The following is a 66,917-nucleotide window of genomic DNA, read 5'->3' on the forward strand; positions in this document are numbered from 1 at the left end:
GTATTAACTTACCTGGGACATTCACTTATTTTTGCACCGTCTCTTTTCACTGGTGTGTTAGGGTATCCGCTTGTTGTGGCCTCCTCAATTTTGATTGGTACACTAGAAATGCTATAAAAATAACTCATTACTTGATTTACTAACACCATAAATTGCGTTGGTATAAATTCATTCAGGAGTTTTCGCACTATGTACAATCTATCGGCAGTGTGGGGGGAGGGGAGAAGTGGAAATAGTACAATCTAAGGTACGGCCAGGGGTAGGGGGTTAAACATTCAAATATCTTGCCTACGACATTGACTTATGTATTTCTAAATATAATTAACTACGGAAAGGTAAACTGAGGAAATTATTAATCGAAAACAAATTGTGGAAAAAAATTAAACTTACCTTTCGCCATTTAAATTTGCATATATCCCTTTTCTGACCAAGTAAGATCACACTTTGCCTTAAGTCGAAGCTGTCTCTCCAGGACTTATAGGCAGCTTTCATTGCTCCTTGCGCATCACGATAAACTTTGTATACGCTATTATGTCGCAACGCGTCACAGAGCATATTTATTGGAACCTCGTTTAAGTAACCGAAAGCGGCAATTTTTACTATTTGGTCGTTATCCTCAATTTTATTTTGTAAAACAATGCACGAATATCTTTCGGCCAAGAATTGGCTCCATATTCATCTCCACCGATGAAACGCCTTAACACCACCCAAGCGTTAGCTTCGCCTCCACGCATAGTAATCGAGCCTCTGAACTGAACAAATATTGGAAACCGAAATGAGTCGATTCGAACTTCGAAGTGAGACCGCTTTCCAAAATGGCAAGGATGTTACCAAAGACTATATATACGCTACGATTACAAAGACTACTAGACAGGCGTGTTCTATGGCTCAACTTGCATACCGATAGCAGGGAACACTTAACAGATAGTGCCGCCATCTCTCCGCTGGTCCAAATCGTCTCCCAGCTTCGGCAGTGGTACTAGTGGAGCCTCTAGCCGCTGGTCAAAATATTACTCTAACTTCTACAGTGGTTCGAAAGTGTTAACAGGTTTTTTCTACGGAGACGCCTGCCTAGTAAGCATAGCGTATATATAGTCTTTGGATGTTACCACTTTTCCAAAGCTACAAAAAACATCGGGTAGAAAGAATGCAATGAAGCTACTTTCGCACCCGACCGAAAATTTAGTGGGTAAAGTTGGGCGTCGGAGGGAAAGCTAAACAAAGAAATATATCCCGTTAATCTTTCTCGTTAATCTTTCTCAGTCGGAATTCGGTTTTATTTACTAATTGAATACACTCTTACTGCTATATTATACCCTGTTCGCACGGAGAAGCTAGGGTTTTACAGTCCGAACGCTCGGTGAAAAGACGGACCAAAAAAACGGAGGTGGACCTCGAAGATGTTCGCCTCCGGTTTTGTTATCACCTAAAGGGGTGAGATACCAATACTTTTCTTCGGTGAGAACAATTGACGGATTACGGGAAGTCCAGTTCCGAGAACATATGCACGTCCGAACGCTTTATGGTACCTTCTTTTCTTAAAATATTAGGAAATACTGAAAAACCCAAAGGAAAAGCCTACTTCAACACTTTTCATTTTAGTTTAAGTACAAATTTGTCACGAGGACATAAAAAGGTGATTTTAATTATACTAATAATTATTCCAGGGCAGGTCACTTCCTTGATCAACAACGCACCCCTCAGATGATTAAATCCGATTTATTCATGATTATAATGATTAAATCCGATTTAATCATGATTAAAGATTATATCGTGATTAGAGCACCAGAAAATTGAAATAGCTGTGTGTTGTAAAATCGGTGCAGAAAAAGAACGAGCGAACGGTTTCCGGAGTTACAAAATGCTGAGAAATAGGCGCCACGAATATCAGCCGAATTCGTTGGAAAGTTTCAGGCCCAGGAAAATCGACGACATGGAGGGTGTTTACATACGTAGCGTCGAACCATTCGAAGTCGCACCGTTACTTATCCTTTGGCTCGACGCGTTTTCAAAACGGGTTTACAAGGTCGAACTTTGACCGACGGGAGATCGGGGCGATCTTTTTTTAGGGTTTTTTTTTTGGTATTTTTAGGAGGGCTTTCCAGAGTGGAAATGGACGCGAATCAAATTGGTCAAAGCTTATTTCAGTTGTTTAATATTTTTTGGTTTGTGACATATATATACAACGACACTATTTGAAAAAAATTATTTTACACTCGCGTCTGGTGTTAATAGAAATACTTCAAAATCAATTGCAAGCTAGACGTCGTATCTTTTACAACAAGTTAATCGTTGAAAATGTTCATCGCAATAATGTTGCGCATACCAACCCAGTAAGTGACAGAAATAATAACTCACGAATAAAAAGTACCAAACAGCAATTTATTGATCGTTCATGTCTACTTCGAATATTAAACAACACTGCCCATAATATTTATACAGAAAATCAGAATATAAAAAATAAAGTTTAGATAACAATCATTTTACTCTGCTATTAAAAAACACATAACAAAATATAAAAACGTGTAGTTGTGAACATCCCGGTGTTCTTAAAATATAATTTTAATTATTCAGATTACATTATTCCATTGGTAGTTAGCATAATTTATTGATGGGTCGCTGCAGCACACAGTCAGTTGTCTTGACGGTGACCACTCTTACACAACCGTCCGCGCCAGAATGTATCTCTGGTATTCTGCCCAGCTTCCATTTGGTCGGAGGAAGATCTTTGTTCTTAAGTAGGACGAGATCGTTGACATGTAAGCTTCATTTGACTGAAAACCATTTAGGTCGTTGTTGTAATCGGGAAGGTATTCATTGTTCCATCTACGCCAAAAGTGCTGAAGGAGTTGTTGTCCCAACTGCCATCGTATGAGATGGTTTGTTTAGCTAGTCGTTAGGTCCGGTTCTGGAATTGCAGTCAAGGCGTCACCAATCAGGAAATGTCCGGGTGTTAAAGCCACAAGGCTGTCGAGATCAGTTGATAATGCTATACAATTCAGGCACGCTTTGACTTGGCACAGTAAGGTATTCATCTCTTCGAACGTCAAAGCAGTCAGTCCCACGATTCGCCTTAGATGAGACCTCCAAAGGTGGGCGCGCTGGGAGGATTAAAATGGCTGAGAATACCTTCATTTGATATCAACCGTGAAATTGCACTGCGACTACTACGTGTTGTCGTGAACTTTAGAAAAACCTTAAGTTCTCGATTTGCACCGTGGAAGTTGGACCCACAGTCGCTATAAATGATGTCGGAGCTCTATCCTCTTCGACCTGTGAATCGTCTGAAGGCAGCTAGGAAGGCATCTGCAGTCATGTCGCTGACAATTTCAAAGTGAATCGCTCGGGTTACAAAACAAACGAAGAGAGCTACGTACGCCTTGAAATGGTCCAGCGTAGTCCACACCGCATCGTAAGAACGCTCTAGCTGGGTTGACGCGTGCTGCTGGTATATCTGCCATTTTTTGCTGGAGGGTGGTCGCTTTCTGTCGGACTCATGGCACGCAACGTCGAATATGAAATCTGACCGCATCTCGAATGCCGAATACCCAGAAGCGTCGCTGAATCACTGATATAAGCAGTTGCGATCCGGCATGTAAATGCCTTAAATATTCATGGACAAGTATCAGATCTGTTAATTTGTTTCTTCGTGGTAAGATCATCGGATGGAGTCGATCGGTATTCATTTTTTCTCTTTGAATCCGATCTCCAACTTGAAGTAATTCATCTGGATCAAGAAATGCATTTAATGACAGTAATTTACTTTTTGACGGATTTGGTGAATATGTCTTTAGACATCTTATTTCTTCACTGAAATTTTGTTGTTGAACAGTCTTTACTCAATATTTGAGTGCGGAGTCAATTTCGGTTGCAGATAACGGACCAGTTGTCCTGTTAGGTTTGGGCGTTCAAGTGTTTTTCAGGAATCGATTGATGTACGCCGTAACTCGAAGTAACACGGACAATGATGAGTAATTAAGAAGTAAGGACGCATCTACCTTACCCAGCGTAGAAAGTGCAGGAATAGGTCGAGCATCGAGTAGGCACTCTTCAGTTTCGTCTGGAATGACTTGATGGTGGGATTCCCTAGCCTGATTGAGCCAAGACTGCCCATTCCACCATAATGAATAATTGCGGAGTTCTCAATGTCTGCCGTCATTACGACAGCGTGTAGCCTGAAACGAATCAATAACAATATTAAGTCATCTTGAATTTTGGGCCTGACAAGCATGAGGTCGTTTGTTGATTTAGCTGACGCATCGAAAATTACTCTAATTTTTGTAGTAGTACTGCTCTCTTTGACCATGGCGTGATGTGGTAAATAGAATCCCTTATGAGCAGTTCTTTCTTCTTCATAGAGCAAGGACATGTGTCCGAGGTCGATATATTATTTCACGAATGTCCGATATTGTTCGTACACACCAGGATTTGTACCGCCATGTGTCGGGATTCTCCAAGTTCTTGATGACCCTTTAATGAAAGAAGAACTGCGTATCTTCCGTCCTTGTTGCGGGTGGTGAATTTTGAGAAGCTTTCTTCGCATTGAAGTTCGTCGACAGTGAGTGATCTTTTCGGACATATCTCTTCTAGCTCCCAGAATCTAGACAATTGGTCATCGATTGTACACAAATGAATTTGGACCATTGGATGTCGTTGTTCTGGACTCATCAATCCCTTCGGACCGGAAATCACCCAACCGAAGACGGTGTTCAATTCTTTGACCGTGCCCGGTCGTACCGTGCGAAAACCATATCGTACTAGATTAAGATAGACGTCAGCACTTAGCAACACGTCGATAGGACCAGGTTGATGAAATGTTGAGTCCGCCAATTTTAGGTTCTTGTTATGAGTCCAGGAACTAATGTTAATCGGAAAATTGGGTAGATCGTTAGTAACAGTTCTCATTACCAATGCGTCAACCTGGATTGGGCCATCTCCATTGTTTAGTCTGATGGTAAACTGGACGCTTCCTCGTGAAGTGCCAACGTCGCTGGCTCCAACTCCTGATATGGTGCCCATGACGTTTTCGTTTAAGTTGTAGTTTCTTGCAGCATTGTCCAGAGCTAAAACTGGCTTGTGAGCCTGAATCTAACAATGCTCGTATTGATCGTAGTTGCCCGTCTGAGAGTTCAACCTCGATCACTGCCGTGGCTAAGACAACCTGGGATGATGTCCAAGATTCTCTTGATACCAAGCAATTGACTCCATTAGAATTCATTGATGACTCTTCAGACTGGCTGGGTTTGTTGCGCTGTTGCGGCTGTTGCGGCTGTTCGCTGAGCCAAAGGATCGTTAAAGAATCTGCTAAGTGTCTCTGCCCTTCCGATCAGTTCGTTGAACTCAGTTTCATTTGTGTCGAAATCTATGGCAGTACTGGCTAATATAATAAACGTTTGAAGCATTTCCAACTCATGTACAACTCTCTCCGCTTTGCCTTGGTATAGTTTTACTGCGGTGTCCATGAGGGGATAAGTTGCGTGACTGGTGACAATTCCTTCAAGTCTTGTTAACTGTCCATTGATGCCACATCGCTTGTTGATCAGATAATCCATACTTCGTTGAATTAGATGACTATCACGAACCGAACTGTCCCACACGCCAGGATTAGAAGACCAGATCCCTCAGTTAGAGTTTTAGCGGCTCACTGATGTAACGAGGATCCGGCTCGACGGACCAATAGCTAGAAACTGATAATAACAAATATGAAACTAACTGTAAATATCTTAAGGTTCGCTTTCGAGTCCATCTTCTTGCGCTTTGGCTATCGTTCTTGAGATTAAACTTTCGTTCATTTCTTCGAAATACTTTAAGCCTGAACAAGACGCGTCTCCTGATCCCGATTTCGATCACAGATTTTTCTTTAATAAATTCCGTTTTAAATTTTTCCATTTATTTATAATTTTTGGCCAATCCTTATTTTTAAACCCTAATTTTTTCAACTCTTTTTCGATATTTTTAAAAACGTCTGCATTATTCCACCTTTTCCCTTCTAAAATACTTAGCAGCTTTTTTTCATGAATAACATTAATCAAAGCTTTAATTTCCGAATCGGTAAATCTTTTGCGGAAGATTTTTATAGGGAAAAACCTCTACGAAAAGGTTCGACAGCGTCTTTATGGCGATTTCGGGTCGCTCCAATTGAAAAAGTCTACCTCATGCTGTCGCACCTTTCTTCCAAAAATGGAGCGATACGTTATGTCGAATTTTTGCGTTTACATGACGAACCAAAAAAAGATCGCTCTGTTTGTCGCGTAAAGTGTGACCATGTAAACGCGGTCTAAGAGGGGGTTTACATACGTAGCGTTGAACCATTCGAAGTCCCACCGTTACTAATCCTTTGGCTCGACGCGTTTTCGAAACGGGTTTACAAGTGGCTCACTCCTGTAATCCCAGGCGTCCGAGAGGCAGAGTTTGTGGATGGCCGTGTGAGGACGACCACCAATCCCCCAACGGGTGGTAGGAATACCTCCGCCACGGGTGTCCTCACCCCGGTCCCCACGTATCCCCCCGTTGGCGGGGCCGTTACACATATCTCGCCCTGATTAATCAGTTATTGTGTGCCGGTGTTTAAGGCTTTGGGTCGACACCGATGTGTGGACGTCAAAAAAAAAAGTGGAAATGAACGCGAATCAAATTGGTCAAAGCTTATTTCAGTTGTTTAAAATTTTTTGGTTTGTGACATATATACAACGAAACTATTTGAGAAAAATTATTTTACACTCGCGTCTGGTGTTAATAGAAATACTTCCAAATCAATTGCAAGCTAGACGTCGTATCTTTTACAACAAGTTAATCGTTGGAAATTGTAACATCGCAATAATGTAGTGCATACCAACCCAGTAAGTGACAGAAATAATAACTCACGAATTAAAAGTACCGAACAGTAATTTATTGATCGTTCAAGTCTACTTCGAATATTAAACAATACTGCCCATAAATTGAAAGGACATGATAATAATACAGAAAATCAGAATATAAAAAATAAAGTTTAGGTAATAATCATCTTACTCTGCGTTTAAAAAAACATTACAAATAATAAAAACGTGTAGTTGCGAACATCCTAATGTTCTTAAAATCTCATTTTAATTATTCAGATTACATAATTCCATTGGTTGTAAGCATAATTTAAATTTTAAAGCTCTAGACCTGACTCAGGTCTAGAGCTTTAAAATTTTAACTCAATGTTAAGGGCCTGATTTCCAACTAATCGCACCTAATCCAAAATACCTGAGATGGTTATTAATCTAAATTATAAGAGTGATTTTAAACGCTTCCCCCTTATCTCTTTTTTATATTTTTCCTTATCTATTTTTTTCGGCTCTTCCGAGAGTGTTTCGTTATCGGCCTTGACGCGCCTGCCCTCGCCCCGCAGATTGCGTACGGTAAAATACTATAAAAGCTACTCGCGGAAAGATAGTCTAACGAATCTCAACCAAAATAGCGAGCTGGAGCTGTCCGCATATTTCCCGTACCCGCCTGCCCTCGCTCCGCAGTTCGCCAATGGGGGCGGCGGCGGCGGCGGCGGCGGCTCTCATGTCCCAATCTCGATCGTATAATTTCGGTCCCCGCCCGCGTGGGGCTGGCACCGAAAGCGGATCCTTACCGAAAGATAGCCCAACAAATCTCAACCAAAATAGCGAGCTGAAGCTGTCCGCATATTTCCCGTACCCGCCTCGACCCGCCTGCCCTCGCTCCACAGTTCGCGAACACAGTAAAATACTATAAAAGCTACTCCTGGATCCTTACGGAAAGATAGTTCAACGAATATCAACCAAAATAGCGAGCTGGAGCTGTCCGCATATTTCCCGTACCCGCCTCGATCCGCCTGCCCTCGCTCCGCAGTTCGCTAATCCTTGCCAATGGGGGCGGCGGCGGCAGCTCTCATGTCCCAATCTCGATCGCATAATTTTGGTCCCCGCCTGCGTGGGGCTGGCACCGAAATAAAAACGTATTTCGAATCTGTCAAATCGAACCGGACGTTTTTGACGCCTTTAATCACATTTTCCAATAAGCTTTGCCCTAAGTCATTACAACACTTTTCGAACGTTCGAAGGTAATAATTTAACTCCCCTCTTTTCCTAAAAATGGGTGACCATCTAAGTAAGTGCTTGAAAAACGGTTTTTTAATCTCGTAAATTTAAAATTAAATTTAATGCAATGCGTAGCTTAGAGTTCTTAAAATAAGTCATATTCAGTGCTGTATTGCAGTTTTAGTGGCGGGAAGCTAGTACCTATGCAATGGAATTACGTTACGAATCTGATGATGTTGAAGATGATATACAGGGTGTTTTCATTTGATCGGCGCAGGCATTTTTCTCAAACACTATACCTTCTAGACATGTGAAATTTTCAGTATGTACTCTCTGGGTGGAGATCGTAGTTATTTTTGAATTTCAGAAAAATCGTGAAGTTTTTCATGGTTTTAGAAATTGTAGTTTTTGAACGCTAGGTGGTAGATGAAAAGTTTCAATGAGTAAGTTGTAGAGCATACTTGAAAATTTCTAATGGAGTTGGTATGGTCAAAATTGTAAATTTTGTCACTGAAATAATAGGTCATGAAAAATAACAAGGTGGTAATACCCAAATGTTTTTACGCCTCATGTTATTGTAATGATTGTCTGTGAAAACTGAACATGTTTTGAGCCAAATCATTCTTTTACTTTTAGAAATTAAGTGTTAGAACAAGTGCAATTATTGTAATAAGGAATTACAGAAAGTTTTTTTACAAATACGGTGCAATAATGCCACCGTCCGCGATGAAGCATATTCTGGAACGAACCACAGACCATATCTCGAGTAACGAGTTGGAACGCTGCCATAATTTTCTGGCTCAAATCGTCTTCGCTAGTGACTGGCGTCTTGCATACTTCCTCCTTGACGAATCCCTACACGTAAAAGTCCAGCGGTGTCAAATCTGGGGACCTAGGAGGCCATCGCACTGGACCATTCTTCCCAATCCAACGTTCAGGGAACTCGGTGTTGAGGTATTGCACCACATGTCGTTCCTGGTGAGGAGGTGCACCGTCATGCAATAACCAAAGGTGTGGCAGATCGACTAAAGGGACATCTTCCAATGCTTCTGCTACTTCATTTAGTAGAAAAGCCAAGTAGCTCATCCCATTAAGCCGATTCGGAAGAAAAAATGGCCCAATGACGCGATCTCCTAGTAGGACTGCCCAGAAGTTTAAACGGAATTGTACTTGATTGTGATGTGGAAATCTCCAGTGCGGATTTACATCTCTCCACATTTGGTTATTCTGGCCGTTAAATGGGCCGTCCCTTCCAAAGGAACACTCGTCGGACGCCAGGATCAAACGGAGAAAATCTTCGTTGGCATCCGCCATGGTACTGAACCAGTTACCAAAATCCAACCTAAGGCGCCGAATACCATCGTGAAGTGCTTGGTGGAGCGTGGCATGAAAAAGGGTGAAATTTATGGTGGTTAAGGACACTCCAGACATAATATTTTGACAAGTCCAAATTGGAGCATGCCATTCTTATACTTGCTCGAGGGTAAGCGCCAAAGTAGGCGATGATCTTACATATTATTGTTATGACTCGCAGGTCCGCAGAATCTGGTATTCACATTACCGTCTCCTTCGAAGTCAGCAACAGCTTGGAGAATAGTGTGGTGGTTTGGTTGACTGTCAGTATATAACATTTGAAACAACCAACTTGTTAAACGTGCGTTTCGATGACCATCACCGTAGTATATCTCAACCATCCTGGACCGCTGTTCACGAGTATAAAGTTTCATACTTTTTTACCGGATTACGTAGATATAATGTTTTTCAAACAAAGCGGTGGCACTTTAAATACTAAAACAAAACCCCATATTAAATGAATCAGAAATGCAAAAAAAAAGCTTTCGGAAATTCAGTTGGCATAAATTAGACATTTTGTAGACCCTAAAACCTACTTTTTCTTGTTTATTAAAAAACACCAACTTTTTGTCCCTAGAAAACGTGTGCGGGGTCCTACTGTAATTCCTTATAAAATTGCACTTGTTCTAACACTTAATTTGTAAAAGTAAAACAATGATTTGGCTCAAAACATGTTCATTTTTCACAGAGAATCATTACAATAACATGAGGCGTAAAAACATTTGGGTAATACCAACTTGTTTTTTTCATGACATATTATTTCAGTAACAAAATGTATGATTTTGACCATACCAACTCCATTAAAGGTTTTCGAGTATGCTCTACAACTTACTCACTGAAACTTTTCGTCTACCACCTAGCGTTCAAAAACTACAAATTCTAAAGCCGTGAAAAATTTCACGATTTTCCTGGAATTAACAAATAACAACGATCTCCACCGAGAGACTCCATACTGAAAATTTCACATCTCTAGAAGGTATAGGTTTTGAGAAAAATGCCTGGGCCGATCAAATAAAGACACCCTTGTAGTATTAATAGCTTTAAAAACGTTCAAAATTTATATGTATAAATTAATTTAATTTTTGTAAAAACATTTACAACCTTTAAAAATCAACTCACATTGAAATTAAAAATGCTTTTCTTAAACAGTTGCAATCGAAATAAACTTCAAAGGAGTTAAAGACTTTTGCTGTGGAGTCCGTTGTCAAAAAAAATCATCAAATGAGATTCAGACCGAAAACGAAATCGCCAGAGACGCGTTTAACAGCAACTTCACTTTTTGAAATTAGAACGAAAATTAAACAATTGTAATTTAAAATTTTCAAGTTTGTTTCATCACACCCGACGCGATAAATTTACGGGAATTCATTTAAATTAAATAATCCAGCTGACTTCGCGATTCCCCTTTTAGATGAAAAAGGAGAAATCACAAAAATTGCCACTTTTTGCCTAGGAACAGTTAACGATTCTTTCTTATAATTGGTTAAGAGCACAATTAACTTTTTTCAAGTTATTCATTTTAAACCTTAGATATTACAATATACTAATTGACTCTTAGCTATTTCCGCTATCCACCTGTTATTGAGAGGACCAAAACCAGGTTTGTTTTAAATCATCCCAATTATCGCGACTGATTAACTGTGAACTTATCAGTGGAAACAAATTAAACTAACAAGTCCTGACTTACCAAACTTTCTGAAGTATCAACTTAAATATTAGACTTTTATACCTTACTAACTTCTATTCATTAATTTCATTTTCATCTCTTAAGGTTTAACGTAACCAAAAGTATAACATCTTAATCTAATAACACAATTAATTTAAGATCTTAGCACACAGGATTTCTTCGACGACAGTCTTGTTACACTACACGTATTTCTTTAAGTCTTTCTCGTGCGAGCCCGTTCTCGCACAACAATGACAACCATCACATTTATCACACTAACTACTTATATACCCGCACATAATGTTGAATCAGCCTGATTTTTTTAAGAACTAACAAAAATAGTTACCCATGAACAAAATACAACACGTTAGACTCAACCGTTAGTTGCGCTCGCCTTTATAGCGGTCTACTAGTTTTTTATTAAGTAAGATAGCTCGGAAAAATAAAGCTAAGATTCGAACTGTTTTATTTACCTAGTTGGTTATTGGGGGTTCTATAAATTTCCGCTAGATGGCGATACGGTTCTAACCTTCCTTTTAATTTTCCGCGACAGTAACGAATATCTACATTTCAAACGATCTACAAATTATATAATTAACGGCAATAGTTTACAGGGTTTATTAATTGATCCAAAATTTGTTAAGAATTTTAATAAAAATTTATTTATCGTTATACGCGGTATAAAGGCTCAACATGAGAACGTAAGTGACTCACGATTTCGGTCAATATGCGCAGTTTCCATTTGCGCGGTTTCCGTTTACGCACTTTCTTATTGACGCTTTTAATATTTGCGCAGTGGTCATTGGCGCAGTTCCTCAATAGCGCAGTTTACCATTTGCCCAAATTTTTCCCTTTCCTTACTTTTACGTTTCCGCAGTTTCCTCATTAGCGCAGTTCTCCGTTTCCGCAGTTTCCTCAAAAGCGCAGTTCTCCGTTTCCGCAGTTTACTCATTTGTTTAGTTCACCATTAGCGCTGGTTTCCATTTGCCCAAATTTTCCCCTTTCCTTACTTTTACGTTTCCGCAGTTTCCTCATTAGCGCAGTTCTCCGTTTCCGCCGTTTCCTCAAAAGTGCCGTTCTCCGTTTCCGCAGTTTACTCATTTGTTTAGTTCACCATTAGCGCTGGTTTCCATTTGCCCAAATTTTCCCCTTTCCTTACTTTTACGTTTCCGCAGTTTCCTCATTAGCGCAGTTCTCCGTTTCCGCCGTTTCCTCAAAAGTGCCGTTCTCCGTTTCCGCAGTTTACTCATTTGTTTAGTTCACCATTAGCGCTGGTTTCCATTTGCCCAAATTTTCCCCTTTCCTTACTTTTACGTTTCCGCAGTTTCCTCATTAGCGCAGTTCTCCGTTTCCGCCGTTTCCTCAAAAGTGCCGTTCTCCGTTTCCGCAGTTTACTCATTTGTTTAGTTCACCATTAGCGCTGGTTTCCATTTGCCCAAATTTTCCCCTTTCCTTACTTTTACGTTTCCGCAGTTTCCTCATTAGCGCAGTTCTCCGTTTCCGCCGTTTCCTCAAAAGTGCCGTTCTCCGTTTCCGCAGTTTACTCATTTGTTTAGTTCACCATTAGCGCTGGTTTCCATTTGCCCAAATTTTCCCCTTTCCTTACTTTTACGTTTCCGCAGTTTCCTCATTAGCGCAGTTCTCCGTTTCCGCCGTTTCCTCAAAAGTGCCGTTCTCCGTTTCCGCAGTTTACTCATTTGTTTAGTTCACCATTAGCGCTGGTTTCCATTTGCCCAAATTTTCCCCTTTCCTTACTTTTACGTTTCCGCAGTTTCCTCATTAGCGCAGTTCTCCGTTTCCGCCGTTTCCTCAAAAGTGCCGTTCTCCGTTTCCGCAGTTTACTCATTTGTTTAGTTCACCATTAGCGCTGGTTTCCATTTGCCCAAATTTTCCCCTTTCCTTACTTTTACGTTTCCGCAGTTTCCTCATTAGCGCAGTTCTCCGTTTCCGCCGTTTCCTCAAAAGTGCCGTTCTCCGTTTCCGCAGTTTACTCATTTGTTTAGTTCACCATTAGCGCTGGTTTCCATTTGCCCAAATTTTCCCCTTTCCTTACTTTTACGTTTCCGCAGTTTCCTCATTAGCGCAGTTCTCCGTTTCCGCCGTTTCCTCAAAAGTGCCGTTCTCCGTTTCCGCAGTTTACTCATTTGTTTAGTTCACCATTAGCGCTGGTTTCCATTTGCCCAAATTTTCCCCTTTCCTTACTTTTACGTTTCCGCAGTTTCCTCATTAGCGCAGTTCTCCGTTTCCGCCGTTTCCTCAAAAGTGCCGTTCTCCGTTTCCGCAGTTTACTCATTTGTTTAGTTCACCATTAGCGCTGGTTTCCATTTGCCCAAATTTTCCCCTTTCCTTACTTTTACGTTTCCGCAGTTTCCTCATTAGCGCAGTTCTCCGTTTCCGCCGTTTCCTCAAAAGTGCCGTTCTCCGTTTCCGCAGTTTACTCATTTGTTTAGTTCACCATTAGCGCTGGTTTCCATTTGCCCAAATTTTCCCCTTTCCTTACTTTTACGTTTCCGCAGTTTCCTCATTAGCGCAGTTCTCCGTTTCCGCCGTTTCCTCAAAAGTGCCGTTCTCCGTTTCCGCAGTTTACTCATTTGTTTAGTTCACCATTAGCGCTGGTTTCCATTTGCCCAAATTTTCCCCTTTCCTTACTTTTACGTTTCCGCAGTTTCCTCATTAGCGCAGTTCTCCGTTTCCGCCGTTTCCTCAAAAGTGCCGTTCTCCGTTTCCGCAGTTTACTCATTTGTTTAGTTCACCATTAGCGCTGGTTTCCATTTGCCCAAATTTTCCCCTTTCCTTACTTTTACGTTTCCGCAGTTTCCTCATTAGCGCAGTTCTCCGTTTCCGCCGTTTCCTCAAAAGTGCCGTTCTCCGTTTCCGCAGTTTACTCATTTGTTTAGTTCACCATTAGCGCTGGTTTCCATTTGCCCAAATTTTCCCCTTTCCTTACTTTTACGTTTCCGCAGTTTCCTCATTAGCGCAGTTCTCCGTTTCCGCCGTTTCCTCAAAAGTGCCGTTCTCCGTTTCCGCAGTTTACTCATTTGTTTAGTTCACCATTAGCGCTGGTTTCCATTTGCCCAAATTTTCCCCTTTCCTTACTTTTACGTTTCCGCAGTTTCCTCATTAGCGCAGTTCTCCGTTTCCGCCGTTTCCTCAAAAGTGCCGTTCTCCGTTTCCGCAGTTTACTCATTTGTTTAGTTCACCATTAGCGCTGGTTTCCATTTGCCCAAATTTTCCCCTTTCCTTACTTTTACGTTTCCGCAGTTTCCTCATTAGCGCAGTTCTCCGTTTCCGCCGTTTCCTCAAAAGTGCCGTTCTCCGTTTCCGCAGTTTACTCATTTGTTTAGTTCACCATTAGCGCTGGTTTCCATTTGCCCAAATTTTCCCCTTTCCTTACTTTTACGTTTCCGCAGTTTCCTCATTAGCGCAGTTCTCCGTTTCCGCCGTTTCCTCAAAAGTGCCGTTCTCCGTTTCCGCAGTTTACTCATTTGTTTAGTTCACCATTAGCGCTGGTTTCCATTTGCCCAAATTTTCCCCTTTCCTTACTTTTACGTTTCCGCAGTTTCCTCATTAGCGCAGTTCTCCGTTTCCGCCGTTTCCTCAAAAGTGCCGTTCTCCGTTTCCGCAGTTTACTCATTTGTTTAGTTCACCATTAGCGCTGGTTTCCATTTGCCCAAATTTTCCCCTTTCCTTACTTTTACGTTTCCGCAGTTTCCTCATTAGCGCAGTTCTCCGTTTCCGCCGTTTCCTCAAAAGTGCCGTTCTCCGTTTCCGCAGTTTACTCATTTGTTTAGTTCACCATTAGCGCTGGTTTCCATTTGCCCAAATTTTCCCCTTTCCTTACTTTTACGTTTCCGCAGTTTCCTCATTAGCGCAGTTCTCCGTTTCCGCCGTTTCCTCAAAAGTGCCGTTCTCCGTTTCCGCAGTTTACTCATTTGTTTAGTTCACCATTAGCGCTGGTTTCCATTTGCCCAAATTTTCCCCTTTCCTTACTTTTACGTTTCCGCAGTTTCCTCATTAGCGCAGTTCTCCGTTTCCGCCGTTTCCTCAAAAGTGCCGTTCTCCGTTTCCGCAGTTTACTCATTTGTTTAGTTCACCATTAGCGCTGGTTTCCATTTGCCCAAATTTTCCCCTTTCCTTACTTTTACGTTTCCGCAGTTTCCTCATTAGCGCAGTTCTCCGTTTCCGCCGTTTCCTCAAAAGTGCCGTTCTCCGTTTCCGCAGTTTACTCATTTGTTTAGTTCACCATTAGCGCTGGTTTCCATTTGCCCAAATTTTCCCCTTTCCTTACTTTTACGTTTCCGCAGTTTCCTCATTAGCGCAGTTCTCCGTTTCCGCCGTTTCCTCAAAAGTGCCGTTCTCCGTTTCCGCAGTTTACTCATTTGTTTAGTTCACCATTAGCGCTGGTTTCCATTTGCGCGGCTTCTCTTGACGTAAATATTGTATATTAAGTCATGTTGTAAATATTGCGTGTTAAGCCATTTTTCCTTGAAAAACGGTTGTTTGTGGCTTTCTTTTTTTAAATTACCTGGTTTAGCATTCACCTCAACTGCTAGCCTATGACTAAGATTCTGTGGTGCTATAATTACCAATGATTTTCTTGTTTTTTTTTCAGGTGAAATGTCGTTCGTCGAATTACTTTCTTGGGAATATATTCCCAGTCGAACAGCGAATCGTAGCATCTCGGCCTTTCGGCTAAAATGAACAAGTTGGCAATACAAAATATACCTCTTCTCGGAAGAATTGTCCCTAGTGGTATTAATTTCTCGAGACGACCGCAATTCAGAGTTATTTACTTAAAACGTAATCCCGGTTCAATCCCGCCCGGTATAAAATATTAATTTTAACTAAAATAATTGAGACGAAACCACGGAGTTTAATTCATTTATAATAATATAAACAAGTTCACCAAAATAAAAAAATCGCCGTATCATAACGGTTCCTTTACTTCAATATTTTGCCTGTGATGTGTTTTGTTTTCAGGGAAGTCAGTAGCTCGGCGGTAAAACATCTGCTCAGTAACACGACAAACTGGGTTCGACTCTTCGTCATGATCGTATTTTACAATTAAATTATTAATTCATAAATTAGTTATAAAATTTTAAATTTAATATAAACTTAGTTCATAAATATTTACAAGATTAAATCAACATAATATCATTCGTAAAAAAAAACAAGTTTAGGCCTTCATAAATTTATTCATAAAAAAATTCAAGACTTTATTACCTATTATGCTTACGATGAGTGTCTTATTTTCAGCGAAGGTTAGTAGCTATCGGTGGTTCTGTGGTAGAGCGCTCGACTGCCAAGCCGAATGGCCTGGGTTGGAAGCCTGGGTAGCGGATTTGTTTTTAATCAATTGAGAAAACGCTAAATTCGAATTTCTTCGATGTAAAAATTTCTATTTCAATTCTATTTCAATTAAACAAAAATTTCGTACTCTATTAAATACGCTTCCGATAAAGCTGAAGGTCTAATTTTCACTGAAGCGTAACAAGTGTCAGTGGTTCCGTGGTAGGACGTCCGCCTGTGAAGCAGGAGGTCTCGGGTTCAAATCCCGCCCGATGCGATCGCAAATTGATACTAAGACGAATACAGTAAACCCTGCCATTGGAAGTTGAGAGGTTGCCATAACACTCAGCACTCGGTCCGTCCCAAAAGTCAATAAGAAAGAGTTGGAAAATACGCACCAATAACAAACGTAGCGACGGTGTGCGTTAAAGAAAAAAAAAACTCAATTGCTAATTTATCCGTTAACGCTTACCGTCACACGGTGGTTTTGCCAACCTTTAAACTGATAAAACGGTTGTTCGACTGCGTACGCAGTGATTACCCTTTGCCCCGAAAATACGTTCGCAGGCCACACACACACCCACACACAGACGGACACGCTGGTTGTATAACCCCTCCGAGGGGACAAAGTCCCCTCGGAGGGGTAAAAAATGGTATCTGCCTAGCTAAGGCCTGCGGCAGCCATGTAACCTTAGCTTGCGGCGGGCACCTAAACTAACCTTACCCAACCTAACCCATCGTAGCTAAATAAAAAGTCTGAACCTCTAAAGGGAGTGTATAATATATCGAAAAATCGTCTACTTTCTAAGGTAACTCGGGCCAATTATTCCTAGTTTTTTAAACAACCTGGTGAGTGATATATGAATATCGTTGGTCGCCCATAAAGTTTGAAGTAACTACTCTCTCTAAAGCACAACCATGTATTTTCCCAATGCCTCCCATCTAAATATCTGACGAATACTGGGGTATGATATATCAAAAACAAATATTTGTAAACAAACCTATTTCCGAACATAAAACCAGATTTTTTAATATAAGTTTATTTTAAACCATGAAGTATCTGTCTCTATAGTACAATACTAACTATTTACTAGTTTAAATTAACCATGGTTAAATTTTGCGTTTATGATAAAACCAGATAATTAATTGATCAAACGATAAAAAAAACTATAAATAATAAGCAATAAAAAGGATTTTTTTTAATTTGAAATAAAAAAACGATTACGTCAAATTTACTTAATTTCGGGTAGGCTTAGCTTATTTTAGGGTAGGTTTACCCTATTTCAACTAAGACTGTTGATTTCCTCAAAAAACCCACTTTCACAATAAAAATGTTCTTGTCCTCTGAGAAATACGAAATTCCCCTTTAAGTAAGCGCTCATTTTTATTCCTGATCCCACTTAGATTGTTGAATTTTCGACCTGAATTAGGTCTACTGCAATTGTTAAAAGCTGCATTTATTCCTTCGAACCGAGAAACTTATTCGCAGCGTAACAGATACTACATTTTCATCTTAGTCGAAAAGCCGATAAACTACGATGAAAATTATTGTAATTTACAGCACGACCAAACAAACACTAGCAGTTCAGCTGGAGGCTATATAAAGAAATGACAAAAAAAAACGACACGAAATACCTTTTTCCAAGGAAAAACGGCGTAATATATATTATTTAAGTCATGAAGAGCCACACAAATGAGAAAACCGCACACTGAAAAAGCGCCAATGGAAAATATCTGCGCAAGTGAAAAAATTGCGCTAATAAAAATTGCGGAAATGGGATTCTGCACAATTGCATATGCGCTATTGGGAACTGGGCAAATGAAAGCTGCACAATTGGACCATTACCTGACTCACATTAATATTATTGTTGAAAAAATAATAAATGAATTTACTTAAGTATTTATTGAGGAATGATTAAATGATTGCTAAGTCTCAGTTAAATTAAGGCTTAAACATAGGATTGTTTAATACGTAGGTTAAATATAGGCTCTAGAGTCAGCCTTACTTTAGCGTAATAAATGTAGGCTAACTGTAGGCCCAATATATGCGTACGTGTAGGCCAATAAAGGCTAAGGAAATTTTTTACAGATGGCACCTAAGAAATAAGTAGGATATCATGTCACCACTGCTCAACGCTTTGTTTTCGTGCTAAGTGGTGTTTTATAGCGATTCCACAATTGAATTGTAAGTAGTAAAACATTTTTTTTATTATTTATTTGAATGTGTGATGCAAATAGAAGGCCGAACGAGTTGGATTAATAAACGATGTTTTCTTGACTTAATTATTTAGAATAACCCAAATTTTTTGTATTAGTTTTTCTAAAAGCGTTACATTTAGCGTTTGATAAGGATGCATGGACATAATTTCGGGTTTAATTGGATTGTACTTTTGAAGACTAATTAATTACAACCGATAATAGATAGCGCTGTATAATTGGGAATATGCTGACTTCATTTGATTAATGGGATATTTAGTAGTATACAATGCCAACATGCCTGTAAGGTAAACGTACGTTATCAGAAGTCTGAATCAGTTCTCGGCACTACAATAGTTTGGTGCGGAAATTGAAGTAGCTATTTGCAACTGAAACGAGTCTATAGCTAGCGTAACAGCGCTAGCTTATCCGAGGTAGCGCCTACGATTTAGTGTCTGCTACAGACAAATTAAAGAGCCGTAACGTTTTTTCTTATAAATATATGCGCGAACGCTGTATTAGCCGCTACCTGTTTAGGTTTCCATGACGAACGAAACGGAGCGTAGTGATAGCTTTCTGTCGCGAGTAGAGTAAACATATTTAACTTACAAAAATAAGATTTTTATTCGAAATATAAAGAATATTATAAAGGAAATCAGTAAATAAGAGTTTAAAAGATATTTTAAAATTTGGATTGAAAATATTACGCGCCATCTAACGAGAGAAATGCTCTAGTAAGCGATTACCTTTTCTCCGCTTCCTACGTAACATAAAGAATAACCGATTTCAAAAACTTCCGTAGATAGCGTCCTAATAAATAACGACCTGTTATAAAAGTCGTAATTTAGTTTACGCCTTCCCTTTCAGGTTTGGGCGTCAACTTGAATCATCCCCATTCTCTATAACTGTTTAAAGACCAAAATTTCTTAAATTTTGATTAACCAAAGAGAAAAACCTAGCTTTAGATAGAACAACTGTTACTTAAATAGGGTAATTTTTAGTGTAAAGCTTTTTTCAAAATAAATTTATTATTTTTCTCGTTTAAAACATACAAAATTAGTAACTATTTATCTTGTCTGACCCAACACGGTTAAAGGTTGGAAATGCACAATTTCTGATCAGCGCAGTAAATTTTAGTTATATTATTTGAATCTTTGAAGGCATTGTTGACTGCATGATGCACCATAAAAGATTTAAAACAATTGGTTAAATGGAACACTCCCCAATGGATAGTCTGTGCGTGGCCATTTCGGTTATGCCATGATAGTGGACAAACGCCGCGGCAACCACCAATACGTGGAATATCTGGTGACTTTGAACCTATAAAGATGGTGAAATCAATGATTAAAAGTAAGTTGAAGCAAAAGTGAATTAATTAATTAAGTATGTTAATGTAATCGTTTTTGAAATGAATGTTACGCGTTAAGTAAAAGTTGGGAGGGTAGGAGAGAGGGAATTCATTGGGGAGGGAATGAAGTTTGAAAGAAGAAACAGTGACGCCTGGTGTGAGCTACGAGAACTAAGCAAGCGCTGGATAAGGTTATCATGGTTATGATATGTTGCCACTCGACGGAAACTATACCGCCATCTATCCATGTTTCAATTCCAAACGGAAGGAGTGCAAAAGTTAAAATTCACGGGACTCCTTCATTTTGGACTGATGTATCATTTACTTTTTAAACTATTAACCCTTGTTTCATTTTGCTTTCCAATTTCTTGACACCGACACTTTGTTTTCAGATGGCGTAGACTTACACAAATATCACATTTTCCTGGAAAATAGCGTTCAGGAACTCTCATGGCGTAGAATACAGCCCCCAGAATATACAGCACAGCCATCAGAAATAGCCATCCCAGGGAGGCTTGATAAATGGATACTGACCACCCATCTCTCAGCAACTGGTGCACGGCTGGAATCACTCCGCTTAGGCCAAATCCTACGAACACGCCTGCGGGAAATTAAAACACGCGTGTTTAAGTTATACCGTAAATATTGAACTGCAATAACAATTTCTTCTTAACGTAATTTGTGAACCGCCATTATTATGTTAAATTTTTCGACAGTTTGTCAGGCTTAAATTTAACGACGCGTATTAATCTGCATTACAAGGTTATTATATATAAAAATATATTTCATAGAAATACAAATATGCAATAAATATTTTCTTATTTGTGAACCATTTTAACAATGATATTAATATAATATATATGTCTTCTACATATAATACTAGCACTGCTAAAATAGGTTAATGAATTCCTTAATAAGAAAATCTGGCCACATCATGTTTTGCAGGTACTAGATGCTGTTAAATCAAGATATTACCCCATAACTCTAGAGGGACTCGCTGCTCCATCACAAAAACCAAGCGCCAATACGTAACGGGAAATTGCCGAATTACGGCATATTCTCGTTCATTTAGTTTCTGCAGTCAATTTATGTCCCCCTCAAGTGGCAAAACTCAACGGAATTCTTTAAAACGTTTCTTTACTTGACCGCTACCTTTGATCTGTTTTTGAGCTCAATTAAGAGGTAAAATTGGCGCTCATTTGAGAGGCGAAATTATTACTCGCATCGTTTCCGTTTCGTTCCTGGGGTACGTTCAGTAAACAAAAAAAGACATAGATGAGTAATCGATGCCAACATTTCGTTACTGTACGATTTTCCGCGTCCCCATTTTGACGTCACGATGGGCATACGATGCTCATAAAAAAGGTCATCTCGCAGAGAAGGTTTTTGATGTCTCGACGTCAAACTCGTCTGTGTTTACAGTTTAGCTGGCGGATGCGTTAAAATTATACAACTGTAGTTTTAATCAACAATTCTACTGGTTTGGTCAAATGCCTATCATTTAATTGGAATGCCTCAGCTACAACAATGGCAGTTTTCGCGTTTTAAAAAAAAACTGATCGTTGCAACAATAAAGAATATTGTCGTAAACAATTTAGTAATTTAGCAAATCATTAAATATTAAAAATATTTTTCGCTTCCTCTGATTTTCGGGCCCGATAACATTTACAGCCGCCATTTTAAAAACGGCACAGACTAGAAATAGCACCGTTCAGTAACTTCCTACGTCACCGGGACGACAAGCGCTCATCAAGCAAACATGTAAAACCCGATTTTTCCCAGATTTGCATTACTGAACGTACCCTTAATAACCGCTCAATTTCGCTTAAAGAAAAAATAAGTTAGGCAGTACAAATCACTGGTAAAAGCGACAAAATGTTGATGTCTAGTTTGATACCTGCTCTCACTGGTCTAAATTTAGGTGTTCCAAATTTATCTAATAGGGAAACAATGATGGCTGCCACTCCTAAGCAAGTTACCATTGTTAGATAAATCACTTTTGGTCGGAAATCACAATAGAAGCTGTAATAGAGCCATGGAACGAAGGAACCCATTATCAGTAAGGCAATGCCGCAGTAATCCAACCTGAAATTAGAATTCAACGTCTTTAACCCACATTTTTGTAACAAATTAATGTCTGCCAACGAAAGGATACGAATAAATTTAAAGTTTTCTCTACATAAATTACTTAATTTGCCATCGATTACCAACTTAAAAAACACTTACAGAACGATAACCGGTTGACTTAAAAAAAAACCTAAGCAATTACCATGATAACGGAGTGATTATAAAACGATTACTATTATAATTTTAAGGAGTGAGGAGCGTTATTAGATTCAATGCTGAACTATTAGTTCTAGTGTCTTCCACGGGATTATCTCAAATTCTATCCTCATGAGTTTTCTTGGTAATCTCGGCTCGCCTCATGACCGACTCACTCCGACAAGGAGTAGCTGATTATTAATCCAAAACTACAACTGATGTAACAATCTGGTTTGAACATTGCTCGGAAGCGATCTCCACTAACAAGCTCACTATTTCTTGCTTCATGGTTAGCTATCACAGAGCTACGAATCAGTGCGCGATTTAAAACGCTCTTGGAGCTTCCGAAATTAAATCGCCATAAGCAAAGCTCTCGGGAGTAGAAGCTGTCACCTACTAAATATGAGTTCAGCAACGAATCTACAGATGGCGTTAGAGTAATGACAAGATTTTCGAGAACATTGAAACTCTTAATTATTTGTACCAACAGAGGACGAGATCGGCTAATTATCTTCATTACAATCGAGGCTTATAATTTTTTTAATCACTATGCTTTGTCGTCATTACTCAAGTATCATTTTGTTCAGAATGTTGTCTTAGAAGCTAGAAAACAGTTCCTCTGGCACGTTTGTATTAAAAAAATTACTTTTCTTTTTTCCGTCTCATATATAATTTTGTAGCATAAAATCTGTCAAATTGTATTGTTATTTCAAGCTCGTGAGATAAAAAAACACGTTAATTCACGTGGGAAGATAGACTGTTTCCAATCCAACTTCATAGTAATTTCCTATTTATATCTAGGATGCATATTGAAGATTGGCAAAGCTGTTATTTAAATCAAATATTAATTTTCTTATTGAAATAAGTATTTAATCCGTATGTGATAAAAATGTGAAATGGCCTTTATGGCAATGACTAAAATGGTTTAAATATGCATAAAAGTCCAAAGTATGATATTTCATCGACAACCGCTAATTATGTACTAATAACCCAAGAGATGAATGCCATTAGCTTCAGAAATAAGCAATTTCGAAAGAAAATTATCACGTTCCGATCGTATGGTTCGGAAAAGCTCGTTGACCCAGAACGCGAATTAAGGCTAATAATTTAGTAAGAAGTATACCAAAATGGATGGTCATTCTAGAAATGTTTCTCAGTAAACAGCGGAAAATAGGGTACTGAACATTTAAGTTATTATAAATAAAAATTAACCCGAGCAGTGAAGACCAAGCTTCGTTCTTAACTCATTCGTGGCGTGAATGCGTGGAACTTGGTTGCAAATTTATGATTATTTCATACGTTTGGTATCAGAATGGGAAACTTAATTTTTTTACTACATTCTAGAAATATCCCATCATATCTAAATGAATTTTTATTCTCAAGCGCTTGATTGTACAAATGTGGTTAAATATTGAGGTCTTTGGTAACTAAGACCTAAAATTTTATAAGAAACGAATACAAACAAAAATATGTTATAATAAATTTCGATGGAAGTTTATGTCAGTTTTGTTTTCCTTGGTCGGTGAAATTTCCTCAATGTATTATATATTACTTTATAATTTAAGACATACTTTTTAAAAAGTTTGGCAACTTTTTCCGAGTGACAATTGACTGTATGGTAAGTACTTGACATGCCCAAGCATAAAATTGCACCAGCAAAAAATATGGAAAAAACCATTTTATGTTGGTATTGCATTTCGTCGTGTGTTCGATTCAGAAAATTCGTAGCGATACCGATGAACATTAAACATCCTGAAAAATGATATTTTGATTATTATTATTATTATTATTAAAGTATATTAAATTTAAGGGTCATGTCAATACGCTCCTGGGTGTCCCAAAAATCCTGGTTAAATGAATAAAACGTTATAATTTTTAAAATCATCTTATTTCCATTACTCTAAAATAATTAGGTAATTTCCATTTATAAATTAGACTTTATTTATTTCACTCATGATCGAAGAATTTCAAATGAGGTTTTACCAACATTCAAGATTTAAGAATTATAATTTGGTACCATTATTTCAGTTTCGATTTTATATTAAAAAATCGATTGAATAGGTTAAACTATTCACGATTAATATTAAAATATGTCATAAAACCATTTAAAATTTCCATGACCATTGAAAAATTTCTTTATAAAGGTTATCTATATAAGAGAAGATTTATAAGATAAAAACTGAAATTTTGAAATTGTATATAAAACTTTAGAATTAATATGTATTATATTTGTCCTTAGCAATAAAATTGAGTGATTTGCCCCTAGAAATAAATTCTGTAAAAAAATATTACCTAAAAGGTGGGTCCAAATGTTGCCAGTTTCGGTATGAATTTTAAAAATTGACCTATAACAAGCCATAAATGACGGTTTAGATGGCCTGTAACCGGCGTGAAGATAATTGTTGTCTTGGAGAAATTTCGGCAAAGACCTGAAATGGCACACCTACAAGAAACGGATGCGCAAAATTCGTGGTCAGATGATGAATGCGATACATATAATAAGAACGCTACTTTCCAGGCGGAGATCCGACATTCTCACTGTTATCGCTCAGCCGGTTCAGCAGGAGTTAACGACGACAAGAACGGGTTGTCATTTCTAGCACCTTTATCCATTTACATTAGGGCTTATACAAAATAAAGTTGATCTAACATAAGATTACCCTCAATAGGCCAAAACTATTCGCTCGCTTTGGGACGAAAAGAGTACACCTTTTACCCCAAACTACCAACTTCTTCCATACTATAACAGCCAAACTGAATTATGAAGTTGCTCGCCATTTCCTAAAAAATTACTCCAAAACTAGCGAATAGTTTTCGCCTAATATAGAAGAACCATAGCGCAGGATCAAATTAGAAATCAGGATAAAATCCTTAATTCTATTCAATTATTTAAATAGTTTACTTTTTTTAAAAGGCTTACATTTAATATGCCTAAAAAAGAAATTAAGTTGCCCAAAAAATATGGTACAAGGTAGACCAAAAATTATTTAATACTACAAAATAAAAAGGTAAATGATTCTTAGCGCCCTTTTTAGAAGCCGCTGAAAACGAGTAAAGATGTCTCAAAACCTATACTATATTTCCGAAAGTGATGGTGAATGCAGTAATAGCGAAAAACCACCTTTCGTAATGGTGCATAATGGGTGCCTTTTTATCAAATAGTTAGTTCATCGAAACGACGTTTGGGGGGGGGGGGGCAACTAAACAGTCCTTGCGTGAAGCTATAATAAACAAAATGTTGATCAAACGAGGCCATTTCAATTGGTCACAAGCGGACACGAGGTAGATCCGCTAAGGCCACATAATCACTTTTATTGCGATAACAATATGATATTAGGCGTATGTAATTAATTTATTTCTTTAGCTCTACGTAATCCTTTGAACTTTTTATAATGAATCCTCATTTTTTAGGCAAGTTAATTTCTATAAGGCAAATTAATATTAGGTGTTTTAAAATAATCTTAAAATTAAATCAGAATTTTCTCATTGGAAATAATGATTTATTCATAATTAAAATATATGTACTTAATTATTTTACCATAACTAAGAGATCATAATTTTTTAATCGCGATTTAATAATTAGTCACGGTTAAATCATTTATAATTGAGTTTTATTCATTTTTAATCAAGTTTTTATCATATAAATTAGACGACACGATTTAAACTTTCCAATATGAATAATTTTTAAAGAGAGATAAAATTAATTCAAACCGAGATAAATTTTTAACAAAGGACATCGCACTTCTTCTATGGGATTTGGCTTTCGGCAGATTTTTTTCAAATTTAAACATGTTGTTAAGCTTGATCAAAGGAGCAAAATTGTCCATTGCCATTTTTCCCTAGCCCCTATAGTTGGTCCAGTATCAGCGGTCAAAACTTAGTATAGTCTATTTCTTAAAAGAAGTCACGGGCCATCGGTTAGCGCTCTACGTTTCAGCGTCGCTAGTCCGGACTTACTGTGAATAGAGTTTTCTTGCCAAGATTCGGGGTTCTATCCAAAACAGAGCGTCGGATTTGGTTTCGTTCTGATCGCAAGATGAACGAACATAGTAAATAAATAGTTAAATATTGAGTTTTAATTGTCGTGTGACCGTGACTATGTGACTGTATCGATAATAAGTGTTTGATCTGTTGTGGAGTGACTGTTTCTATCCTATCAGCGAGTGTTGAAACTTGAATGTGGGATTCAACGAAACGGTTAATCATATATATTCTGATTTCCGAAGTATTTCTTTTATGTTATGTTTTATTTTATTTTATTATTGCTCATAAAATATTCAATATCAAATAATTCCACGTACGAAAATTCATCGAATAATAAGTTGCGAGAAAAGAAATAATTAAGTAGAGCTGTAAAAATCTTGGCAAGAAAACTCTTTTGATAGTGAGCCTGGACTAGCGACGGGCGAACGTAGAGGGCTAACCTATGGGCCGGGAATTCTTTTTACAAATAGACTATGCTAAGTTTTGTCCACTTTTGACCGCTGATACAGGACCAACTATAGGAGCTAGGGAAAAATGGCAATGGACAATTTTGCTCCTTTGATCAAGCTTAACAACATGTTTCAATTTGAAAAAAATCTGTCGAAAGCCAAATCCCATAGAAGAAGTGCGATATCCTTTAAACATTTCGTAATATCTCATCTTTAACAATAATGTTATCATTTCAATCCTGATTAAGATTAAAATAATTCAGTGTGAACCAAGTTTAATACCGACGCCAATTATTCCCAGTACACTCTGTTTAAAAAGTCTTCGACAGGTAAAATATTTGCCCCTTTTTTATTCTGCTAGAAAACTATAATAGATAGATCGCTGAAACCAATTTCAACTATTATTTATTTTCCAAAATCTTTCGTTATTTATCGGTTTCGTCCGCCAAAGATTAATAGTTTGGCGGGAACCGTCAAAACTCATTTTTGACAACTTTTTAAATATTGGTTCTACGGCACTGACTCGCGCGTTTTTGAATTCACAATGGTCGGTCGAAATTGCGTTATAAATAATCGCTTGATGCATTTTAGGTGTTTCCTAGTTTCGACGAAAGTTTGTAAACGCGATAACTTCTCAACCGCTGGTTGTAGAGGGATAATTTTTCCACTTTCTAAATATGAACCGACCATTGTGAATCCAAAAACGCGCGAGTCAGTGCCGTAGAACCAATATTTAAAAAGTTGTCAAAAATGAGTTTTGACGGTTCCCGCCAAACTATTAATCTTTGGCGGACGAAACCGATAAATAACGAAAGATTTTGGAAAATAAATAATAGTTGAAATTGGTTTCAGCGATCTATCTATTATAGTTTTCTAGCAGAATTCAAAAGAGGGCAAAAATTTCACCTGTCTAAGACTTTTTAAACAGAGTGTACATGTGTTAAAGGACTACAGTTTAATACTTACATCTTCAATTGCCCCCTCTTCATCCGAGAAACTAGTCGAAGAATGTTTACGGTGCCTTTTCTTGAGGATAGATTCCGCTTCATAATTATTAGCCATAACTGTTGCTTTATTGCACTGGAAATGAAACCAAAATTAACGTGCTTGCCATTACGCTGTTTCAGTTACACCACAAGTAAATAAATACCATAGATTTAATTTCATAAGCGTCATATTTAGGTTTCCTATTCTTCTACAAAGTTCGTTAAAAATTATACCATAGGGAACGTATACCGTGAATTGTATCTTTGGCAACGAAATATGGTTTATTTATGAGAAATTATCACTAATTAATTGAAAGTTGAGATTGGCATATTTATAGAAGTGTTTACACAGTTTCATAGTGATTTGTGTAATATTATCACAGGGTACGCCGCCGTTTGGGGGATGACTATCGAACAGTTGGCGGTAAATGATCCGTTTCTCGATAGTGCGTGGTCAAGCCCTCGATAGCCAATATTGATTTCGATAAAGATTAAAGAACAGGTCGGAATTTGGTCAGTGTCCCTATTTGTGCTTTCGCGGTACTCTACTTAAGTAATTAACCTCTAAGGTTAGAATGGGGTTAAGAGAGCTGCACCAATATTTTCGTGAACGTGTCCAGCTCGAGCAGCTCCGGTTTGGTGATTTAGGAAACTTATATCTCGGACACCATTTCACAAATATGGTCATTTGCTGCTTATTTGAGGTCAAAATTTGTAAACGTATTGCTTTAATGAGGTGTTGCTTTTGGCGCTTTAAAAATGATTTTTCACTGAATGTATGATAAGGTAATTGGGATCGTTGGTAACGAAGTAGGTTGTTGGGAGAGTACCGAGTGCTGCTTTAGGTCAAAATTCCATATAAGTTGTGCCTAATGAGCCGAATGATTATAAAATTGTTACCAATTAATGGACAGGGCGATTAAAAACGTGGTCATGAATTTTTGTCTTTATCAAAAAATGACTCTTAGGTTGTAAGTGCTTAGTGCGTTCATCATGTTCACCGAAATTGTGATAAATATTTTTTTAATATTCAAGGTAGTTGAGAAAATCCATGTCTTCTTATTACGAAAATCCTTTTGAGTTAAGATTTAATTAAAGATAATTCAATATATTTCCGAATTTAAATTTGATATTAGAAATATTTTCAATACATCGGAGGGGGAGGGGGGTTGTACGATAATATTATATTTTAAGCTTTTAGTCGACCAGTGGAAATTAGTATTCCAAATATATTGAAAACTTTCAAATAAAATAATTATTTTTTAAATTCGAAAATTGCTGTTATAATTAGTATAAATAATCACCCAAATGACGCCACTGTTGGGAACTCAGATGTTTTCATTTTTTAGTATAGCTAAATAATTCTAATAATAGACCAATAAGAGACTTCTAGGTCTTGCACCTTTAATACATATAGATACTTCTAACCTAATAAATAAATTTTACAGCAATTAACTAACAAGAGAAGTATTTTTCTTAATTTACTTTTAGCCTCATTACATATCATCACCGTGGGTGCCTGCAGTCAATCTACCCAATGTAACTCACAATTGTCAGAATACATGGCAATCGCCAATTATTTCAATTTACTAATGCACTAACGCAACATAATTATATGATTTAATAGTAGCTTTCTGTTAAAAATAGCGTTGTCTGCATAAAATTAGTTTTTTTTGTACCTTGGCGAATAGCGTTCACAGACAAACTTTACTTTTAGTATTAGCATATTAAACTAGGAGCCAGCATTGAAACACCGGATAACGCGAAGAAAACGCCCCTGCGATGGGAAAATGAATGGTGGTTCCATCGGGTTCTTTGGGATAATTGGTCTACGGACGAACGCGGACTGAAAAGGTGGGGTGGCGGAGTGGTTAGCACTTTCGCCTCGCAGCAAGAGGAGCCGGGTTTGATCCCAACTTGTGGCACTTGGTGAAAACTCGGAACAACTCCATCGTTCAGTTGGCAAGTTCTCTCCCCACTCGTTTAAGGGGTTTTTCCTGAGCTCTTCGGTTTCCCCTTCCATAAAAATTTATTAAGGTTAACGGTAATAGTGAGTGTAGGGAGCTGCTGGCAGGAAGGGCTTGCCACCACCCTCCTAAGCATTGTAACCCGGCAACCAGAATTAAAGGCTTTAAAAGTCGCTCGATGATTTGGGCCTAAGGTGGTGCCTTGGGTATTAGCCTAGCTGATTATTATTATTAAACCCGTCGAATCTGGATTTTTTTTTTAGACATCTACACATCGGTGTCGACCCAAGGCCTTGGACACCAGCACACAATAACTGATTAAACAGGGCGAGATATGTGTAACGGCCACGCCAACGGGGGGATACGTGGGGACAGGGGTGAGGACACCCTTGGCGGAAGTATTCCGACCACCCGTTGGGGTATTGGTGGTCGTCCTCACACGGCCATCCACAAACTCTGCCTCCCGGACGCCTGGGATTACAGGAGTGAGCCACTACTCCCGGCTCGAATCTGGATTTGTACAAGTGACGTTTCGCATATTTCTAGACTTTTGGAAACGTAAGGTCACCAAATTAGCTTTATCTTTGAAAGTATTCTGTTACGCTCCAAGATATCCGAAACTAAAAACTAAAGATTATATAGCCTTAATACAAGAGAAATGGGTGAAAAACCCTTCAATATGAAACTATGAAAACAAACCCCGAAGACACCCACCGGTGGATGTCGAGTTTAGATGGCTTACCCAGGCGGGTCTAGTTTTACTCTGAATTTTAACCTTTAATTATGGCGCTTCCCACCTCAATACTAAACCACCAATCGCATACTAAACGACGAAGGAAATTTCTATATTTCGGGAAATGAGCTGGGTATGATGCCCGGTTAATTAAGATGCATTACCTTTTGATCAATATTTTCAAAAAATGACTTAAAAATTGGCCGATAACGTTTGGAGAGTGTTTGCGACAGTTGAGGGTACAACTGTAAATCATTTTTATCTTCTAAGATAGCGATAACGTAGCTTTTTCCGTCGAGAACCTTTCCTTTACTATATCGAACGACATTTTTAAATAGGACTACGAAGATTATGTGCGTAGAAATAAACGTGTAGAGAGCTTAATCGACTTTCGCGTGAAAATGTGGGGGCCAGTATTGCCGCTAGCTATGCGATTGTAGGTAATGATTTTCGTACATTTCTACCACGTTTCTGCAGCCATCCTGGAGTGCTTCCCCCTTATGAGTATAAAAGGGTAAGGTGTCAACTGATTTCAAAAACGAAGATACGAATGCGAAAACCCTACATGTACCTTTATAAGACGTTACAAATACTCTAACCCCTCAAATACCAAAGCCCCACTACCCCTTAAATGACGTAACAAATACGCACACCCCCCATATACAGAAGCCCCACAAACACTAAGCTATTACATAACATTTAAATTAAGCCTCCTTTTTTATTGTTTTCTAATCACGCTATTATATAGGAAAACAACCATTACTAAATTGCAATTTTATAAATTCATGTTATGTAAGGGAAGATTTGTTACAGCCCTTAAGCCGTTTCTTGGCCGAATATTTATATGGTATCGGTTACTCCGCTTAAAGAAAACTACAAAATTTTTCACTGCCTAGGAATATTTGTACAGGGTGTTTTAGAAATCAGTTCAGTAAATTTGAGGTGTTATAAGGGTTGAGTAATGATGTATGACTGTCTTGGTCGCAATTCTCGGTCACGAATTGGAGAAACCCTAGAGTGTTTTAAAGTTTAACCTGAAAAGGCCTAAAACGCCTAAAAAGTAGGCTACCGTACGAACACAAGAACCCAAATAAGGAAAACTGATTTTAGGGGTAGTAGGAAAATTTTACTCTACTAAGTATGAAAAACAAAATCGTGTGCGAAACATTAGTTTTATTAGTTTCGCACACTATTTTGTTTTTCATACTTTGAAGAGAAATTGTCCTACTACCCCTAAAATCGGTTTGCCTAATTTAGGTTCTTGTGTTCGCGCGGTAGCCTACTTTTAAGGACTTTTTAGGTCAAACTTTAAAACACTCCAGCGCTTCTCCGATTCGTCACAGGGAATTGTGACCAAGACAGTCATACATCATTACTCAACCCTTACAACACCTCAAATTTACTGTACTGATTTCTAAAACACCCTGTATATCGATAATATTATTCAGCTAAACAAAGTATAACCAATCTTTTTCTTTAGAAATCAGCGGCAGTCTGCGGAGGTACAGGTTTCAACCAACGTATTTATCTCAGAGAGTATAAATTATATAAATAAGGAGCAGCTTTTCGTAAGATAGCGAGCTCCAATTTTACGAGATATTTCGTTGAATATGGAGTAGTATTTTAACGAAAACTTTTATAGTTATGCTAGTAAGTATTTAATATTATAACTTATATTTAAGTCTTAATTTTGGATGAATTTGAAGTTTCCTGTTTAGAAAGACGGCATAAGATTTTACTTAGATCAGGTTTCCTGTTTAAAAATTATATAGTGTAGGATAAATTTGTTAATATAATGATAATATACTATTATGCTGAAAAAATTTCATTTACAAAGAAGGAAATATTTCAACCCAGTCTAATTTCATGTCGTTAGGCGAACAAAAACACCAGTTTAATTTTCAGCCGTGAAGGAGACCTTCTCGTAAGAATATTATTTATAATTTCGATATGATTATCGAAGAGGGGATATCACTTCCAAATCAAATGAAATTAAGGATTTACATTGATTTCAGTTTGCTGAAACGAAAAATATCAATATAGTTGCAGAAATATTTACAATTTAAAAATTCTGCAGTTTTAGTAGAGTTTTTCACCAAAAAGTATTATGATTAAATTTCGTCAGGTACACTACTCTTACCATTGGATACTAAAAACGCTCGCTACAATGAATGTCGCGTAAATAGTGGGATACCTTAAGCGATACGTTTAGATAAAAAATATTTATGAGCTTTGCCGTGGGCAATACGACTAACCTAACCTACCACGTTAGCAAAACGAAAAACGTTGTAATGATACAAAGTTCGGGGCAGTAGCAATCACGAATAATATGATTAAAAACTCTTTCTAAAACTGGAGAATTTTGAAATTGTAAATATTTCTGCAATTATTCATTTCCGGAAGTCCCCGTTAATTTTTTTGGTTTCAGCAAACTGAAATCAATATAAATCCTTAATTTCATTTGCTTTGGAAGTGATATCCCCTCTTCGATAATCGTGCCGTAATTTCGGTTATAATTCAAACAGTAATTCATCTGTCAAAAAATTATTCTAAATTGATGCATTAAAATGTATTGTAATAAGTTTAAAACTTTGCACTCTTCAGCATTGAAAGCACTTACAATAAGTATTTTTTTTAACAAATTACAATTCTTATGATTAATTTACCGTTATTATACATTTTATTGTAGATATGAAAGGTTTGGGTAATTTAGAGATCTAGGAGAAAACCTTTGGAAAACGACGGAGTAAAAAGTATTCAAACAATACTGTATTATCATGACGGCTCACAATAGCGATATTTAAAAAAATTAAGTTAATTCCCCAATGCGTTACATTATGATTGCCACACATAATATTTAAATAAATTAATTATTCACTTACCGCTTTTACGTAATTAACGATTGATTTTTATCTAACCAGATTAAAAATCTCGAGTGCAGGTGCAACTGCGACCAAATGTAATAGAATATTACGTATACGTACTTTAAATCAGTTTAATTCTAACCAAGGCTAATACTTCCCTACTATTTTTAAATATTGAAATATTGTATTATATTACTAATAAAAGGTCTAGAAATGCGAGTGACACAGCCGATAAAAGTCCGAATAATCTGCAATGACGCGCGAGCCCAAAATGTTTTCCCAACTGCGAGAGAGCCGCTTTTACTTTCACGGCTGCCTTGTAAATTATATACACACCTACTGCCTTCCCGCTATAGAAAGAACGTCCTTCAAAGTTTGTTGTAAGAACTGCCTTAACCGAAAACCAGTTTTTCTTCCGTGTATTTCCACCTTGACTTTGATAACCGACAAAATATGACTGACCGTTCAAAGTTCGAGACATAAGAGAAAAATAACGTGAAGATTTTCAATTGATAAAAAAGCAATATAACAATTTAAAGTGTTTATGCGAGGTCACATTTTTTGTGGTTTTTTAATATCATTGCCTAGAACAAGGGGGGGGAGCAATGAAATTACAAAGTATTATTTTATTTCCGGTGTCGTCCGGAAACAATCTAGCGTATCCACGCCTGCCACACACCAAAATAATTAACGGAAATCAAGCTTAGAGCCGGAAGAGTAAACTAAAGAGGACTTCGTATAGTCAGGGAGCAGATGTTTCAACAAATTTTATTTTTTTAACAAAAACAGTTTAAACACATGCTTAATTTAATATTTAGCACGGTCTCCATGCCTTTAAGTTAATTATAGTTTGATTATATTAAATAAAAATAAACCAAAATTTGCTGAGCTTTGGGGACCCATAGAACATACGACCTTTTATTAAATACGGTATATAAGCGAAATAAAACACACACTTATCAAGCAACTTCTTTTTTAGGAAATTACTAAAACCAGAAGTAAATGAACCAAAGCTATTGAAATAGCGCTCAGAATCAGAGGGCATTTTCCTTGTGAAAATGACGAGGAAATCGAGTCAAATTAAAGCATATTTCCATCCCCGTCTTTAGACGTAATAAATTGCACTTGGGAATTGTTGGTATAATTATTTCTATGTATAAAAAATGGTTTCATAAAAACAAAAACGTTTTCTTTCGGCCTAGGAGCTAGAAAAATTTCAAATTCGAGGTAAAACTTTAACTTCATAATGAAAACGACTCCAACATAGGGAGTATAGCCTGACTCGAAAAAAAACCTAAACAAATTTTACCCGGCCCGACCTGATCGAAAAAAAAACAATAAATTTTACCCGGCCCGACCTGATCGAAAAAAAAAACAATAAATTTTCCCCGGCCCGATCCGACCCGAATAAACCCGACCCGACTGAAAAAGCAGAACAATTAAATGCTTACAATGTTTCCAATGCTGATTCCACCGCTAATTTCTAGAAAACTCTCCAACAGATATATCTATATTTGCAATCAAGATAACATAATATTCCATCCGTAGCCTATTAAGCATTCGTAAGTAGGATTTAAGCCAATTCGAGGGACCTAACAATCGGAGTAGGCATTGTTGTGATGTTAGAATTAGTGCTAATTCAATATTAATAATTCAGCGCTACACACTCAAAACTTACTGTTGAAAAAACAGTAAATCCGGTTTATAATTTACAGCAAGGTGCAGTTGAAGTGGGTTAACAGCAGTTTTTCGTAAAATTTACAGCTTTCTGCTGTATTTTGAAGAAAACAGTAGCAACTGTAAAAATTAATATTCGTACTGTTTTTAAAATGACAGTTATATTAAAATTAACAATATGAAACCGTGGTTAAAGTTTTACTTCAAAAATGCGTAAAATTTACCACACGTTGCTGTTTTTTCTGTTATAAACGGCAAGCGCTAGTACATAAAACCACTAATTATTAGTTAGTTGTCAAAACATTTTTTTAAATCGCTCAAGTTTCATTTTAGTTTTAAATATAATAATATCCGATAAAAATATTTTTAAATTATCTTTTGAATAAGTAGCACCCCACGCAAAATGCTTTATTAATTACAACCCTTGTTCAACGTGTGCTTAATAATTTGAAACCAAGTTAATAGTTTACTTTCCTTCGGTTTTCCCCATAACTCTAAACTACAAAGGCTCGAGCGTAACATGATTACATTTTTCTGATAGATTATGAAAATATTTCGTCAAAGTTTTTGTTATAATAAATTTAATAATTGATGTAAATTTTTATATATTTCTATCAACAATTGATTAATAAAATATTTTAAAATTTTTAATTAAACCAATAGGATAATGGTTTGATCCGTAAAAATGTTGATGAAATCTTAAGGTTGTGAATAGGTTCTGTACTAAATACGTTTGATAACTAAAACTACGGCCAACACTGGAATATTACAAATATTGGATTTTACTGTAAAAACTGCATGCATTTACCATATTAAATACGTCTGGAATGAAGGTTAAATAAACAGCAATACTCTGCAAATATAACTTTATCTTGTTGTATTTTTAAACAGCAGACTGTCCAGTAAATTTAACAGGAAGCATGAAAATAAAAAAACAGTCAGAGTTGGTTGTGAAATTTACAGCATTCTTCTGGCATCTATGCTGACCGCAGCTTGCTGTAAAATTTACATTAATATTTTTCTGTGTGTATTGAAATCAAATTTTTTATCTCCTACCTTGAATTCTTCGACTGAAATATCTACAATTAATCCCACGGCAACTAAGCAGCTAGCCGTCACTGACGCTGTATCAATTTGGGCACTACGGCGGACGTGGGGCCAAATTAGGGGTGATGGCTTGGTTAATGAGTGGTCTCGATATCCTTTGCGCAGGGGATTGTATATACTTGCTTATTCGTGAAAACGTAAGAAAGGCTAATAATAATTAATCACTCAATGATACAAGACATACGAAAGATCGAAATTAAGCCTAGCCGCCGTTATTTTCAAAATCCCGCTCGCAAGAGCACAACCCGTAACCAACGGAAGTGGATTTCAAACTCATCGTCTTGTTCTAACCCCCTCCCCCCCCCCTCGCAGATGCGCATCGGCAGCCGCGGCCAAATATCCAGGTAACACTATTATTCATCCAAATTCAAATCACCGCCAGTTACTTAACTCAATCGCAAACAGTGATGCCGATACGATTCGATTCGACTGTTCATCATTCGTGTTTTAGAATCAATTATTCGCTTCATAAAATATTTTGAAATCGAATCCTATTCGGTACCTGGTTTGAGCCTTTTAGCCTCAATTTGATATTTGAAAATGGATAAAATTGATTTCGAATTTTCTTTCAGATTTGTCGCAAATTCGAATAGTAAATAACGATGGGAGAAAGCAGACGACACTATCTATTTCGTAGTCGTATACCCTTTTTTAGAACAGGGCAAACTTATGGTTTTATGCGTTATATACTTGACCAATTTTCCAAAAAAATATCTAAAAGCTGCTCTTTCTTTTACAAAAATTGTTTCTTAAATCTTGTTTGAAGTATTTAGGCTCTTTGTAATGCATAGTTTAAGATTGAAAATTGGAACCTATTAAAACAATGTTATCTAACTCTGTGAATGTATCCCTTATTTTCGTAAATAAATTACTAGCTTTATATTAAAATATTGAATCGATGATGAGAACGCGACTAATATCAAGTGATGTGACTTTTGTGACCATATTTTAGTAGAACTCTGAAGAGAGCCTTTTAAAAAAATTCAAATAAACGACTAACGAATTTCGATACGTATGTGATTGGTAAAGCTAAACGGCATGATAACTAAATTACTTCGTTTTCGTTCCTCGACCAAAGACGCCTTATGAGCGCAGATTACCCTCTTGACGTGCGTTTCGTTCTTGGAAAGGTCGACAGTTTAGAATATCGCAATAAAACTTTTACTAAACATTAATGGCTTCCAGCGAGGGCAGTTCACTATCATGATTATTAAGATACCCTCAAATTATTAAATCATGATTGTACGGACTAAATCATGATTGAAGTGATTAAATCATGATACTATGGTGATTAGAGTACATAAATCGTGATAAGAGTGAATATATTTTGGCTTGCCAACTTGTTATTGTCTTAAAATTAACTTACTTGTATAAAGGTTTATTTTGATTCCCGCCGATGTTAAATTTAATTCGTATCGTTTTCACAAGCTTAGAGAAAAAATCCAAATCCCATACCGGCGAAAAAAATCGCATACCAACAAGCCGTTGCATGGAATTCGTCTCAAAGGGAAGCCAGCAAATTTTAAATATTTTTTTACATTAAATATTCATTAAACATTTTAATTAAAGGCGAACGGTAAGCTTTAACCAGTTAAAAACTAAAATTTGTGAAAAAACCCGTAATGTTTAATAAAATAAAGAAATTTCGGGAAATTGAAAAGCGTGCGTCCGCTGCGACACCTGGTGATAAACTGTCGAGACACTCCCTGCTTGATTAAAATTGAAAAAAATATATATAAGCACGTGCTGGTGGAGATGCAAAAGATTCTAAATTTTTTGCACGCGCGGCGCGTTTCAGTTATACGAGACCTAAGTCTAAATCGCGCAGTTTCAAAAGTTAGGATAGTTCGCAAATTACTCACTGTGGTCGTGCTGGCGCTGGTGATACAACCAAAGATGGTGGCGAAAACTCAAACCCAAATACTTGGCGTAATTTTGCGTTGCAACTTTTTGGGCCAAAATCTATTTTTTCAAAGACAAAATAAGGTACGTGTAAGTATATTCACGGCTTGTTGATCTTTTGACAGGGTTCGTACGAAAATTTGTGATATAAAATCCCTGACTTTTCCAGGTTATCCCTGACCAATTTTTGCCAATATTCCTGACCTTTTTGGTTATATTTTTGGACATTTTGTTATTATCTTAAGTCAAAAATTCTTTGTTAATGTGTGGTTTGGTTGTTTAACTAAAATCCCTGACTTATTCCTGACTTTCTTCGAAATTTTTTATATCCCTGATTTATCCTTGACATTTTTTCTCCATTTTACAGATCCCTGACTTATCCAGGTTTTCCAGGATATCCAGGTTCTGTACGAACACTGTTTGACACGCCAATAAGGCTATATTAGAAAAAGCTTGTCCGTTCCTCTTTACAAAATATAAATTTTTTTAAATTCGAAAAATACCACATACTATTTAAACTGCCAAATATTCAAGAGAACCCTTTTTACCTCTATGGTGATTAGAGTACATAAATCGTGATAAGAGTGAATATATTTTGGCTTGCCAACTTGTTATTGTCTTAAAATTAACTTACTTGTATAAAGGTTTATTTTGATTCCCGCCGATGTTAAATTTAATTCGTATCGTTTTCACAAGCTTAGAGAAAAAATCCAAATCCCATACCGGCGAAAAAAATCGCATACCAACAAGCCGTTGCATGGAATTCGTCTCAAAGGGAAGCCAGCAAATTTTAAATATTTTTTTACATTAAATATTCATTAAACATTTTAATTAAAGGCGAACGGTAAGCTTTAACCAGTTAAAAACTAAAATTTGTGAAAAAACCCGTAATGTTTAATAAAATAAAGAAATTTCGGGAAATTGAAAAGCGTGCGTCCGCTGCGACACCTGGTGATAAACTGTCGAGACACTCCCTGCTTGATTAAAATTGAAAAAAATATATATAAGCACGTGCTGGTGGAGATGCAAAAGATTCTAAATTTTTTGCACGCGCGGCGCGTTTCAGTTATACGAGACCTAAGTCTAAATCGCGCAGTACAATCACCGTGTCTGTCTGTGGGTCTGTCTGTCTGTCAGGCCTGCGAAGGCGTTCGCATTTTCGGTGCAAAGTGTAATCACTGCGTGCGCAGTTTCTCGAAGGGTTGGCAAAACCACCGTGTGACGGTGAGCGTTAACGGAATCATTCGGGGTTTGGTTTGGATGGTGTTTTTTCGCTCACCGTCGTGACGGTTCGGTGTATTACGTTTTTGTAATGTTTATGTGTAGTTGAGTGAGTGTTGAGTTTGTGTTCTGATGGTTGTGCATGTTGAGTCTGTTGTGTTTGTATGGGCGTTTACTCTCCAACTTCTTCCTAATGACTTTAGGACGGACCGAGTGCTGAATTTAATGCTACCTCTCAACGTCCAATGGCAGGGTTTCCACCAGTTGTACACGGTATTCGTATTAGTATCAATTTGCGATCGCATCGGGCGGGATTTGAACCCGGGACCTCCTGCTTGACAGGCGGACGTTCTACCACAAAACCACCGACACTTGTTACGCTTTTTTGAAAATTAGACCTTCAGCTTTATCGGAAGCGTATTTAATAGAGTACGAAATTTTGGTTTAATTGAAATAGAATTGAAATTGAAATTATTGCATCGAAGAAATTCTAATTTAGCGTTTCTCTATTGATTAAAAACAAATGCGCCACCCAGGTTTCGAACCCAGGCCATTCGGCTTGGCAGTCGAGCGCTCTACCACAGAACCACCGATAGCTGCTTAGGTTCACTGAAATTAAGACACGCATCGTAAGCATAATAGGTAATAAAGTCTTTTTTTATTAATGAAATTATGAAGGCCTAATCTGGTTTTTTTACGAATGAAATTTTAAAGGTTAAATCTTGTTTTAGCGCAGTTAGCCGAGATTAGAGGGTTAAAGGGTAGACCCTGTGGGTGGTCCACTTTGTTAGTTTTTTTGTTATTTATTTACGGGTATTCTTAACGACCTATATATAGTTGTGCTAATTCAAAGGAGATAATTTAACGTTAATTGCTTTAAGATCTGGCGGTTAGTCAAGTGGCTCTCTGTGCTCTGTTGATGGTAAGGTTTTTGCTTCTTGTAAATATATTTGGTGTGGATATTTGGATATCTAACGCAGTCAATGATTTCCTGGGTGTGCGAGTCATTATATGATATTGGAAATTGGACGGCATTGGTCTTTTTCATGCGGTATGTGTCACAACGTCAACTGGAAGTCTACGAGCGTTGAAATAAAATGAGCGTTAAAGATGCGGCAAGTATTTCGTAAGCGAGAAAAATACAAATACCATCTGTAGATATTTCTTTCATTAACATTTGCTTAGTATTATATTCAACTGATAAACATGTACTGTAAAAAGGGTTAAATTCAATTGTGCATTGTTTTAGTAAGTCTAACTCGCTGTTGTAACTGCTTAATTTATAATATTCTGATTAAATTAAACTCGATTGTTTCGTCTCAATTATTTAAATTAAAATTAAAATTTTATACCGGGCAGGGTTTGAACCGAGAATACGTTTTTCGTAAATAACTCTGAATTACGGAGATATCTTTGGGGGTCGTGTCGAGAAATTAATACCACTAGGGACCATTCTTCCGAGGAGAGGTATATTTTGGCCTGCCAACTTGTTCACTTTTTACGGAAACAGGGTATGTATAATTTGGCGTAATATATGGTATATACTTCATGCTAACACATGGAAAAAAATTCTATAAGCAACATAGTTCATGCATACACCTGGCACACACGTGGAATAATTTCGTGAAAAACACGTGTCATACTTCGTGCATACACGTGGAATACTTCAAGCAAATACGTGAAATTTTTAGTTTATGTTCATGGCATATTTCATGCGAGCACATGGAATACTTCACGCGTGTGCATGGAATACTTCGTGTATGCACATGAAATACTTTTTTATACGCAACATAGCTCATGCATACACATTGAATACTTGTATTACATAATAGGATATGATAAGATAAGATAATAAATTATGTTAAATTATAATATCTTAAATCATATTATTTTTAAAATTATATTCTATTATATTAAATTATATCAAATACGTACATGCTCCAAGTATGCCACATATATGCTCGAAGTGTGCTATGTATATGCTCGAAGTATGCCCCATGTATGCTCAAAGTATGCCAAGTGAATGCTCAAAGTATGCCACGTGTATGCACGAAGTATGCTAGAAGTATGTCGCGTGTATGCTCAAAGTATGCCGCGTGCATGCTCGAAGTATGCCGCGTGCATGCTCGAAGTATGCCACGTGCATGCTCGAAGTATGCCACGTGCATGCTCGAAGTATGCCACGTGCATGCTCGAAGTATGCCACGTGCATGCTCGAAGTATGCCACGTGCATGCTCGAAGTATGCCACGTGCATGCTCGAAGTATGCCACGTGCATGCTCGAAGTATGCCACGTGCATGCTCGAAGTATGCCACGTGCATGCTCGAAGTATGCCACGTGCATGCTCAAAGTATGCCACGTGCATGCTCAAAGTATGCCACGTGCATGCTCGAAGTATGCCACGTGCATGCTCGAATTATGCCACGTGCATGCCCGAAATTTGCCACTTGTATGCTCGAAGTATGCCATGTGTATACTCGAAGTATGCAACTTGTCTGTCCGAAGTATGTTCGATATATGCCACGTATGAGGTCGAAGTATGCTAAGTATGTGGCCAAAGTATGCCACGTATGAGGCCAAAGTAAGCCCCATGTATGCTCGGAGTTTGCCACATGTATGCTCGGATTTTGCCACGTGTATGTTCGAAGTTTGCCACATGTATATTTGAAGTATGCCACGTGTCTGCTCGAAGTATGCCACGTGTCTGCTAGAAGTATGCCACGTGTCTGCTAGAAGTATGCCACGTGTCTGCTAGAAGTATGCCACGTGTCTGCTAGAAGTATGCCACGTGTCTGCTAGAAGTATGCCATGTGTATGCTCAAAGTATGGCATGTGTATGCTCGAAATTTTCCACGAGTATGTACGAAGTATGCCACGTGTATGCTCGAAGTATGCCACGTGTATGCTCAGAGTATGCCACGTGTATGCCCGAAATTTGCCACTTGTATGCTCAAAGTATGCCATGTGTATACTCGAAGTATGCAACGTGTCTGTTCGAAGTATGTTCGATATATGCCACGTATGAGGTCGAAGTATGCTAAGTATGTGACCGAAGTATACCACGTATGAGGCCAAAGTAAGCCCCATGTATGCTCGAAGTTTGCCTCGTATATGCTAGAATCATGTGTCACGACGAATTTATCATAAACCCTGTTTCCGTACACAAAACAATGTGCTTGCCAAATGTGTGAAGGGGTCTCTTGAACCTCTGGCATTGAAAAGTAGAGCCTATGCCTTCAGAACAGTAAAAACAATATTTGGTATTTTGCAATAGTTGATTTTATAAAATAAAAAGTGGTCTTGCCCAATTTGTTAAAATGTTGCTCTTACGTCACAAGGCACAGCTGTATTAGTATATTTTGCGCAAGAGCGATTTGCACGCGCGCTAAAAAAACCTATATTCCTCGCGACTGTAGCGCGCGCTAGTAGGCTTGTGAAAGTAAGAGACTGTGACGTAAGAACAACATTTAAACAATAATGCCACGTTAGTTTATAAAAAGAACTGTTTATAAAATAAAAGATTTTATTTTTTTTTATTTAAAAATGTACAATGAATATTTAAAATTGGCTGCCCTCACTCTGAGACGAATTCCACGCGACGATTTGTTGGTGAGCGTTTTTTACTCGCCAGTATGCGATTTGGATTGTGAAAGTAATATGAATGAAATTTAACATTGAACTTAATTTTTAATGAATTAAAATAATATATAATTAGAAAATATTGAAAATACTACGTGAAAAACCAATTTTAACTCATTATGAATATAAGCTAAGTTTGCTTCTATCATGTCTAACTGGTATACTAGGTAATAGTGACATAATTACCAAAAGTGTGACAACCCTGTACTTTCGTATGCTAAAGGTTCAATGAATGCTCGACTCGAGATCGACCACATAAAAGACTATTTATGGTCGGCTTTCTGGATCGTTTTTAAGTCTATGGTATTATATCGTAGGTAGATGGCGATAGCATCTCCACCGAACGACGAAAAACCAAAAAATACACTAACTTTGACCAGTGCTACTTAGTTCTTCCGTTCCTCACTAGGAGGCGTAATAGTTCTTTTTATAAAATAAAATGTTGCCTCCCCGCTTCAGCTGCGGATCCGTTTTCTCTCCCACTAAGAAGTTTATGAACTTATTCTTAGGCATTGGCTGAACTATTCCAGGGCAACATTTCAAAAAGTTGGGCAAGCGTTAAGACATTTTATAAAATCAACTATTCGTGGGTTTTAACTTCCTTCCCTCCCCAAGGCATACTTTCCCTTCTCCCCTCCCAACTCGTATTTCGCTCGTAACATTAATTCATAAATAGGTCCGATTGACACACTTTTGGTAATAGGTATACTGATATGGTTTTTAGTACTTGCCTGCCTAACTGGTATCTAAAACAGAGCTTCCGCTTTGAGGGATTTTATCCCTTTTTAGGGATTTTCCGACCTAAAAGGGATTTTATTTTGGAAGAGTGGGAAAAAGGGAAAACTAAGGGATTTTTCGAAAATTAATAATTTTGGGAAATTTCCTAATTTTTGCTAGAAATATTTTGGTCTAGTACTTCAAATACCGCGCCTCTACCTTTATTGGAATCCAAGAAGGAAATTAACTGGGATTCGGAAGTGTGTCATAGATTTTAAAATATTTTTAAGAGAATATTTTTACCTATATATAAGGCCAAAAAATTATAAATATTATGGTTTAAGTTAAAAAAAAATGCGAAAGGGATAAAAAGGGATTTATTAGAACCGACAGAGGGAGAAATGAGATCATCCAAATGGAAGCATGGTATGCGAAGTATGCTAGTATGCTTTTTTGATAGCAGCCTGTAACTGGGGCCTGGAAACCTGCATAGCAGGTCACATACCCAGGGCGCCAAATTATAATAGGCGTATAACCAGCGATTTTAAATAATGATTTATTAAAATTGTCTTAAGATTCATAGAAGCAATTGGAATGACTAAAAATATAATACACCATTGGGTGGACAATTATTATTAGTTGACGGGCCGAATTCAGATTTTGAAACACAAGAACGGGCCACGTAAGTCCATTTTTAACTACTTATATAATTACAATTATACAAACACATTCTCATATAAAGCTTTCTGTTATAATCACAGCTGAAGTATACGAGGAAACAATATATTCTGGACAAAATTTCATTGTTAGGTTGAATCTTATACAAAGTTGTAACAAAGATTGGGTTGATCAAATTATTGGCTGCAGTTTTGACTGCTACAACACTCAAGAGTACACCAGTAGCTATTTTATGGAAATTTTATGCAATATTTAAAAAAATAAATTTGTCTTTCTCGCGAAAAATTTATCATCATAGAATCATGAATCTTTCACTGTGTATGTCTTAGGTATGGTGCGCTACTACACTCCTGTTTGTAAATATCTGAAAATTTATTTTCACAATTTTAACAAAATATTTTAATGTTAAAAATACATTAGTTAGGTCGAAAACGGCCTATTATTAATGAGGAAAATTTTTGTAGAACATTTACCTTAAATGTAGGAAATGTTTACTCTTTAGAAAAATTCGTTCTTTACAAAACAAGTTTTTCGTAGTTTAATTCTTTGTTCTAAGGTCAGATTTTCAAATAATACTAAAGCGATAAATTTATTCTTTTAAATTAATTCAATTGTTACTAAATTAAATAAGTTGTGTCTGTTCATTTTAGTGGTAAACCCTTCACTGTCACAACTTTCATTCATTTTGATCACTCTTCATGAAGGTGATAAAGAACGTGGATATGACTTTGGTAACTGTTCTAAGTAGTAGAATGACTTGACTAAACCACCAATTTTTAATTTACTCTTGGGTCAAAAAATGGACTTTTCAAAAATCTTTTTTCAAGTGCAATTTGACTAAATGCGGCACTTCCACCCGCAATAGGTTATCTGTTAGTTGCCTTATAAAACTTTCATTTTTTCACCCCATCAAAATCAGATCTTTTTTAACTATCTACAGATAACTGCTAGCTGGTTAAAATTTAAAATTAAAACAACAAAATTAAATCTTATACAATTTTCAATCAATTTCTACCGAAATAATATAAGATACAAAGAAAACATTTTGTTAAATTTGCATATATCTTTAAAAATATTTTATTTAGGCTGATTAAGTCTAAGTCTAACTAATTTTGGTAGCCTTAACTAACCATATCCAACTGTAACATCCTATAACACACTAGATTATGCAGCTCAGTTGATTGTAAACAATCAGGAATGTTAAATAAAATTTTGGGCTCAATACTTACGGAAATGGTTGTCCAACGCTCTGAAAATGCCCAATTTTTCGTTGCAATTTGTAATCATTTGTAAAATATCAATCTCATTGGGATTCACAACGTTCTGGTACCTGTCGAGTGCAGAATTGAATCATTGATCATATAAATCATAATGTTCCTGGTCCAGTTCCCACTTCAATTGAAGTTTCATTTCATAACCCTTAGGCATAGAAACAAACAATGTTATGTTGGAATCTTAAATATATCATAGCAGCAAATTACTAAATACTTCTCTCTAGCTTCAGGTAGATGTTTTCTCCTATTTCATCATCTTTTTCACATTTACTAATTCATTTTCTCAGGTTTAGTGTGATAAACAATTCCACAGAAATAATTGAAATTTATTCATTAGTTTTATTATTGGGATTTACTGCTCCCAGTGTTGCCAGGTTGCTAAAATGTAATTTTCCTTTCCGATCCATGAAATTTCCCATTTTGAACAAAACTTTTCCTTGATTTCCAAAACACTAAAAATTATGATATTTGCGTAAAATAATTACTTGGTATGTTGTAAAACATAAATAACAAATATCCTGAAAATTAATACTTTTATTTTCATCTCGCAATGAATAAAAACTAGAAAATATTATACCAGTATAAAAATCACAGTTTGTACAAGGGATAGAGCGTGAAAAACTCGTTCCTGTGCAATGAGGTAGAATAAATAGAGATCCAAATCCGCCTTCCAGGACCTACCGTTTCCCGGGACAGTATTTGATGAGTTGGAGAGTTAGGCCTAGTAAATCAAATCGTGTTGGTGCCATATCTATCGTGTTTTTGGTAAAAATAAATGTTTATATATTTTTCAAAAGTGTCTGCTTATAGAAACAGATGGCGCCAACACGATTGGATAAAGTTGAATTTAAGCCTAATCCTCCTACTAAAAAAAACGTGTCCCGCGAATCCCAGATTTATTTGGATCTCTATTTAATCTACCTCATTGTTCCGGTGTGCCAGTTATTTAGCAGACGAAGATCAACGCATTTCTCTGTCGAGTAGATCGGCCTGGTGAGTGCTACGTCATCCGCGAAGATGTAAAGTTGGGAGACGACATTGCCTCCGATGTCGTTTATGTATAACGATGAAGACGAGAGGCCCCATGACCGATCCATCATCCATGCGGTACGTCAGAGGAAGCAGGGAGCCAGTTGGAGGTGGCACCGGGGAGTACCACTCGAAACTCCCTGTTCTTGAGGTAAGCTGATAGCTAATTCAGGGTCCTACCCCTGACCCCGTAGGAGTAAAGGTTGGCCTTGAGGAGCTCATGCGAAACCGAATCAAAGGCTTTGCAAAAGTCAAGGAAAATGATATCCACTCGGCCGGTTTGCTCCAGCCCAGAAGTCCAGGCGTCAACGCAGAAAAGGAGCTGGGTCTCAGTGCTGAAGCCACTACGGAAACCATGTTGGGACGGACTCATGAGGTTGTCAGCTTGAGTAGCTGTGACAGGAGAGAAATTGGACGGTACTCCATTGGGTCAGATTTGTCTCCACCCTTAGGGATCGGCGAGACGTTGGCCCGACGCCAGTCATCCGGGATTTCTCCCGTGTCGTAGGAGAGGTGGAAAATGAAGGTCGAAGGAACGACTAAGACAGCGACACACCAGCGAAGGACCGCAGCCTGGATACCGTCTGGGCCTGGAGCTTTCTGTGGTTTGACCTTTGTGAACAGCTGGTGAATTCCTTTGACCGTGTAGTTTATGTCAAACATTCGTGGCCCCCCAATTCTGAGGCACAGGGTTCCAGGAGAGGTACGGTGTCCACATAGTACGATGGAAAAGAACGATGGAAGCCAGGAGATTAGCTTTGGTGGCTGCAGTGGTGTGTGACTGCCCGAAGCAGGAGAAATCAGGGACTCCAGTCACTTTCGCCTTCATAGAGACGAGCTGGTAGAACTGCTTCCGTGGGTAGTCAAGTTGGAAGCCACTTTGTTGACATGATGAGTACGCGCAGTACGGATGACTTGCATTTTAGCAGCCGTATGGTACCGCTGGGAGCGATTATTGCGCCGCTTCGTGTTACGCATCAGACGGCGGAGAGAGGAGCCGACCCACGGGAGAGTATGTCGAGAGGAGAGTCTCTTCACCGGATTATGGGCAGTGATCGCCTGGGTGATGGTAGTAGTGAGAGCTTTCCACGCCTCGGCAATAGAAGTGGTGGCCGTCAGGTTGGCAGCGACCTCTCCGTAGCAACGAAATCGGCCTTGGTGAAGTTAGGGACGGAACGAGGGAGTGTTATATTTTGTTTGGGGGGGGGGGGGGAACCCATAGGATTCCGAGAAGGAGAATGTCGTGATCACTAACTCCAGGTAGATAGGAAATGTCCTCAAGTAGATTGTCGTCAGAGACCAGTACAAGGTCAAGAATATTGGTGGTCGCATCCTTGACCCTGAACGGCTCGGTGACTCGCTGGGTAAGATGAGAGACCAACAGCGTGTAGAGAAAGCTTTAAGCCGCTGAAGTTCCTTCGTGAGCGTAGCCCAGTCAATATTGGGCAAGTTGAAGTCACCGATTATGATGAGGTCAGACTGGCCTTCGGTGAGGCACCCAAGGAGATAATTTAGTCACTTGGTGTATAAAGCTATGGCTGACGGGGGCCTATAGATACAGCACAGCCGGAGAATGAGATGGAAGCATCCAACTTGGATTCGGTGACTGCGATGAAAGGAGATCTGTGCGTATCGATGTAGGCTCGGAGAGCAAAACGTTTTGTCTTTAGAGAGTAGATGTTAGTGTACAGTAGGGAGACTTTATTGCTGCCGAGTCAATGGGATGAGAGCGGAAAACCGGCGAGTCCAGTGCAGAGCCTTTAGGAGCATGACGATAGTAGGTGCATGACGATGGTTGTTGTTACAGGTCATATTTAACCCGCCTTTTCGATTCCACGATCAAGGGCGCAATCCAGGTAGCAATGCGGTCCGTCCTCGGAGGGAAGTGGCGGAGTGGGCTCTGAATCATGATTTATCGCGACATCTTGTTTGTCAGATTCATGGTTGGCAGGAGCCAGTGCCACCGGCGATAGAGTGGTACCCCCAGCGGGGAGAGACGAAACGCGCAAAGCGCTGACCGCAGCTGTGGGTGACATTCCGATGCGACGACGACAGCAGCTGGGAAAAACGAGCGAAAAAAGACTCACAAGGGCAAAAAGGTGAGGCACTACGCCTTGGCCGATTGGGACGTAGGGTAAAAGTTTTCTTTTAAGGAAAAACAAAGACGACACGCCAAGAGACGGAAGTTTGCCCAAATAATTCCATCATGGGGCCCTTCCACTAAATCCCTGACATAAAATGTCGACAAAAATCTCAAAGACACATCCCCACGAGAAAGAGACGGTTCCCGATGAGACAAAGACGATTCCTCACGAGCCAAAGACGAGTCCTCACGAGCCAAAGACGAGTCCTCACGAGCCAAAGACGAGTCCTCACGAGCCAAAGACGAGTCCTCACAAGCCAAAGACGGATCCTCACGAGACATTTATGTCATATACAGGATGTTTCAATTGGTGATGCAAAAATTTTAAGGAGAAGTATGCCTGTTTTTTTCCCCATTTTCCTACGATGAATTAAAAGAGCGCCAGAGAGCTTTAACGTGTGGCCTTCTAGTCCCTGGAAGTAGGCTGCAACAAGCGCAAAACCAAGCAGCAGGGAAAATGCGAAAATTGAGGTTTGGGTTCGTGTGATAGGTAAAAAAGGACTTTGTAAAAAAAAGGTAAACTTAAACAGTATATAAAATCTATGCTAATTGGTTTTGTGCTTCTTGCAGCCTACTTCCATTGGCTAGTAGACCACACTAACATGGACTAATTAACTAATTAATTAGTCCATGCTTTGAAGCTCTCTGGCGCTTTTTTAACTCATCGTAGGAAAATGGGAAAAAAACAGGCATACTTCTCAACTAACCCCCTACAACTCCCTTTTTTTTCATAACTTTTTGAGACACCCTGTTTATGTCAGCTAATTAATACGCTTCGGTTATCTTACATAGTTGCGGTTCATTTTTGTCAATTGTGAAGCGCCAAGAAAAGAAATTAATAAAATGAATTCTTTGGTATATCATGGTATCATTCAAAAAAAAATTAATTTAAAATGTAATAAACAATTTTGCGTTAAGAGTGTATCGAGGAATTTGATCTTTATGAAGCGAGACCCTGCTAAATATCGTATTGTGCAAAACTCTAGTACATTTTTGACCAATTATGAAATGGTGTATTTTAAATAACATAATTTCGATCATTTTTACCTCGCCGAGGGTATTATGTAACCTAGGAGGGGCTATACAATCACCGTGTCTGTTTGTCTGTGTGTCTGTCTGTCCTGCGAACGCGTTCGCATTTTCCGTGCAAAGCTTAAACATTGCGTACGCAGTTTCTCCAAATCTCTGCGTTCGCAGTTGCTAGGACTCTTTGCGTTCGCAGTACTAGGAATTAGGGAACGAAGTCGAAGGGTTGGTAAAACCACCGAGTGATGGTGAGCGTTAACGGATTAATTTGCGTATGGGTTTGGTTTGGATGTTTTTTTTTCGTTAACGCTCACCGTCGCGACAGTTTTAACTCAGTTTGATTGGATATTTCATTATTGTAATGTTTATGTGTAGTGTGTGAATGTTGAGTTTGTGTTATGACGGTTGTGGGTGTTGTGTTTGTGTTATGACGGTTATGGATGTTGAGTCTGTTGTGCTTGTGTTTGTTGAGTCTGTTGTGTTTGTGTTTGTGTTTGTATGGGCGTTTTTTCTTCAACTTCTTCTTACTGACTTCTGGGACGGACCGAGTGCTGAGTGTTATGGCAACGTCCAATGGCAAGGTTTCCACCAATTGTTCACGGTATTCGTCTTAGTGTCAATTTGCGATTTATTGGCGCCGGCCGGGAATCGAACCCGGGTCTGCTGCGTGTCAGAGATTTACTCAGTTCCATGATCAGAATCGCTGTATGCTTCTAGGCAACCTGGACGGTAATTGGCTTTGTACAGGATACCCCATTCTGGTGTTCCGTTAAGATAACGCATTATCCGCTTGACCATCTTCCACTGTTCCGTGGTGTAAGTGTCCAAGAACCTGGAAACGACACCAACAGCAAACGCGATGTCTGGCCTGGTACATATGGCCAAGTAGTTTAAGCTTCCAACTGCTTTTCTAAACGGATTGGTCCCAGGATCTTATGAATCATTGACCTCCGGGTGATATCGTTCCAGCGAAGTGGACAAAGGTTTGGAGTTGTCCATTTGGAAGCGTTTCAAGACTATCCTAGTGTAGGCTTCTTGATTTATGAAAAGAGACCCATCTGGTAACCGCTTGATTTGGGTGCCGAGATAATTGTTGGCAGGAAGAATAGTGGCTTTGAATTGGCTATGTAATTCTTCCAGGAACTGGTTCATCGAAGCTTCATGACTCACAGAACCAAAACCATCTTCTACGTACATGGCTATGACCAGGTTACCCGTTGAGTTGAAAAATAGACGGGTCAGCATCGCTCTCCTTTAATTGAAATTTAAGGAGGAAATTAGTAAAACGCTTATTCCAACAACGTGGTGCTTCTTTTAAACCGTAAAGGCCCCTCTTTAGTTTGCAAACATTATCGGTCCCATCTGTATAGCCTTCTGGTTGAGTAACGTATAGTTCTTCCTCCAAATGACCGTAACGGAAAGCTGTTTTCACATCGAATTGAGATAATCGAAAGTTTTGATTTGCTGCTATACTCAAGACTGACCGTATCGTTTCATAACGGACAACAGGGCTAAAGGTCTCTTGATAGTTCATTCCTTCCTTCTGGGAGTATCCCAGTACTACAAGCCTGGCCTTGAACCGGTTGAGTGAGCCGTCTGGATGAACCTTGATTCGGAAAACCCACTTGTTTTATAATGCTCTTCGTCCTGATGGTAAGTCAACCAGGTCCCATGTATCGTTCTCGGCCAGTGACTGAATTTCTTCCTCCATGGCCCTTATCCACTCGCTAGAGTTTTTGGATTGAACAGCATCACCATAGTTTTGTGGCTCATCGACCTCGCACAATATCGTAGCGAAACATTCTGGGAGAGGCTTGTTCCTATTCCGAAGCTGGATTGGATACGGTCTCTCATCTTTCTTTGGATCAAGACTCTTATCAGGGACGACATGAACAGTCTCTGCACGACCCTCTGAATCCGCTGCTCCCTCTGCGTCTTCACACTCTTAAAAACGTTGGGTTAATGATTTTAGTTATTTCATTTTTAACTACTTTTTGAGTAAAAAAAACCCAAATGTAGTTGAAAATCTTGAAACGCAAAATTTGGGTTAAACAAAATTAGGTTGTTCTTAAAATAATATAATAGCAACCCAAAATTGGGTCATACTATCGAATTTAAAGTTCCCACGCGCCAAAGACGATATGAGCATCGAAAATGTGTCCATCGAACTTGTAGTCTTTGGAAGACTGGAAATAGGGAGCTAACAGTGCTACGTCTCACGACGTCACCCATGCTTTTTCCTATTGGAAAAAAATTCTACCCAACATGGCGGCCAAAGCCAAAGCTACGGAGTGTTAGTTCCCTATTAAAAATTTTGCGCCATTCTTGCATCGTTTCCATGAGTGCTTGAAAGGATTCTTAATTTTTGATTCTAAAGGTATAGAATATTTTTAATTTTAATTACTATTTATAATTTAAATTTTTCCAATATTTTAAATTTATTTTTATGTTGTGTTGATATTTCAGCGGAAGAACGTAAGGAGTTCCCATATTTAAATTTATTGCAAATTGCCACGGCCTTACGATATTCTTTCAAGTGTGATCAAATTTATAAATGGATGTTTTTGTGGAAACAAAATTGAATGAGTGGTCAATTAATAGGCATATTTATATCCCCATAGAAAAAAATTAATAGGGAGCTAACACTCCGTAGCTTTGGCTTTGGCCGCCATGTTGGGTAGAATTTTTTTTTCAATAGGAAAAATCATGGGTGACGTCGTGAGAACTGTTATCTCCCTATAGGCCATGCGGCTATTTGGAACAATAGCCCCGCCCCATGTTTTCTACTTTTTAGATGCACCTTACCAAAGTATTTATTAAGGGGAACCTAATGGTCACAATGGTGCAAAAATTATTAACCGCAAATAATTAATTTAAAAGTTATACTAATCTTAAAGATGTACGAACCGAACGGTTCGGGCTTAGAATTCACTTCGCGGCGAAGAGAGCTCGCCGTCGCACCGTTTTTGTCAAGGATGGTTTTTGATTATTTTTTTAAGGTGTATTATTTGCCAAGGATTACAGTAATCCAAAAAGTTTTAACCACAATTTATTATTTAGAAAGATATGATAAATATAAAATTGTTACTTGCCAGCAATTTTTACGATATATTTTGAGATTTTTGTACGTGTTGGATAAGGTAGGACTGATGACGAATTACATTTAACGGCAAGATATTACTAAAATTTTAAAAAGTGTCCAAACCGATTACGGCGAATTCAATTCGCTAGATACTAGGTACGATTTCACTGGAAACGATGTCCGTAGATGGGGTTAATATATGCATCCAGGAGGAGGGAAAACTCCTTCATGTGGGATCGATTCATCTCTCAGCAGAGGTGGGCAAAAATAGTGAGCACTCGTTTTTGAAAATCCTGCAGTAATGAGCGAGCGCTTCAAATTCGAATTCCAGCTGCTCTTGTTCAGCGAGAGGGCTAAATTGAGCAGCCTCTGGGCGAGCGCCGAATAGTTCGCTCCGGCGTTGATGGCTGACGGCGCGCTGAGGGAGATTCCCCCCTCGACGGGTTAGTTCCCTTACTTTTAAGCGCTCACCGCGCGCTGAGCGAGATCTCCCGATCGTCGGAATAGCCCCCTCACTTTTAAGCGACGCGTTAGTACCCTCAGTAGAAAGCGCTGACGCAGCGTTGAGGGAAAATTACCGAGAGAAGGAATAGTTCGCTCAGATTTGAGCGCTAGCTACGCGTGGATTTTGATCACGGTGAGCGACGGTAAAGTTCGTTTACGCAAATCGCTCACAGCGCGGCGAGCAAAAATTTCAAAAATCAAACATTAAACTATTACTCGGCTATGGGTTTATTATTTACTTTTTTTATTAATAAAATGAAGGGTACTCTAAACGTCGGGAGTTAATGATATCTCCGATTGAATAAAATTCAAAGGTTCTTCCGAATTTATCCAACGATAAACTAGACTGCAAATATTCCGTTTAGTGTTAAAAGAGCTTTATTAAATATTAAAAGCCACAAATTATAACAATAGGCGCTGGTATACATTCTTTTGGTCTTGACAAACTTGGCAGGTGAAATGGGCTACGCGGTACGCGTTTCTTCATTTTTAGGGGATTGTGGCTCGCGCTACTTTAAAGGAAAATATTAGCGCGCTCTCAACTTAAATTAATGATCGGTACCATAAAAACAAGTGGACATTTACTAACCCCTAATCCAACTCATTTGTAAATCTCCAGAATTTAATAGACAGTTTTAGCAACTACCTACAGGGGCGGTGCCAGAAGATTCTTAGGTGTAGGCTAATAATGTTTATCATTTGTGGGCCCCCTGTTCCTCAATATTGGACTTATAATTCAATTTTGCAAATTCAGGTAATTTATTTATTATTTGATATTAGTGCGGTTTTTAAAATTTTACAGTATTAACTATCATCACATATTTTATTTGAATTTAAAAATCGACTTGATGTGGCCCCGTCAGATCGATTTGTGGGCCCCTATTTGAACACAAAAGTAGGCTATAGCTCGTGTTGCCTACCCCTAACGCCGCTCCTGACTACCTACACCGGGATTTTATTCACAGTGAACGACGACAGAGTTCGTTTACGGTAAATCGCGAAGAGCAAACATTTCAAAAATTAAACTTCACATTTGACGGTATGAACAATTTAATAATAAGATTATTTTTAATGTATATGTAAAATATAATACAATATCTTTGCATATAACCATCTTCGATTTTGTCCATTGTTTATGACATCGACAAAAATAACCATATCATCAAATGATCAAGCTAATTGCGAAGATTCACGGTTTTTAAATAATAATTTTTTTCAGAAAAAAAGGGAGGGGTTGGAATTAATATAATGGCCAGCCTGTGCCAATATTAAAACTGTTTTAGTTCCAAATTGAGGTAACTCGATTTACGCGAATTTTCTTTTTTGCCGTTTTTCAAACTTCCTTTACACTAAAAATATAAATATTACAAATAGCGGCCAATGTATAGTTACAAAGTTATCGATTATTTTCCATTTTTAAAAAGCATTACGTTATAATTTTTTTTCCAATTTAAATAATATTTTTTAGATACCTGGTTTTGAAACTAATAGCGTTCTTTTCGTTTTTATTTCACACCGAATTTTAGTAATAATAAAAATGTTTGAATAATTCTAATGTCTAGTTTGTGCGGGTAACAAAAATCAACAGTGAAGAAGCTGTCAACGATCACCGTCAAGCTCAGCATGTGGGGAGTGGGGACCCGCTGGCTGCCGGTGAGTATGAACAAGGAGGAAGGGGGGTGGCATTACCAAGGTAACCTATTTAAAGTTACTATAGACAGTAGGCTATAATCACTGTGTCGCGCGAAAGCGATCCAAATGTAACGACTGACGATTACGATAAAAATTACATCATTCTTCCGAACTTCAAAAGGGCGTTATTTTATTTCTGGGGGGGGGGATTTCTATTTGAACTTGTAATAACTTACACACAAATATTTTCTTTACATTTTTCTGTTTTTATTGCTTACGATGTTACACTTTATATACAATATTGGAAGTATTTCAATATTTATTTAAATCTTCGCTCTTGCTTGATACCTACAAAGATTCTCAAAAAAAATTGTGTGGATCGTGTCATTTTCGCCTAATTTGGTTTGCACATGTTTCTTAACAATGAAACGAAACCAAAATTAGTTACAGACATACGCCAAACGAGGAGGCAATGAACACCGCTAATGCCCCACAATGGAACATTTTGAAAAAAAAAGGATCCACCGTGGAACTTCGTATGTCATTAGAAAGTGTTCATCTTGTAAAATACGGAACAATTAAAACAGCGAATATATTTTAGTTTCAATAGTTCAGCATTTTAGAATCACACAGTCTAATGGTCTTTAGACCAAACGAAGGTGGTCCTGAAAAGGACCGTTTTGGTTTTAGCCAATTATTTGGCTTCTTCTGGTTTTTGAATTTTTGAGACCTTTACGCAAGAACAACCAGCTACAGCCACTTAGGGGGCTTTGTTGGCATTGTCCAACTGCTCCTTATACAACTGGAGTTCAAATTCCATTGCCCCGTTCTTTAACTTGGCATTCATCAGCTCGTCTGGCCTTTGGGCGAGTTCTTGTTCGTTACAGAAAATATCAAAATATTTTTCTGTAAATCGTCCTAAGAAATAAAAAAACAAAAATTATCAAAAATTAGTAACAATAATAATAACTATATGTAAAACTAAGTTGCTGTATTTACGTTTTAGCGATCGGCTTTCAACTTGAAGCTTGAAAAGAGGGGAAGGGGGGTGGAACCTCAACCCCTTTCCAAACTATCCCAATCGTTTCAATTTTGGGACCCGCAGGTGGAGTCCAGACACAAAGGCGTCTCTTTCGGCATCTTAACGAAAAGGCAAAGGTTGACCACTCATAGGAAACGTCTCTTAGTCGCAGCGGGACATGACTAACCAAATATTTCCCCGAAATAGGCATTCACTCGCTAATTTAGGCTTGACTTATAATTTATAATATACATATATAAATATACTTTTCGCTAAACTGAACTCCCCCTAAAAATGAGTCGTATAGCTTCATAGATAGACTAGATCAAAACTAGCCCTTCTGAAACCGAAATAAGTATATAGGAAAACGGAGAAAACCATGTATATTCGGGCCGCGTCTACGGAACGTTAGCTCCAAAGTATATTTTTCTGGACTACGGATAGACTAACATGAAAACGTTAATCAATAAAAATAAAAATACTACGTAATATCATAAATCCATAATTTAATGGAAATAATTCACTAAAATCTATTTACAGAGTGACGTCATCACGGTAAAAAATCGCCCCTAGCGAGATGCTGATAAAGGGCACGTCATACACGAGAAGCCCTCTATATAGAGTGTCTCTTGTAGCTAGTTATCAGTAAACGTTTTGCATATAAAGAATAAGACGTGTCATACTTATGTAACAATATTATTAACTAATGGTATTATTAGCTATTTTTACTACATTTATTTACAATATTTGTTTATTCTGTGTTACTATTTACTAAGTTGCGACTAATCGGGCCGATTAGATATTATTGAACCTTGGAATCTATAGCCGACATATTCAGACATTAGAATAATATTAGTTAATTCAAAAGCATTGAATTGGCGGCTTGGCCCGATTCATAAAATCCTATTTGGCTCTGCAAACCTTTTTTCCCACCTTGGGCTTTTTTTTTTCAACACTGCCCATTCCAGACAGCAAGGGCGCCACTTACTCGTTACAGCACCTGACAAAAATATTAAAATAGGGGGACAGTCGATGGAGGGTTTTTTCTATTTAGCATCGAACCCATTTTCTTCATTCTCGCAGTTTTCAATTTCAACAATAGCGTGTACTTCTTAACGTCATATGACGGGGGGTCAACGCCAGAATTCCGAACTGACGCCAATGAGTCGCCCCTCCCTTGGGTCTTAGCCAATGCTAGGGCAATTTCGAAGTTTCCTATACTTATACCTCGCTTCGTAATCCTTTCTACAATAATAGTATAAATAGTAGGTTCCTTTCTCATTTCGTTACAGTTTCTTGTCGACTTTTCTCAAGTCTGCGTCTTTCGATTCGTATTTCGGTCCTTCCTTAGTTTAATTTTTTCGTGTTTTTTGCTTTAGCTGTTCATAATTTTTCTCGCCTTCGAAGTTTAATTTTTTCGAGTCCATAGTTTTGGAGTTATAGTACTTCGACTGTGGCTTGAGTTTTTTTATTCAGTTTCAGGCTTTAAGTTCGCTTCCGTATTTTACAAGATGAACACTTTCTAATGACATACGAAGTTCCACGGTGGATCCTTTTTTTTTCAAAATGTTCCATTGTGGGGCATTAGCGGTGTTCATTGCCTCCTCGTTTGGCGTATGTCTGTAACTAATTTTGGTTTCGTTTCATTGTTAAGAAACATGTGCATACCAAATTAGGCGAAAATGACACGATCCACACAATTTTTTTTGAGAATCTTTGTAGGTATCAAGCAAGAGCGAAGATTTAAATAATTATTGAAATACTTCCAATATTGTATATAAAGTGTAACATCGTAAGCAATAAAAACAGAAAAATGTAAAGAAAATATTTGTGTGTAAGTTATTACAAGTTCAAATAGAAATCCCCCCCCCCCCCCAGAAATAAAATAACGCCCTTTTGAAGTTCGGAAGAATGATGTAATTGCGGGTCCCCACTCCCCACATGCTGAGCTTGACGGTGATCGTTGACAGCTTCTTCACTGTTGATTTTTGTTACCCGCACAAACTAGACATTAGAATTATTCAAACATTTTTATTATTTCTAAAATTCGGTGTGAAATAAAAACGAAAAGAACGCTATTAGTTTCAAAACAGGTATCTAAAAAATATTATTTAAATTGGAAAAAAAATTATAACGTAATGCTTTTTAAAAATGGAAAATAATCGATAACTTTGTAACTATACATTGGCCGCTATTTGTAATATTTATATTTTTAGTGTAAAGGAAGTTTGAAAAACGGCAAAAAAGAAAATTCGCGTAAATCGAGTTACCTCAATTTGGAACTAAAACAGTTTTAATATTGGCACAGGCTGGCCATTATATTAATTCCAACCCCTCCCTTTTTTTCTGAAAAAAATTATTATTTAAAAACCGTGAATCTTCGCAATTAGCTTGATCATTTGATGATATGGTTATTTTTGTCGATGTCATAAACAATGGACAAAATCGAAGATGGTTATATGCAAAGATATTGTATTATATTTTATATATACATTAAAAATAATCTTATTATTAACTTGTTCATACCGTCAAATGTGAAGTTTAATTTTTGAAATGTTTGCTCTTCGCGATTTACCGTAAACGAACTCTGTCGTCGTTCACTGTGAATAAAATCCCGGTGTAGGTAGTCAGGAGCGGCGTTAGGGGTAGGCAACACGAGCTATAGCCTACTTTTGTGTTCAAATAGGGGCCCACAAATCGATCTGATGGGGCCACATCAAGTCGATTTTTAAATTCAAATAAAATATGTGATGATAGTTAATACTGTAAAATTTTAAAAACCGCACTAATATCAAATAATAAATAAATTACCTGAATTTGCAAAATTTAATTTTAAGTCCAATATTGAGGAACAGGGGGCCCACAAATGATAAACATTATTAGCCTACACCTAAGAATCTTCTGGCACCGCCCCTGTAGGTAGTTGCTAAAACTGTCTATTAAATTCTGGAGATTTACAAATGAGTTGGATTAGGGGTTAGTAAATGTCCACTTGTTTTTATGGTACCGATCATTAATTTAAGTTGAGAGCGCGCTAATATTTTCCTTTAAAGTAGCGCGAGCCACAATCCCCTAAAAATGAAGAAACGCGTACCGCGTTGCCCATTTCACCTGCCAAGTTTGTCAAGACCAAAAGAATGTATACTAACGCCTATTGTTATAATTTGTGGCTTTTAATATTTAATAAAGCTCTTTTAACACTAAACGGAATATTTGCAGTCTAGTTTATCGTTGGATAAATTCGGAAGAACCTTTGAATTTTATTCAATCGGAGATATCATTAACTCCCGACGTTTAGAGTACCCTTCATTTTATTAATAAAAAAAGTAAATAATAAACCCTTAGCCGAGTAATAGTTTAATGTTTGATTTTTGAAATTTTTGCTCGCCGCGCTGTGAGCGATTTGCGTAAACGAACTTTACCGTCGCTCACCGTGATCAAAATCCGCGCGTAGCTAGCGCTCAAATCTGAGCGAACTATTCCTTCTCTCGGTAATTTTCCCTCAACGCTGCGTCAGCGCTTTCTACTGTGAGGGGGCTATTCCGACGATCGGGAGATCTCGCTCAGCGCGCGGTGAGCGCTTAAAAGTGAGGGAACTAACCCGTCGAGGGGGGAATCTCCCTCAGCGCGCCGTCAGCCATCAACGCCGGAGCGAACTATTCGGCGCTCGCCCAGAGGCTTCTCAATTAGAGATAGAGAAAATAAACTCGTTTGCCTTGAGTACTCGCTCACTTGAGCAAGCCGTGTTTAAAACTCTATATGCTCATTTTTCCGAACGCTCGCAACTTTTTGCCCACCTCTGTCTCTCAGTCGCTCTCCCTTGTTTAATTCGCACCACAAGAGACTATACTAGGTACTGTCCAGTGCTTCCACTTTGAGGGTATTTTACCCTTTTTCGCGTAAAATTTACCTCGAGAGGGATTTTTTTTCGAGATTGAGGGTAATGGGTAAAATGAGGGTATTTTGAACATTTCATGGGAAATTTAAAAATATTGAAAATAATCTACCTTGAAATATAATTTCCCTTTTTGACAAAGTGTAACTAAGTTGGCCGTAAGTGGAAAACTGCTTTTGCTTATGTCGAGACCTTTTTAGGTTCTTTCTCTGTCAGCTTTGCCGATTGGAATAGACAAAAATATTGTTTTCGTCCATTAGTAAGCGAATTGCATACCTACCATTAATATTAGTGTCTTTTTCTTTGTAAAAATTAGAGAAAAACTGTGATAATTAAACTAATTTTTTAAATCGGTGTTTTTATGGGAATTTTAAGGTTTTTTTTAAATTAAAAATGGGTAAAAGTGGGTATTTTATTGTTTGATTCTTGTGGGAATTTTAAGGGTATTTTTGAAATTTGGAAAAGTCAAAAGTGGGTATTTTTCAGCTTATGTCTGGGTAAAATGATCTTTTGGAAGTGGAAGCACTGGTACTGTCCTCTAGGTCGCGTTATAGATGGCACAGCTTGATTAGCAAGAATGGGGCTGGGGTGGCGCCGCGCCCCCGCAGCACTCAAGTGAAGTGAGTGCGCGGCGCCATGAGGCGCCTATACTTCGTTTACGAGTCCAGTTTTAGTTTTAGTTTACACGTACAAAAATCTCGAAATATGTCGTATTTTCCGTGGTAAACTTTTATGGCAAGTAACAATATGTTACATTTATCATATCTTTCTAAATAATAAATTGCGGTTAAAACTTTTTGCATTATTGTAATCCATTTGTTTTTTAATGCGAAACATTATTTTTCGGGAATTAATACTTAAGGAGATATATTTAATGATGGTTATATATGCACCCATGATGATTATAAGATCGGGGCTGGAGGGCACCGGTCCGGCCCCCCAGCGTCGAGCGAAGTGGGTGCGCGGCGCCAATGCATAGTCTTTGGGCAATTTTTAATTAACTTTTTATATAATGCTTTGCGGGGAATAATTTTTGCACTATTGGAATCTCCTTAAAAAGTACTTTAAGGGGGGTCGAGAAAGAGGAGCAAAGGGAGTGGCGGGGCTATGTTCCAATTTACCGGTCATGCAGGTACAAAGAATAAAATTGGAAGGTATTACCCCTGCTTCCCGCGTATCGTTTATTACGACGTTGCAGTGCGCTGATAATAAGTAAAAGGTTTAAAGCTTTTTTATTTAGCCGTACAAATGTACACCCTTTTATAACAGGGCGGCTCCAAAATTGGCGCACAGCAGGTAATAAATTTCCAGTGTTCAAACGAGTTCATACTCAAAAAAATAGAATAAAATAAAATAAAAAACACACAAATTATAAAGTAACTCTGACAAGACACTTTAGATAAATAATTCCTTTCTGTGTTAAAATACTAAGTTCTCCGGAACAAATTATAAGTTATCCGGTACAAATTATAAGTTCTCAGATACGAATTATAAGTTCTCAGGTACGAATTATAAGTTCTCAGGTACTAATTATAAGTTCTCAGGTACTAATTATAAGTTCTCAGGTACAAAATAGTTTGATCTTTTCGCAACAGCAGAGTGGTCCAGACTAGGTAATATTGCACCGCTGTTTCTTTATTTGCCAAGTTTCAATTGTTTTCCTAACATCATCGATACTCCACTGTTCACCAGTAAGACCTAGCACCTTTTCGATTGACTCCCCAAAATATTCTGCCCGCCAGTCATTACTAGATTGACTATCGCATGTTTCGGGGCATTCTAACAGCACATGATAAATATCTTCGTCGACCTGGCCACAAAGTTTGCAAAGCGGAGAACGAGAAGGAAGACCCAGCAATTCAGTCTGACGGACTCCTGTGAGGAGGGCTCCTGTACGAGCCTGGAAAGCCAAGCCACTACCCCAAGAACCATTATAGCATTCCTCTTTAGCTGGCTGTTTTTTTGCCTTGTAATAATTTAGGCTTTTCTTTTGCCGAACCTCAGCTTTCCACTTGATTAATGCTGCTTGCTGCACTTCCTTATCAACATAGGCTGTCCACTCCTTATAAGAGTTGGCTTGTCCCCTTTTAGTTCAAATAGAGTACTGCTGGTCAAGCCGCTCTACTGCTCGTGTCCACTCAGTATTGGCACCCGTTTCTCTGACATATTTATAGATTTGGTGAGCCATACGTTCTTTCTCCATAAACTTGAGTCTACCCAGGAACTTAATTTTACTTCGGGCTTCTCTAGTAGTCATGCTGTTCCATCCCATCTCGCCATCGATTGCCGCATTAGCAGAAAAAGGGCCTGCATTCAAAGCTGTTTTACCAACTAGTCTTTGGTATCGTTCTAACATTTCTCTGGTAGGTTTAGAATAACATACAACTTCATTTGCATAAGTTAGCAAAGGAACTGCCACACTTTTCCAAAGCGTCCGTGCAACTGAGTATTTATTGTATGAGTTTTCTGCTAAGTTGCGGACTGTCCAACGCATTTTATTGCATTTTCCAGATATCTTGCTTTCCATATTCTTTAAATAAAACTCAGCGTTACTAATAGAGACTCCAAGGTACGTGTAGTTAGTCACCGTTTCCATTTCTTTCCCATCAAGGGTATATGGCTTTAGAAGAGGGGTTTGAGTGTTCAAACCCCTTGAGTGTTCAAAAGAAAGATGATAATGTCGGACAGTGATTAGGATACTCAATGAGCTTTGATTGAAATGCTTTTATTGATAGATTAAAAATAAAACAAATAAATTTAAAATAACAGATAAATTAAAAATGGGATTCCTTACACAAATCAGGAGTATCTTCGGGATACCTGGCAGCCATGGTGGGTAAAAGCACTTTTTAAAAAATGGGGCGGTAAAATATAATATAGAAAACTAGCGTTAGGCGCTTAAATTTACGGAGATTTTAGAATTTATTGGGAGATATTTCGAACTAGACTGGCGTGCCAAAGGTAAAAATCGGTTATGATACATTTATGGGTTGGGGCTCGGTTTTTATACTGGTCGGAATAAAGGGGTATTGTTCTGGATTCGCGACACAAGGGGGTTTTCTCGTTCTCGGACAGGAAATTAGCAAAACATACTAACTTGGTATTGAAGGAATCATTGGGGAGTATCGATTTAACATGATTTTAGGCGCTCTATACTCAATATTTAACTTGTCGGGGGGGGGGGGGGGTGGAAGTCGGGAGTCGGAAGTGTATGCTTGGTAGTGGATTTTACTTGCGGTTATACTTTATCGGGGGTTTGGAAGGCGGCGCTATTTTCTATAGGAGGGGTCTTTGTTTCTACCCATTTGGACGATTTTGTCGTTTTCGTCCTTGGCAACTAAGTTTGATAGATTTTTTCAGAGCCGAATATGACCTTTCACGCTCATTATTATTATTATTATTATTATTCAATAGCCGCTCCCTCGTTTGTCTTTTAAAATGGAACAGACCAATAGCCGCTCCCTCGTTTGTCTTTTAAAATGGAACAGACCAATAGCCGCTCCCTCGTTTGTCTTTTAAAATGGAACAGACCAATAGCCGCTCCCTCGTTTGTCTTTTAAAATGGAACAGACCAATAGCCGCTCCCTCGTTAGTCTTTTAAAATGGAACCGACCAATAGCCGCTCCCTCGTTTGTGTTTTAAAATGGAACAGACCAATAGCCGCTCCCTCGTTAGTCTTTTAAAATGGAACCGACCAATAGCCACTCCCTCGTTTGTCTTTTAAAATGGAACAGACCAATAGCCGCTCCCTCGTTTGTCTTTTAAAATGGAACCGACCAATTAGGCCTAAGGTGGTGCCTTGGGTATTAGCCTAGCTGATTATTATTATTATTATTATTATTATTATCATTCTGGTTTAAAACTGTCGCCTCATGGTGCAATCTGACCTTCCGGGTGAATATTCTATTTATCCGGGCGCCGGATTGTCTATCTGGGGGAAGGTAACACTTAGGTGGGACAATGAGAGGATTCGCGAAATTATGGGTTTAAATAATCTTTTCAGATTTTTAGGGGTTTTTTCATTTAGTTTTAATATTTAGAATTTTAAATTATATCCATTTTCCGGGATTTTTCTGGGGCTTTCCAACCATACCACGCATGACATACCAAGTATCGTAGGGGTTAATTAAGTGTATTAAAAGATTTTAATTAATTGGGGATTTTTGATTAAATTTGATGAATAGGAAATTACCAAATATACGATTATGGGATACATAAAACGAAAACAATATTATTTTTACCTTAACACTCATAAATGGGATACATAAAACGAAAATCACAAACTTAACATTAATAAACGAAACAAACAATATTTATGACTAAGATTTTATGTTTCTTTTAACTAAGGGTTTTAAATGGTTTATATTATTTATTTTATTTATATTTAGGTATACAGGGTGTCCACTAAAAAACGATCCAGGGTGAATATCTCAGAAACCGTTTTCTCTAGCAATTTAATTTTTTTTTTATGTTTCGTAGCACGTGCGGGGGCCAAAGAAGAATGATAACATCGATGACCTTGAACCACGTCTTCAAGGTCATCCAAAAACTATCTCGAGAACCGTAAGTGTTAGAAAGTTGGTTCCAATTAGATAAGTGTTCCACGTGACGTTTTAAGTACAAGTTGGTTTGACCTGATCAGATTTGACCAATAGGAAGCCGAGAAATGCTAGATAAAAAACAAGAAGGTCGTTAAGTTGATAACGTGTCGTCTTCAAGGTCATCCAATTTAACAAACTTGAAAAACTCCCACCATAATGAGTTTGTCTAGCAAATTTCGATGTAACATGAATTGGTTTCGAGTTATGTGCGTTTTCTTTCAATTTTCATTTTAACGACTTTTGTGATTTTGAAAAACAGTTCGTCGACTTCCTATTGGTCAAATTCAATCGAATCAAAGCTAATTAGACCTACAATGTGACGTGGAACACCTTTCTAATTGAAACCAACTTTCTAACACTTACGGTTCTCGCGTTAGTTTTTGGATGACCTTGAAGACATGATTCAAGGTCATTGAAATTTTTAAACTAAAGACACTCAATCCTGATGAGGATGTGTAGCAAATTTCAGTACTCTAACACGAGTATCTTATTCTTTAGAGTTATCAGCTCCTGAACCTCGCTTTCGACACGTTATCAACTTAACGACCTTCTTGTTTTTCATCTAGCATTTCTCGGCTTCCTATTGATCAAATCTGATCAGGTCAAACCTACTTGTACTTAAAATGCCACGTGGAACACTTTTCTAATTGGAACCAACTTTGTAACCCTTACGGTTCTCGGGTTAGTTTTTGGATGACCTTGAAGACATGGTTCAAGGTCATCGTCATTTTCGCAGTAGGTTTCCCCCTACATCTTGTATACGACTTGAAAATTTCAAAATCATACATAAAACAGATTTTGAGATATTCACCCTGGTTCATTTTTTAGTGGACACCCTGTATATTTGAGAGTGCATGTTCTACAGGTACCGTTCTTTCCGGCTCAAATATGACATCACGACTGAGGACAAGTTTGTTAGTCTCTTGGATCCAAATCCTGAAACCTTGAATTTGCTCGTTGTAACCAACAAATAGCTCACGTATACCTTTCGGATCCCACTTCCGTCTTCGTTTGTCCGGTGTCTTTACACAGCAGATGGTGCCAAATATCTTGAAATCGTGAATTCTCGGTTGTCTACCATGAAATAATTCATAAGGCGATTGTACTTCAACACGACTAGTACCCACTTAATTTGAGATGAAGTTTGCCATATTGACGGCTTCTGCCCATACGTGCTTGGGCAATCTTTTAGCTTGCAGCATCGTCCTCGCCATGTCCAAAACAGTGCGATTCGTACGCTCAGCGCAACCATTCTGTTGCGGCGTCTATGGGTTTGACCTTCGGAACTGGGCTCCAATCTGTGACAATATTTCTGCAACTTCTTTATTATCGAACTCACCCCCCGCCATCCGACAGTAGAGTGTTGATTTGATACCCGCTTTGTTTCTCGAAGAAATGAACGACGTCTTTCATGACCTTCTGAACTTGTGATCTATCCTTCAAGAAGAAAGACATCCGGAACCGTGAAAAATAGTCGGTAAAGCATACAAAATATTTGGCTCCACCAAAAGACGGCACCTCCATTGGACTGCAGACATCAGCATGAATTAGCTCTCCAATTTTAGTTGCTCTTTGGGACCTCTCAATGAATGGTCTCCTACTTTGCATCCCCTCGACGCACGCTCCACAGAACTCTTCATCTGAGCGAAAACCAATATTCATTTGTCCAAGAATACACTTGACCTGCTGCTTGTCCATGTGACAAAAGCGTTCGGATGGCGACGAATGATCGGGAATTCGCTTGAGTCCACCATCTTAGCAATGATGACCTTCGCAGCTCGATTACCTTTTTCCCAGTTGGCCACCCTCTTGGCGTGATCCGCTTGTTCTGCAATGGTCGCCTGCGTGGGCAGAGGGTTAGGCATAGAGATTTCCCCTTTGACGACTTCATTAGCCCCTGGCTTCTCCAGTAACAGGATATCCACCCCAAATTTTCAGTTGCTCCAGTTAGCTGATCCATGCAGTTTTTGAAACCCAGCAATGTCTTGCTCCGCCATAATGACTAGTTGGTCAGACCAATTGACGATTAGACAGTTACTCGAACAGATCCTGCCACCAGGAGTAACAGCGACAGACTGACAGGAACAGGACCTCAACTTCTTAAGCAGCTTCTAAACGAACCAGCCACCACGCTCTGCTACCATGTTAAATCTCACGTTTAAACTACTGGTTGTAAATGATGGGACAAATGAAGTCAACTACTGGTATCAGGTAAATGAAGTGTACTTATTCAATAACGATTGAGATATATATACAATTGGTAAAAAATATCTATTAGTATTTTATATACAACTAAGAAACTAGAGGAGCTCAGTTGTCTTTTTAGTTGCGTTTCACGGTTGCAGATTGAAGAACATCGTAATTTGGCTAAAATTCTTAAAATAATTACAACAGGAAAGAGTACACCTGTGTGAAGATATTTTTCTGACCTTAGATATAATTTAAATCTCTAATGTTTCGAGAACGGATTGATATACGTCGATAAAATTGTCCGCTTCCTATTTGGATGTAATACTCGCGTGTAATATTTCATCATATCGCAAGTAGATCCGGTTCAAAGATTGATAACGAGAACCAAACTGCTAGTCTAATATATATCAATAAAATATGAAAAAACGTTTTTAATATTGGTTCTATTACA

General features: G+C 38.1%; 2 protein-coding genes and 3 long non-coding RNA genes across 5 annotated transcripts; 1 reads left to right on the forward strand and 4 right to left on the reverse strand.

Moving 5' to 3' along the window:
• Window positions 1–4,392: 4,392 nt before the first annotated feature.
• On the reverse strand, window positions 4,393–5,218 carry LOC149958892 (uncharacterized). Its single transcript, XM_090167275.1, has 2 exons — window positions 5,135–5,218; window positions 4,393–5,088 (listed from the first exon to the last, which is right to left on the reverse strand). The coding sequence occupies exons 1-2, from the start codon at window positions 5,216–5,218 to the stop codon at window positions 4,393–4,395; spliced, it is 780 nt and encodes a 259-aa protein (XP_090023401.1).
• Window positions 5,219–19,543: 14,325 nt separating this feature from the next.
• On the reverse strand, window positions 19,544–30,561 carry LOC149958893 (adiponectin receptor protein-like). Its single transcript, XM_090166279.1, has 7 exons — window positions 30,428–30,561; window positions 27,544–27,657; window positions 24,437–24,587; window positions 23,716–23,896; window positions 21,780–21,967; window positions 20,290–20,483; window positions 19,544–19,854 (listed from the first exon to the last, which is right to left on the reverse strand). The coding sequence occupies exons 2-7, from the start codon at window positions 27,637–27,639 to the stop codon at window positions 19,741–19,743; spliced, it is 924 nt and encodes a 307-aa protein (XP_090022405.1). The 5' UTR covers window positions 27,640–27,657; window positions 30,428–30,561; the 3' UTR covers window positions 19,544–19,740.
• Window positions 30,562–35,806: 5,245 nt separating this feature from the next.
• On the reverse strand, window positions 35,807–45,719 carry LOC149958894 (uncharacterized). The gene is made up of 4 exons (XR_016478569.1): window positions 45,558–45,719; window positions 45,299–45,488; window positions 37,774–37,873; window positions 35,807–37,620 (listed from the first exon to the last, which is right to left on the reverse strand). It is a non-coding gene; the product is annotated as an uncharacterized LOC149958894 (long non-coding RNA).
• On the forward strand, window positions 42,587–44,310 carry LOC149958895 (uncharacterized). Its single transcript, XR_016478570.1, has 3 exons — window positions 42,587–42,644; window positions 43,967–44,073; window positions 44,153–44,310. It is a non-coding gene; the product is annotated as an uncharacterized LOC149958895 (long non-coding RNA).
• A 19,732-nt stretch (window positions 45,720–65,451) lies between the features above and the next one.
• Window positions 65,452–66,166, reverse strand: LOC149958896 (uncharacterized). Its single transcript, XR_016478347.1, has 2 exons — window positions 65,795–66,166; window positions 65,452–65,713 (listed from the first exon to the last, which is right to left on the reverse strand). It is a non-coding gene; the product is annotated as an uncharacterized LOC149958896 (long non-coding RNA).
• Between the last annotated feature and the right edge of the window lie 751 nt (window positions 66,167–66,917).

This window comes from Leiobunum rupestre, chromosome 2 (genome assembly GCF_980474605.1).
Source record: "Leiobunum rupestre chromosome 2, qqLeiRupe1.1.hap1, whole genome shotgun sequence".
In the NCBI taxonomy this organism is placed as follows: domain Eukaryota; kingdom Metazoa; phylum Arthropoda; class Arachnida; order Opiliones; family Sclerosomatidae; genus Leiobunum; species Leiobunum rupestre.

Coding starts and splice junctions, on each gene's coding strand:
- LOC149958892 (XM_090167275.1), bottom strand. CDS start 5,218: ATGAATTCTAATGGAGTCAATTGCTTGGTATCAAGAGAATCTTGGACA. Junction 5,089..5,134: donor TAGCCACGGCAGTGATCGAG/GTTGAACTCTCA, acceptor GAGCATTGTTAG/ATTCAGGCTCACAAGCCAGT.
- LOC149958893 (XM_090166279.1), bottom strand. CDS start 27,639: ATGGCTAATAATTATGAAGCGGAATCTATCCTCAAGAAAAGGCACCGT. Junction 23,897..24,436: donor CATTTGGACCCACCTTTTAG/GTAATATTTTTT, acceptor ATCATTTTTCAG/GATGTTTAATGTTCATCGGT. Junction 19,855..20,289: donor CAGGAAAATGTGATATTTGT/GTAAGTCTACGC, acceptor CCATCTTTATAG/GTTCAAAGTCACCAGATATT.